The 72,089-nt window shown below is 39.3% G+C and overlaps 2 protein-coding genes across 4 annotated transcripts in view; both read right to left on the bottom strand.

The window, feature by feature from the left end:
- Positions 1-7,528, bottom strand: part of ppp2r5ca (protein phosphatase 2, regulatory subunit B', gamma a) — a 17,311-nt gene extending 9,783 nt beyond the window's left edge. Inside the window, exons 1-2 of one of the 2 annotated variants that reach the window (XM_077559009.1) lie at positions 7,321-7,528; positions 1,477-1,676 (exon numbers count right to left, since the gene is read on the bottom strand). In XM_077559009.1, the coding sequence (XP_077415135.1) occupies positions 1,477-1,676; positions 7,321-7,414 (294 nt within the window). In that variant the 5' untranslated portion in view covers positions 7,415-7,528. The remainder of the gene's footprint in view (positions 1-1,476; positions 1,677-7,320) is intronic. The other variant, XM_077559019.1, reaches the window with a different exon arrangement.
- Positions 7,529-35,213: 27,685 nt separating this feature from the next.
- On the bottom strand, positions 35,214-54,853 carry htr1d (5-hydroxytryptamine (serotonin) receptor 1D, G protein-coupled). Of its 2 annotated transcripts, none has more exons than XM_077558989.1 (2): positions 54,572-54,853; positions 35,214-39,515 (listed from the first exon to the last, which is right to left on the bottom strand). In XM_077558989.1, exon 2 carries the CDS (start codon positions 38,987-38,989, stop codon positions 37,838-37,840), a length of 1,152 nt encoding a protein of 383 aa, XP_077415115.1. In that variant the 5' UTR covers positions 38,990-39,515; positions 54,572-54,853; the 3' UTR covers positions 35,214-37,837. The 2 variants fall into 2 exon arrangements, with proteins under 2 accessions (XP_077415115.1, XP_077415123.1); XM_077558997.1 differs by having other exon boundaries at positions 35,214-39,512.
- Positions 54,854-72,089: the final 17,236 nt, after the last annotated feature.

The raw sequence follows: 72,089 nt of genomic DNA, 5'->3' as shown, positions 1-72,089 counted from the left end.
ATGTTTCCAACCTATATCTTCTCATCTATCAGTCCAAAGCCCATCCATCAATCATCTACCCCTTATCTGGGCTCGGGTCACGGGGGCAGCAGCTTTAGTAGGGAAGCCCAGACTTCCCTCTCCCCAGCCACTTCAACCAGCTCCTCCGACGGGATCCCAAGGGGTTCCCAGGCCAGCCGAGAGACATAGTCTCTCCAGTGTGTCCTGGGGCCTCCTGCCGGTGGGACATGCCCGGAAGACCTCTCCAGGGAGGCATCCGAACCAGATGCCCGAGCCACCTCAACTGACTCCTCTCAATGCGGAGGAGTAGCGGCTCGACACAGAGTCCCTCCCGGATGACCGAACTTCTCACCCTCTCTCTAAGGGAGAGCCCGGACACCCTGCGGAGAAAACTCATTTTGGCCGCTTGTTTACGGGATCTTGTTCTTTCGGTCACAACCCACAACTCGTGACCATAGGTGAGGTAGGAACGTAGACCGACCGGTAAATCGAGAGCTTTGCCTTTCGACTCAGCTCTTTCTTCACCACAACGGACCGATACAGAGTCCGCATCACTGCAGACGCTGCAGTCAAAAGTCAATTTTATTTTTAGGTTCCTGTAACTATGGGATGCAAGGAGTTTGGTTGACAATAGTGCATGTGTGTGTTGGTACTGTGGCCTCTCGCAGTGTCAACTGACTCCCCTGTGGGCTGCTGTACCCGACCGGGTGATCATGGGAGAGTTCAGGTGGCCCACACAGACACTGGGACCCTTGTTCAACAGGACTACAAGGTAGATAAGCTTGTTGTGGCAGTGCTGCACCACGTCATGCCGATAAAGATGCATGGAGTGAAAATGGAAACCGAAAGGTCATACACATGACTGCCAAACTTGTGCAGGCGATCATCCCGTGCCAGAAATTTCTAAAGACTGGCTTCAGAAAGAAAGAAAAAAACGTATACGAGCGACGAGCAACAGACTGCTGCTTATGCTCCGAAAGTCAACCTTTGCACTTGGGAAATCCCTGTCTGTGTTGGAAAGTCCAGCTAATATCCATCCATCCATCTTCCGAACTGTTTATTCCTCACAAGGGTCGGGGGTGCTGGAGCCTATCCCAGCCTAAGGCAGCGAATCCCAACCATTAATTAACAGCCTATGTTATAAACCAATCAGCAGCTCGTGTTTCCTTTCCTTGAATTTCCCGACACACTGGGCTCCAGCACTCTTTTTTGGGGCACCCTAAATAACAGCACATTTGAACAACGGCGACTTTCTGAATGGTCAGAGTGGAGCAGTGCACGCTCGGAGCGTACCAGCCATGTGATCTCGTGCACACTGCTGTTAGACGGTTAATTAAATTAATGTCACTAAAACCAAGACCAGCCCCGTCAGCCAGCCCTTATCCTCTGACCGAGTTTCACCCACATCATCATCATCATCTTTAGACACAAACAGACCCGTCCCACCCTGCCCAATCAGCCAGCGGCTCCACTGACCATGTGAACCACCTCTGGGTAGATGGGCTCTGTGATGACATTCCTATTGTGGGTGATGTACTCCACCATCTCGCTCAGCGCCGCCCGCTTCACCTCCTTCCATTTCAGGTCGCTCAGTGGGTCCGACAGGAAATCGAAGAGAACGCAGCACTGCCGCAGCTTCTGGATGAAGAGCTTCTCTTGCTCCGCGGGGGCCACATCTGCAGAAATAGACAGGAGAACGGGGTCAAACATGGCCGACCGACAGGGCATCTCGAGCTACACCTGATAAATGAAACAGTCGGGAATATCGGACAAGGCGAAGCCATGTTTTAACGAGAGGGAGGGCGAGCTCAAGGGGAGGATGGGGTAGGCGCAACTGTCAAGAATGAATACTGAACACAGTGACTGAACGCGAGAGAGATGTAAGCTAGCAAATGAGTCATGAAGACTCAAGTGTCGGGACTATTCCAAACCCAGGGGGCGGATAACGACAACGCAAAGAGGCGCCGAGTAGACATTAAGAAGAGCGATGTGAGCACGAAGGATTTGGGAAGTGGGTGAATGGTCATGGCCCAGATACTTGTAGCACACAAGAAAGGAAAAAAATAGTGGTCACTATTATTGGTACGTGGTTGTTATAGCACTTCCTGTTTCGCTTCGTTTCCCTGTGTAAACAGACGAGCACAAGAGAAGAAACAAGGGGCTCAGTAATTAAACAAGTCAACGAATGTGAAGCAGTGTATTCATCTAATTCCAGATTTTTTCTCTCAATTTTAATTAAAATTCAATAAACAAGGAAAATATTGTCTGTTATACTGCCAAGTGCAAATGCATCATAATAACACATGTTCAATAAAATACAAAATGTTTTCAATTAAATGTTTGATTTAAAAAAAAAAAAAGTAATGTAAAACACATACAGATAGTTTTTTAACAGCATAAGGTCTCTTTTTTGAAGAATCATTTATATGCCTAAGCGCTGTTTATTGTGACGCAAGTTCACTTCCACCATACAACACTTATATCTCGCGTTTGCAAGTCAAAGCAGAAAAATGGCGGCTCATATCTCCAAAAACATAGGGTCGCTCACATCTCAAGGCACCACTGTATGTCAAAAATTCGTCTCTCCTATTGAAAGGTGATAGGGCAGGCCAGATCACGCACCAGAGTCTGGTTCCGTCCTGTTACATAAGTCCTGTCTGACTGAGTAATAAACATTCTGTGCCGTCCCAAAAATACTTTTATCAGCTTGTTGTGTAACAGACAGAGACTCTGTATTGTGATCACAAAATTGATGGGAACCACAATGTGACTTCTATTAATGTAACCCACTGGGCGCTGTGGGGGAGGGCATGCGAACACACACACAGACTTAGTGTCATCATGGAGAACAGAGCAGGATTACACTAACTGCTGTCTGTTCAAAACAAAAGATGGTCATAAATCATCAGTCACTCTGGAGCTACTTTTGCTTGGACGTGGCTCAAATGAGAAATCTCAAGCAGCAGCTACCTATGTGTTATGGTCAATGTTAAGAACCTAGGGATACTATTTATGTACTTAATAATGTAAGGGGGTCGGGTCTGTTACAGGTTCGCCGGCATAAGAGAGAGCTGGGAACATGTGATTGTATCTAGGATTTGTGCCGCTTTGCAGTCAAAACTTTGCTACACAAGCGGCATTAACTCAACCACCAGCGACTATGGATGGACTGCTCCGAGGAAGCACAAATAGTCGTACAATTCAGAAAGGCATCAGTGTATTTGGAGAAAGTGGACAAAGTCACACATTCTTAAGCGTACACTGTTAGCGCACAGTTCAGGCGCTAAAAAAAGGACAAACGGCATGCATGCTGCTTTATCTGTCCAAGGGCAAGCCTCTAACGGGGTTGCACTGGTTATGTTATTTTTGCCCTTTTGTGACTGTTAATGTTCAAAATGTGTGAGTTGCACCTGTGATGCAACTTATCACACCTTCATTATTCTTCATTCAAGTGCAAAGAAGTAAAAAAGTATATACAACATACTAAATTGCACTTGTTTCTCTTCAGTAAGCCTGTCCCATTTAAGGTGTTTTTTTCTTTCAAAAAACATTAAAAAGCATCTTTCTTTTTTTTAAATGGTGGGTCCATGCGCCGCAGCAGTTTTGATGGGTTCATTAACTCATTTGCGAGCTTGTCGCAACACATTACGCACAGCGGGTTGTGCTTGTCAAGTCAACTAGCAATAACCCTAAACCTTAATAAGTAGGACTGCCAATGCTTTCTTTTTCTTGCGAGCTTCTAACTATTTGGCCCGTTTCCCATTTCGAAGACACACACCTGTGTTTTAAACACTCACTTTTACAGATTTTTTTCTTTCATCACGTAACCAGGATTGAGACAGTCACGCTTGATTTTCTAAAAATGTATTTCAGACTCTAATGATCAATAAAATATTTATCCCTAACCACCAGAGAGCAGTGGTTGGGGATACCCAGGTTTCAACTATTTTGTATTACTTGACTTACACCTTGTATGTTCAGGACTGTCAATGAATGTTAAAATATCACTTTAAACATTGCCTATACAGTGAAAAGGTGGAAATGATGCTGTATTTGTTTTCTATTTTGTATTGTAATCGTATACTTCATCACTGAATCGAAACAAATCACAATTCCAAAGCACCACTGAATGGATTTCCAGAATTTTCCCCTATACAGTGCATCGGATATTAGGGGTGGGAATTTAGCGGTACCTCACGATTCAATTTGATTCCGATTCAGACGTCCACGATTCGCCCTATCGCAAGCATAATTTAATATAGTCATTATAAGGAAAATAACTGGCTGGGGCAACCAGTGGAGTAATGTAGCCTCATTTAAATCAATTTGAGTTTTTCAGTTTGTTTTTAATGCACCTTTGTTTACCTTTGCTTTTTTTGTTGTCACTGGCCGGAGTCGCTGTCTCACTTAAAATGAACATCTTAACGGGGGGGAAAAAAATCATAGAGGCAATAGATCGAAATTGGGCACTTAGACTAGCACTATAAATCCAGCCTAATTTGCAAGCAATGAAAGAGGCCAAACAGAGAGGACATATTGGCTCTGGCTCTAACATTCACAGGTGGTAAGTTTTGGATGTCATGTGGCCGATGAAGTGTCAATGGAAATGCAAAAGGCAGAAACTGACTGACTTAGAAGAACACTACTAAAAGACAGCCGATTTACCTAGAACAAGACAAGGCTGACAAGCATACCTTTATGTAGTACAAATCGCAAAAGAGTATGTCAAAAAAATTGCTTGTGTGCAAAGGTCATAATAGGCAGACGGATAGAGACGGACGGACAGACAGACACAAAAGGCAGCGGCTTGTGCGACTCAATAGAATGTAATCAATGATTGCCCTGGGTTGCAGCTAAGGCCTCGCAGCAGAGTACAGTGGTGCCTTTCAAACTCGACCGAGGCCTTTGTACAAAGTGTGAGAGGGCAAGTCTGGCATAGCTGCGCCCAAAGAATGAGAGGTTTACACCTGGGAGTGGGATTGTCGGAAGGATTTCTGGAAGGCACGGACAGATTTGAAATTAATCATATTTAAGTATTTACATGCATCAAGAGCCATAGGTTTTTTCCCCATTTACAGATCATGTGAAAATAAGTGTTTGCTCGAGAAAAGAAAAAGAAAAAAAACTTATTATTAACATTATTAAGCGTCTCTGGATGGTGGTCCTACCAGACCACAATAAGCCAATTCAAGCAATCCCTGTGACGTAACTGCATAAAGTTGCAATTTCTTTCAATTACAGCAACTTCTCCCCAAGTTGAAACAATCATTGGAGCTTTCTGTGGATTCCATCAATCATGACAGTCATATACTGCAAACCTAACACTCTGCTGCCAAATTCACTTCCTAGTTTTTAGGATGAAGTAGCAGGCACGTGAATCTTCAACGTCTCATTTCTCAAGAAAAAAAAATAAAGATTCAGCTCAACTCCTCCTTTTGTGATAAATAAATTTGACTTGACTTGAAAATCATCTACTTTTACCCAAAAATGCAAGTGATCGATCGAACACGCGTTTCCGTGAATATAGGGGGTTTTCTGATGTGACTTTCAAAAACATCGACAGGCACTTCAAATGCACTATTCATTCTCCTAATAAACTATGATTTACTAAATGATTGCGTTTATTATGTACAGGGAGTCCTCGAGTTATGTGACGTATGCGGCCTACGTCGTTTCCACTTTACAGAGCCCGTGCCTCTTCCCTAGCACCTTTGTTTTCGTTAATTTCCCACAGTAATCACGGCATTCTAAAGTTATTTGAAGTTGTGCTGTTGTTACCTGCAGCAACGGACGTCCATTGAGCAGGTCCGCTCGCCATCAGGCGCGTCACATTTCTGTGTTTAAGTTTGGATTAGCTCTGCCCTGCCGTCCGTCAGCAATGAATGTCCGTGCGGAAAGACAAAATATTGTTTCCGGCTCTTCCAGGTGACCCGAATGTGTTTTTTTTTTTTTTTTAATTACTGCACAAAGTAATTTGATGTAAATATCGACTTTAACGGTGAAATATGACTTAAGTCCAAATTCGGGTTACATCGGTAGCGTAGGAACGTAACTCGAGGACTCCTTGTACTAGCAACTTTGAAATGAATGGTACAGAGATGTGGTAAATGAGTGTGAGAAATGTCACTGAGTGAGGCAGGGGAGAGAGGAAAATATAGTTAAATGCTCAAATTTAAATCACAAGTTACAACAACGTTATTGTAAAACAGGGGTGTCAAATTCATTTTCCCCCAGGCCACATTGTAGTTACGGTTTACCTCGGACGGCGGCAATTAGGACTGTGAAACCATAAGTGTTTACCTATATCATCACAATAACAGTACCCAACAAATTGACGGATCACTAGCTTGGTAATCAGAAGTTAAGAACAATAGTTAGGCCGTGTTTTTTGTTGTTGCCAAAACAGACAACTCTGCTGCTAGACTTTGCCGTCTCATCAAGACAGACATGCCTCACAAGCACTTAACAGCTTAATATAACCGATATGATACGATTTGAAATGCATGGATTTTACAAAGCATCATGAAAGTTGACATGCTTGCTTTGCTTTGGCGAGCCAAAGAAAATTATGCAGCGATCCAGATCTGGCCCCCGCGCCTTGAGTTTGACGCGTGGTGTAAAATATTAAGACACTCTGAGGCATAATAATCACAAAAAAGGCTGCAAAATCTTGAGCAATATATCCCAATTGAGCGATAAAAATCAATGAATCACCCAATCCGAGTGAGTCATTCATGTATAACTTTCTCCACAAGAAACTAAAAACAAACTGGTTTTCTATCATGCATTTACAGTAACTTGCAATCTAGCTAATGAACCACAAATTAATTCACTTTGCATTTGTTGAGAAATGGCTTTGAAGTTGAGTGCCCTTGAAGTCCTCTAAATGAGACAAAAAAAACACAACCAAATATATACACACTTCACACATTTATAAACTATAAACAGAGAACCACCCAAAATTCTTTTAAGTCACCAAATATCCAACGGGAGACCTTCTTGGATGCCTAACATCACTTCCGTTAGCGTCACTCACTGGTCGCAGCTGGGGGATGGGCAGAGAGTATGTAGCTAGTTAGCTAGCTAGTAAAATGAGCGTTTAACGTAGCCGCATCGCCGAAAAAACGCAAGCTGCAGACGTTTAACGGACCGGCGGTTGCCGTTGAATACACCGGAGCTGATATATGACCTTATTTTACACGCGGCAAAGCCAAGTTAGTGGTGGAGGAAAACCGGAGCACAGCAACCCGCACACACACACACACCTTTCTCTCTTAATTCCCCGCGACAATACAGGAAGAATAATTTGTCCCTACTTACCTCTGAAGTGCATAAGGGCCACCGGCTGAAAAGGCCCGTTGGAATTAGGCGCATCCACGACCATTCTGTCTGCAGACTTATTGCATGTCAACATATAAACCTCAACCAGGAAGGCGATCCACTCAGGGCGAGAGGCCAGCCTCCATTTTAGCACAAAGCAGATCAGAAAATGAAGCTCCCTGCCGCTGGAGGGAACAGGCTACTTTGTGACGTCACAGCAAAGCGAGGACGCCCATTGGCTGATTTCGGATGGCTTCCGCGCAATAGCAAAGACGGCTCTCGCAAGGGAGGAGGAAGCGATTGGCTGAGATGGGTCAAAGGGGCGGGATTGCGCTGGATTTTTTTCCTTTTCTTTCTTTCAGTTTTTTTTGTTTTGCCCTGGCACCGCCTCCCAGTTGCTTGTCTCTGGTGACGCTGCCTGGCCCAGGCAGTCAGTCAGTCAGACAGTCAGTCAAGCCCTTGCACACATCATAGAGCAGAATCGATTTGAGCGTTTTCCACACTTTGTCCTATTTTGATGGATGCCTGTATCATCTGGTGGAGGATTTGGAGCTGCAAATTACTGATTGTCAGCATGTTCAAAGAGAGTCTTTAAAGAAGCAAACACACTGTGTTTTCCCTTCTGTCATTTCTGCTCAGTGTAGCGCCATCCCTGAATGTATGTACAGCAATTGCAAAGTTAAAAATAATTTTGTTAAACAGTGCGCAACTTCATGGCTTGACCCATTGTGACTGGCCCTTTGATAATTCAGGAAGCTCCGAATTTATTTGTTTTATTATTTTTTTTGTAATTCTTTATTGAACTACGTGCACCGTCAACAACAAACATCACAAAAGTCACATTAAAGTAGTGGAAGTTCAAACTAACAAAAGTAGGAAGCTCCAAAATTGTATTGCTAAATAGGCAATGAGTCAAAAATATTTTTTGTTGGTATGTTTTTTTACACAAGCTGAAAAGTTCTCTCTTGCTTGCATCTCTTTGCCGTTGTTTTGCCTCTCAGATGGGCTAGCTAGTACTATAGAAGCCTGGCACAAAAGCACAAATCAATGCTCGAAAGCAGTGCTATTTGAATGCTGAAACTTGAGCCGTTCTTTTTCTTCCTTCATAGAGTTGACTTGCAGACAGTGTTTACCAAAATCTAACAACGCTGTAGGGATTGTGGTAACCGGAAATAGTTGGGCTGCCTGATACTTCAGTCGGAAGTTTACCTCGTAAATGCAGACCTGGCTGCAGAGTGATAAAAAAAGCAATATAAAAGCGAATACAGATACATACAACAAACTGTAAAATTACTGCGGGCCGGACGGACAGACAGACAGATTCACACGTCAACACGTTGAGGCTAGCTAGGAATCTGATTGGACAAAATAAATCTAACGTCCACATGTAGGCCTACTGCAGCCCAGAAAAATTCTGCAAAATCTACAGAATAGACTGTAGGGAATAAACTAACACAATTTCATGAAAGAAATATTAGAATTTATGTAGGTCAGTGATCGTGTTTAGACCAGCAGAGAAGGCATCACTGTTCAACATCAAGGATGCTGTGGGGATTAGAATAGGGGGCATATGCCCTCAAATGACTAATAAAAGGAACCAAGAAGAAAATACTTGAAAAGGGATGAGGACAGCACTTGAGGGTACTCACATACATGGCTTTCAATGTGACAATTCACAATGAATGCGGGTTGTAGATGATTGACTGTCATCCTAAAGTGCCATTTTGTGCTGAATAGGAAAAACAAATTGGCATTATTTGGCCCACTCACTGCAATACAGTGCAACATTACATCGCTGTGCTGCAAAAAAAAGAAAGAAAAAAAGTGTATGAGTCACTCTCTGTACATAAGGCTAAGGCACAAACTGCTGCATTTCGTGACGTAAACAAGCTTTGTGAAATTATGAAACAGGACGCGGAAGTGAGGACAGACATTTCAATGCAGAGCTACTCCAAAGCAGCATTCACTGTCTTAAATATTACACACTAATTGTAAATGCGCACAAACTAGAATATTACACATTCTGAGAATTAATGAGTGAATTGAAATGGACAAAGTATGAATTATGATTATTATATGTGCACCTACAAAATACCATTTACTAGAGCCAAACTTAAAAAACTACCCACCCATCCATATAGCACTCATTCTATAGGTCATGTTAGCTGATTATGGGCGAGAGGCAGGGTACACCCTGGTCACCATCGGTCAATTGCAGGAAACATCTAGACAAACAATCATTCACACCTATTGTATGTAAGTATGTAACATTTTGAAGTCTTCAAATCAACCTAAATTGCCAGATTTGGGAATGTGAGCGGAACCCTACCCCCATGCAAGCACAGGGAGAACATGCAAACTCCACACAGGAAGGCCAGAACCGCAATTCAAACCCAGAAACTCAGAATGGTGAATTGTAAATATTTATCAAGACATCTACTGTACAGTATGAAATGAAACAAAAATAAAAAACATTAACCATTTTGGGTGGCAAACCTGCCTATTTTGAAAAGACTGCTCGTGTATGATGAATAAATATGCTCCATTTATAGTAGGGGGAAGTCATTTCACATGATGCATCAAGAACACACCGCGCAGTCACATTCATAACACAAGACTGTCTCTCCACATCATCTCCCAATCATTGCATAGACATTCACCATCCATTTAAATATGTATCCGTAATAAAAAATAACTTTTAGTTATTCCCGATTTCCATTGTCAGAGGAGAATTCATTGTAAAATACTGACATGGTGGATTTTTTTTTGGGGGGGGGGGGGGGGGTAGCTTTGTATTATGTTTTAAAGTGTTAATAATAATCTGCAAAAATCTTAATAAAAGAGCTAATATCGGCCAATTAAATCAGCCAGCTGATAGCTGTGCCATGAAAGATTTAAACAATTATGCGTTCAATGAATTGATTTCTATAATGATTTAGAGGGCTTAAAGCACACTGTTGTAACTTTTATGAATGAAATACGATGACGTTCACCACACACGACTGCCTGCAATTCAACGAGATCCACGAAAATTACATTACACCACCTGCACTAAAATGTAGAGAAAAGATTAGTTTACATTCCGCCACTACATTGTCAGGTGCGCCAAGGGCATGTAAAAAAAAAAATGCACTTGGAATGTCCAGCATCAGCATGGCGATAGATTTTTGAGGCATATTTTCTAAAAAAAATGTTTAATTAAACGCAAAGTTGTACTACTTTTGACATGCCTGACTGTCATTTTCAATGTACTGGAAAGAAAAAGAGGGAATGAGAGTCCAAGTGCATCACTATTCAGTTCTGTCCTCTCACCGATGCTCCAAAGCTCCTCAAAGAGCTCCTACTACATTCCACAGCCATGACAACAGGCAACAGTGTTTTGAAAGCTGCCACTTACTGTCTGAGTGGACCAGCACAAAGTAGAATGCAACAAGACCATTTTAGACTTGACTTTTTGTGTACTGGATGGATGACTCCCCCACCCACACCCAGGTTTAAGAATACATTGTCTTTACAAATAAATCCAATGAAAACCCCCTAAAACCAACACAATGCTGTACTACTTGTACTATTGCATTTAAACAGAGTGTGGCAGTAGAGTCTACAATAGCTGCAGATGAGACTTGGTTGCTCATAAAACATGCAGTGTTAACCTACTGACTTGTTTGGCAATGACAGAACGTTACATGAAACCGCTCAATGCATCACAATGTGATGCGCAACCCTTAGAATAAAAAAAAAAAAATACTTTTATGGTCTCCTTTTATGGCTTGTGACTGGGATGTCCCCTTGAGGGGCGATATAATGCGCAATTGACTTTTTAATTGTTGCCTTCCCACACACCAAGTGTGAAATTAAACAAGGTTGTTAATATCGGGGTGGCTAGTGGATATATAATAGTTATATAGATAGATAGATAATAGTTTGTGTATTCTTAATTAAAAGGGGGGGGGGGGGGGGTAATTACCTCCTTTTAAAACAGGATGCATAATAACTTCTCTATTTTGGACACATGCACCCTCTGAGGCTTTGAAAAATTGACATGCATTACAATTAGTCCTACACTGGTGTACCATTAGTGACACCTGCCTTATTACAGTTTCTTATCCCTGAACAATAAACATCGAATCAGCCTAATTAGAAAATGAAAACCAATGGGCTAATCGTGAAGACGGGCTAACAAGTAACTGGTGAGTCTCATAACATTTAGACTGAAGACAAAAGGGGAAATTACTGCGATGTCGACGCTGTAAATAGAAACAGAGCCCGTCGCAAGTTACCACAATAATGATCACTTTTTCTTCATGAGAAAAATAAGTTGTAAAATATTTGATGTCTCACGCACAATGGCAGAAATAGAGAAGACTTGCAACTTGTAAAGTGGGAGATTCTCCATCGCTGACTGCAAATCCCAAGCAGTTCTTGTGTGGTCACAAGTGTTATTTGTAGACTTCATCAAAGGCTTTTCTTCTTCATGAATGTGTTGTTGTTATGTTTCCATACCATGGATTTAAAAGTCAAGGGAACCAACTGCTTGTGTCCCTCATTTTCAAAGATGCTGAGTGTGCTTTTTGAACTAAACATTGACTTATTTGCAAAGATTATTCCTTTACTTTCACTCAAATTAAATGAAAATAAGTATTTATAAATGAAAATATGTATAAATATGGTTGAGTTAAAAAATAACTTAAGAGTCTTTTAATTTGGATGACATAAATTAAGGGTGTCAAATTTGCGGCCTGAGGACCATTTTTATGCCTCAGAATGATTATTTGCGGCCCCCGACTTGACGTCAAAGTTTCGTTTATGGGCTACCATAGTTCAGGCTTATAACAGCTTTTGGCAAAATGTAATTCTGAAGTGGCACCAAGTGGAAGGAAAAAATAACCTGGCACCCGGTCCCAGTCAAGTCTTTTTTCAAAACTTGCCGCGAAGAGCAAGGTGGGTGACGAGAACAGTCATCGCTCAATGCTGAGGAGTTTGCAAAGTACAAGAGAGATGAGAAAGAGAACAATTCATGTTTTAAAAAATGTCAAAGTTCTGAACCGCTTTTAATTAAGATTGAGAAGATTGGATTAGTTGTACTTTTATTTTTTGGGGGTAATACTTAAACCTTTTTTTTTGTGTGTGGAATACTCTATGATGAGTTTGAAACCCCTGATAAAAACAGATTGACATAATACATCGTAGACGATTGTCTCAAGTTAGGACATCCCCAAAAAATCCTCTAGAACAGAGGTCCCCAACCCTGGTCCTCAGGGACCGCTATTTTGGACTGTAGGATACCTTTATCTCCAAACTTGTGTTTGCTAGGTGACCTAACAACAACTGACTTACCACATAAACAATTTCAATCTACACTTGTAGCCCTTACTATCGCTAAAAAAACAATTCTTGTTAACTGGAAAAATAAACAAACTCTGAATATCGACCAATGGTCTAACCTCCTTATAAATCACATTTTAATGGAAAAAATATCTGCCTCAAATAAAAACCAAATATCAAAATTTATAGAAACATGGTCTACGTATATAGAATTTTTTAACCTAATTCTGGTTACTTATATGTGTATATGTATATATATGTATATATATTTTTAAAAAAAAAAGAGAAAAAAAAACATTTTTATTAAATTTTTTTTAATTTATTTGTTTTTTTAAAAAAAGGAGAGCAATGATGATGTCAAATCGAATGAACACTACTGAGCTCTCCTGAAAAAAAAAAAAAAGGGACCGATATCCAGCCTGTTTTCCATGCCTCCCACAACCAACACAGGTGATTCATATCATCAGCTAATCAGCAATCTCTGGAGAAGGCTGATAACGATCTCCACCTGTGTTGGCTGTGGGAGGCATGGAAAACAGGCTGGATACCGGTCCCTGAGGACCAGGGTTGGGGACCTCTGCTCTAGAACACACAACGTATTCTTTCCAAGCCTCATCCGGGTATGAAAGCAAAAAAATAATAAATAAATAAAAATAAAAATAAGTGTATAAGTTTACAGGAAACCACTTAGGCCACATCCTGCGTGTAATGCTGTGTGTAAACAAAGAAGCCATGAAAAATAGATGTAAATTGTCAAACCTCAACCTGATTGTCTTGCCATGGAATAGGCACCAATACGCTAAGCACAAGTGGAGGGAATCAATATCATGAATTAAAACACTGCCGTGCTTGCTGACTAGTATCATTATTTAGCTTGCAAAGTGCTTCTGCAAAGTCATGGATGCTCCTTTTAGGGTTGACAGGCAACCACATGTAAGCGTTATCTTAAAATCTTGCGAGCCTTGTGATGGAAATATCTGTTCTGTTCTCCGGGTACGTCTTGAGAAGCAGCTGTTTGCATATCATTTGCATCACAAATAAAGCCAGTGGGCAGCAGCCTATCAATTATGTAGTGCGACCTCAAGGTTAAAAAGGTGGTTATGTGGATCCACCTGTGCCATAAATTGTTAATATGATTGCCTTTGTTGATGTATGCCAAACATGCAACACCCCCCCCCCCCCCCAAAAGGTCAATAAAAGCCTGCAGAGGAGTAGGATAAAGTATGTGAAACACGAGATAAGGGGAGAAAGTGCAGATGCACATCTAATGATAATCAACTCGGTATAAACCGCATACATCCCAACAGCACAAATAGATCCTTGTGGAATACAAATAAAGTTCACTTGAAATTGACACTATCAGTTCATTGTCAAGCAAAAAAAAACACCAATAACCTTGGTGAGGATCCAGCACTTTTTTTTGTTACTTTTTCCAAGAAGTCAACCTAATTTTTTTGACAATAATATATTCTATGCAGCCCCACTAGTCTAAATATCATATTCTGGTTGATATGTGTTAGTGGCATACGAGTAAAGCATCTTAAATCCAGCCGTCTTTATCCATCTCAAGAGGCGGCCATTTTGCCACTTGCTTTTGACTGAAGATGACATCGCAGTTGCTCTGGTCTCAGGTAACAACCAATCACAGTTCAGCTTCATAGAACATGACATTCAGATTAGTATTACATTTGTGTAAAATGAGTTATGAAGGAAAATACAGCCGTTTTTTTTATCCATCTCAGGGGGCGGCCATTTTGCCACTTGCTGTCGACTGAAGATGACATCATAGTTGCTCACAGCTCATCTGTTTTCTGAAGCAGAGCTGTGATTGGTTGTTACCTGAGACCTGAGCACCATTGATGTCATCTTCAGTCGACAGCAAGTGGCAAAATGGCCGCCCCCTGAATTTTGCTTCATAGCTCATATTCCACAAATGTAATATTAATCATAATGTCATGTTTAGACTTGTGAGGTCACATATAACATATTGTCAAGAAATGTTTAAGGTTGACTTTCCCTTTAAATTATATAAGAATTGATGTCATGCTAGTTAATTAACACATTGTTTTAGTTGTGTTTGTAAATACACTTGTTTTTTTTTAACACTTTTGGTTACTGCAAGCTTGCAGGAAAGTAGCTATATTTGTTTTCAAAGTTTGATATTAATGAGATTGGGGGTGGGATTTAATAAGTTTTTCTTCCTCCCACTCCTTTTCTGGCTAGGTTTAGTTGAGTATTGTTTGGAGAAATTCATAGATTGTTGATGTTGATTGCTGCCTGAAATAAATGAACAATGAATGAAGAATTTGGTCAATTATGTGGAATTATTTAATCTCGTCTTGAAAATGACATCACCGTTGCTTCACAGCCCAGTTTGCAAACGTCACATGACCATACTCAGGAAACAGGTGAGCCATGATTGGTCGCTACCTGACAACTGTGATGTTATTTTCAGTTGACAGCAAGTGGAAAAATGGCCGCCCCCTGAGATGGATAAAAGCAGGTGAATTTTGCTGCTTAATTCATATTCCCTAAGTGTAATATTAATCAGGATGCCGTGTTTATACTAGTGAGGGTGCATAGAACGTTTTATTGAAAAGAAAAGTTTATTCGGCAAGGCTATGAATATATGGCTGCTATATTCGTGCAAATATAGTGAAGCATGCACGAGGACCTGAGAAATGTAAGGAAGTAACGAGCATCGAGCAGTGACTGTATATCACCAGCATACCTGCGAGCGCATCCAGTTTGTGCAGCTCCCTGTTGGTGCTGAGGGCGAAGCACGAAGAGCTGAACCTTTTCTCCCTCCTCGCAGCTGAGTGCGACCCCGGCTGCTTTATCCTCATCAGCTGAGTGGCGGGAGGTACTTTTTTATTGGAGCCCTGCGGAAACAAGCAATCAGGGAGAAAAGGCACGAGGTAATTCAATGTTGAGAGGAAGACGGGAGGAGGCGAGGTGATGTGCTTAAGGGTCAAGTTCCGCTCCCAGTCAGATCGGGTGCTTCTCCGCAGGGGGGAATCCGATCGGCGGCGGCGGTGTACTGTACACTGTTTCATCTCTAGGCAGAGTTTGCAATGACCTGGAGCGGGCAGGCTCATGCAACCGGCTGGCGGAGATGTCACACACACGTCAAGCAGTTGCTCAAACAATCAGATCATAATCATGATCGAGATCTCAGATGCACTGATGCATACATTCATCCATTTTCTATAACTTGTCCTCAATGGGGTTGTGAGGCAGCTGGAGGTTTGTTTACTCCTGCTTTGTCGCAGTTGGTGCATATTTTTAAAAAGTTGTAATTTTTTCGGAATAAACTCATATTTTTACAGTTTTTTTTTTTGGGGGGGGGGGGGGGTAGATAAAAACAAAAAAACTTAACCTTAAAAGAATGAATGAAGTTCATTTTTGAAAGACAAAATTACAGTACAAAGTTAAAGTTTAAGATAGAAATAAAGCCCAAAAAATTGTCCTACATGCCCTCACTAGTCTAATATTGCACTTTTGGAATAAGAATTAAGACTAACTCACCTGTTTTCAGCCATCCAATAGAAACTATCGAGTGAAATTGTCGTCAAAGTGTCCGTCATATGAACAAACCCAGAAAAAAACAGTTGAGCTTTGAAGAGCGCAAGGTCAGTTTGCGGACACTTTAACGTCAATTTTAGTCGACAGCAGGTGGCAGTGTTGCATAAAATGTCAGCCTCCTTGGATGGTTGAAACGGGTGGCTTAATCTTTTTAATTCTTTTTCAATATATGCACAATATTAAGAAGAATATCGTGTTTAGACTAGTGGGGACACATAGATCATATCATTGCAAAGAACATTTTTGACTTGACTTCCAAAAAAAAAGAAAAATTTTTTTGACAAGCAAATGTAAAAAAAAGGCAAAACAAATTATTGTAGTGCCTTTTATTCAGCAAAATACAACTATATTTTCTCAAAAGTAGGATTAAACAGGTGTCAGTTTGATACACACTTACTAATCGTATTAAATTATGTAAAGAGCTCATGTTTTTGATTTCTCACAATAATTAGGACACACATAAATATCAATATGCAGCATCTACAAATCTCTGCCAGTGTTTACATTTTCAAAGGATCACTTCTTTATAACCTTCTTAGAAAAATCACACGATCACTTCTACGACATTCCTAGAAAAACACATTGTCCCGTTAGGTATTTTTAGAACAGGCCCACTCATGTTGTCAATGAGTGCTACGTGACCGTGCATGATGCTGCCCTGCACTCATTGGGCTGATGGGACTACGTTGGCATTAAAAATCATGCTGTGATGTCACATGCGTGACAAACTTTCTCAAGGACAAGATGTCATTGAACACGTAGACAGCAGTGAATTGTGACACAAAAACAATCATGTAATGAAACAATTGTTCAAGTCAAATTGAAAAATCGGTGGTATATTTTTCCACATGAGCGTCGGGATTATAGGAACAACTTCCAAAAAGGCCCAAAAGTAAACACCCAAAGAAACTATTGAGATCGATACTGTAGAAGAGCATTAGGCCTAATAATAACAACAACAACAACAACAATAATAATAATAATAATAATAATATCTGTACGGTGTAACTTGTGGTTGACCCGCCACGTCGGTCCTATTCTGTGTTATGTGCTTTAATGATTTAAGTGGTAATGTGATATTTTTCTAATGTTAATTCTGAGAAAACAAACGCCACACTTACATCATCACCTGCAGGCCCATTTTCACTTGCTGATTTTTTTGTCTTTCCAGACTTAGTGGAGTCCTAAATTAAACACACAGAAAAAGCAAATCGAGTTAAAAGCAAGTTGAAATACAGTGTACAAAACGAGGGCTACACTTTACCTTGTCTCTTTTGCTCTTCTGTGGCATAATGGAGGTTTATGGCGTGTCAGCAGGTCGCAAAGCAATTTCCCTATGGACACACGCACTTGACGCATCAGCAAGCACTGGCGTGTCTTGTCTGTGTGGCGGTTCCAAGAGTGTATATTCGCGCACCATGTGACTGATCTCGAGCTGGCTGCTTCCAACGGAGGTTGCTCCAAGCAAACAGTGGGGAGGAACTGCCGTTGATGTGAAGGAGATGTCATCACATGGGGGAAAATACACGAAATAAAAATAGCCGAAAGAAACGTGTGGCAAGCAGCTGATCGTGCATCTTGGAAGAGACTTTCGAGGCCGGTTGTTCCATCTATCAACTGCCTCAAGGGGGCAGTGTTGTATCAGGAGTAATAGAAGCTGTTGAGCAATGCCTGCAAACCAACAAACTATAACTTACAACGACTACAACACAATTAAGTATGTCCTACTAGACATCATCAAGATTTTTCATATTTATTCTAATACCCCAAAAAATGACAGAAAGCAGAAAAACAGTGTGTAGTACAGTTGCTCCTTCTAGTTTGAAAATGACTAAATTCATTAAGTCTGAAACAACTTTTGGGTCAAGGCCTATTTAATTGGGGACATTTTTTCAAAGACTGACAAAGAAGATCTGCTATCATTATTACCGGTAATTAGATTGGACGATATCTCACCCAAAATATTAATGACATGTTAAGAAAGGACCTTAATTGAATTAAACTTAATAAATTAAGTATTTATAAATCATCACTAGTTGATGTGCATTTCTTCCATTAACAGCATAGCACAATCAGTGTCAACTTAGCAATTTTGGCCGCTATATGTAATCCTCTAGCGAATATTTTTCCGAAAAAGAACTAGCGACTAGCGAGTTTATTTACGGCAAGAAACAGACAACACGAGTAGCACGATTTTAATATTGTTTTCCGTATGACTCCTTAGAAAGCAATCAGAGTGAATTGCACATTTACCCGATGTAAAACCAGAGCACTCACCACACATACCACCACCCACACTCTCCATTTCAGCAGTTTTATTGAAAGAGCATCCTTCTTCACTAGCTTAAAAAAAAAAATCATATTCGAATAAATGAGACAAATTTTATTATTTGTTGCAGACGTAAACATAAATAATTTTCCATCCAAATAATTGATATTGTATAATTTCCCACAGCACGCCTGATGATGTCTCAGGGCACAATAATGTGGTTGGGAATCACTGCTCTAATATATCTTCATCTTTAGTAGAAATATTACTTTTGTAAGGAGAAGGGAAAACATGACAAGTTTTCTCAGGGCACAGAAATGGTTTTCATCCAATGCTATACTATACTAAATGCATTGGGGAGCACCATGGCTACTTCTTAGAGACCCTTTTTTTCCCCCACAAGGCCCAATTACTGGTCTCCAACATGTCTGCTCGTATCTTTTCCACAACTGAAAATGTACACATTTTGCCAAGTTTTAAAAGTCAAGTTTCAAAATGTTATAGTTTCACCCAGTGTCTAAATCAGTTATTTCCAACCTTAGTCTACCATGAGATATCATCATATCATTGTGTCACAGGAATTTCACTTAATCGGACTGGAAAATAATGTAAACGTCAAATACGTGGTTTGGCTTATTAAATGTTAAACACTGATCTAAACGATTGCCAGGTTATGTGCACCTTTTTTCACTTCCCAGGGTTTTGTAGTTGTTTACCATTCCTCTAAAATGGTGCAATGTGAAATTTCCATCATTCCTATCGGATGGAGGCTGTCCACTTGCGTTATACTGCATGTCCATAGGGGGGCAGTGTTGTAATATTTCTCTCTTGACAATTTAGTGAGTTGATCAGCTATGTTGTCTTTGGCAAATGCTCTAATCTTAAATTGAAAGAGAAAATGAGTAAATCTTAAAAATACAGATTGCTTGTAAAAAAAAAAAAAAAAAAAAGGTCTAAACAAGCAAATATAGATGTGCTTGGAATTAACATTGATTTGAGCATCAAACCCCCATGTGGCTATTATGACTGTTCTCAGTCTGTTATGGTTGTTGCGCAGTTCTCGGAATCCATCTTTATCTCGCGTCGTCGCCAGTTCATCATCAACACAACGTTATTACTCTGCGATATGCTGCCTTTCATTTCCTGGCCCAGCAACGTCAGTGAAAGCAACCCCACCCCCCGCGCGTACAAGCATTTGTGTGTTTGTGAATGCGCGTGCGTGCACGTGGCTCTGGCTGGAGGGAGGCCTGGGCGTGAAGCAACAATACAATGTGCGCTGTCTTCCAATAAAAGTTGTTGTAATGGCGCGTATCAGTGATGTGAAGTCAGATTTGCTCACCTCCAATAAAATGAGGCCAAAATTACTTTGCGTCATCTGCTTGTGTTTATGCAAAACAGCATTTTGCAAGCATATATTTACATTCCATTTGTGTTTTTTTTATTTTTATCATTAATGTTAGTGTTTACAGCAACACGGGTGAATTCTTTAACCGCAGCTTTGATACCACACTGTTGCCCCCCCCACACACACACACACGCACACAGTCGGTAGAGTGCGAGTTGCCATAATGAGACGTCTCAACAAGCTTTTTTTTTTTATGAGCAGGCAGCTCAGCCAATGAAGCTAATGACTAGACTTGCATTACAAGAGCTTGTTTAGTTTTTCCCAGGAATGAGGGAAAAAAGCGGCGAAGTAAAGCGGGAGGTGATAAATGGACAGCTTGTTATGGCGGATGAAAGAAGAATGTTGCCAAGAATGAAAGAAAAGCCGAGGAGGACGAGGAAGGGGAGAGGTGATAGGTCTTGGTTGACTTTACCAAAAGGTGAACAACCTCGTGGTGAACATACAGTTGTGAATATGAGTGGCGGTCAGGGACATGTTTCACGATGACCTCTCACACTGGAAACTGAAACGCTCTCATACAAAATACTGAAATGCTCACAAGCACTACTGAAAGGCTGTCACATACACTACTGAAACATTCTCACACTCACAGCTAATTTTAGTATTGTTTTCCAGTATATTAAATGGGCGAGTTTTATTAAAACCCTGGAGAACCCACGGGGTCAAATTTGGCCCCTATAAATTCTGCTATTCAAATAACAAAGACCTTTTTTTTTTTTTTAAATTTAACTTCAAAAGTCCAGAGTGCCACTTCTGACCCCTGCATGGGGCCATCTAGTGGATCAATATTGCACTTACATGAGCCAGAGTGGTGGTGACAAGATGGCTGGCAACATGCTGTTTTGTTGAGCTGGAAATCAATCCAAACAAAACCATCTTCTCAGCAAACCATCAGATGGTAAAATTGTGTTTTTTTTGTTAATCTATTTCATATCATGTTGCAGAATGCTTAGGAGTATGTTTTATATCTATATTTTGATAAATTAGCAACTTTGAGCTAGTTCAAAAAAAAGGGTTAAAATTGAAAAAAACATATATTTTGGTGTTCAGTGAACTTATAGCAGTCATTTTAAGATATAATTCATAATTTTTAAAGAAGAAAGGGGTTCTTGGGTTCTCCAGGGTTAAGTTACTGTCTGCATTTATGAAGAGTGTATTTCAGTACTGTAGTGTGTATGAGAGCGTTTCAGTCGTGTGTTTGCGTGTGAGAGGTGAACCCGATTTATGTCCCTGACAGCCCCTCATAACGGTACACACGTTAAGAGTCAATTCATGTTTAATTCATGTTTCCCACTATGAGAGTGAGTTTGAATTAATGCGATGATCTCTGACAAACACTTCCTCCCACAAACAAGTCGAAACTCATCTGGATGGCTATCTTTAACACACGATAACTAATTCATGCGCAAGTGCACAGAAATTAGAGCGTATGAGCCCAGCACAAAGCACACATAAATTTCTTTGGAGTGATTATCGTGTAGAAATGCCAATTAAAAACATCCACATGATTGACAGCTGTCCAATAAAAGCTTATTTAATAGCTCCTTCATGGCAAACAATGACATTTTTAGGGGTAGCTTTTTAGTTAGCATAACCGTCAGTTATTAGCCTTCCTGTGTGGAGTTTGCACGTTCACTCCTACATTATCTGCATTGCGATTGGCTGTTGACCAGTGCAGGGCGAACCTTGCCTTTTGTCCATAGTTAACTGGGAGGGGCTCCAGCTCGCCTGTGACCCCGATGAGTGCTATAGAAAATGATACAATATGCCTCAAAAGTAGCGCAAGAACTCAAAAGACTTTCAAATGATTATGTAAGCTGATCACGAAGTTGTCTTCTTGAGTTGAGGGGCTGTAAAAAAAAAAAAAAAGGTTTATTCTGGCACCAGGGGGAGCTCAGACTATTCCAACCCCCCGAAGCCCATCGTTGAAAGGGACAATTTTGGGCCACTTGAACAGGGTTGGTGGTGGTGTCTGCATTGATGTCTCTCAATGCCTCTTATATTCTTGTAATATTCCAACTTTCAATACATGATTTCATTTTTTTTTATAATATTCCACTTTTTCTTGACAAAATATTTTTTTTCAAATGTTTCTGCAATGTTAACATTACAGTGGCACTTAATTCAATAATGTTCTTATTTTTCTTGAACTTATATTTTTGCAATTTGCTCAAAATGGAGTTGTAATATAAAAAAAGTTGTTTTTTAGGGAGAAAATTATTAAAATTTTCTTTCTTTCTTTCTTTCTTTTTTTTTTTAGAAAAAAAATCTTTTAATTTTCTATTGGCACCTGTGGGAATTTTAACAATCATTTGATAAAATTACGACTTAATTCTTCTAAATTAATAAAAAAAAAAAAATTGCAATTGTAGCTTTAAAAAAAAAAAAAACTACAAATTTGTGACTTTTTTTTTTTTAACTCAGTGTAGCCAAATTACACCTTTAAAATAGTTGATCTAAAAGAATAAATCCACAATACCACAAGGAGAAAAAGTTTGTCTGGAATACTTGGTGGAAAATATTTTTTGCTTTTTTTCTCTTTCAGTCTGGCCCGAGTACACCTTTGTAAAATGCAAAAATATATTCAATATTCTACAGGGGAAGGAAAATTTTCCGCTATCATTATGCCTCAAAGTAAACACATACAAAATAAATATTTCCCTTGCAGTTTTAGATCCAGCACAGCGGAGCCACAACACTGTGTAGAAGAGTAAGAAGTAGAAGAGGAAGAGGAAGAAATAGAAGAAGTAGAAGAAGAAGGAGAAGAAAGATATAGCTTGGCATGTCCTGGTGTCTGTGCCCCAGTCGATGACTTGTTTGATGGGCATGAAAGAACATTATATACCTCCCGCTTCAGGAAACCTTTCGTCCCGCGGGATTCAACTTTCCACTTTCTCTAACCTTCCAGTCGGCCTCTCTGTACAGCGACCTTCGCATTCCGTGCCACTTCCACTGAAGCTCACCTGCTCTGCAGCCAAGAGACGCCGTGATCTCCTTTCACCTTCCTAGGAATCTTTAAGGCCTCCCCAGAGAACTCTCAAATAATCCACCCTTTTCCTGCTGCCAAATAGTAAGCAACCCATCATTCTCTCCAAAAAGTAAAGAATAATATCTGTTAACTCACATTCAACGTGGCGACGTTTCAGCCAATCTTCCACATATCACTTCAGAAACAATTAGACAAATAATCAGGAAGGAAACAAACATGATGCCTGCTGACAGGACAATATAATAGGCTTTTATTCATAAGGCATGCCAACATAATCACTTCTGTCGGATTTTGAAATTGCATCGCATACCAAAGTAAACATTTGGACTTTTTTCCAAGGGCAAAAAGTAAATGTTATGCTTTGCATCGGTAGCAGAATGTTGATTTGCATTTGTCAATTTCAATCATCCTGTTACTTACGCTAGCCCAGCGATGAGGTGGACGCATTTTATCAATTCAAAATGGATGATGTGACCCGAATGAAAATATAACTGCGAGATTTCACGGGGATCATTTAGACTAACTTCCAAATTGGGTTAACAAAAATCAATAGTACATTTAAGCTCAATCACTTCCTTATTCGCTGATGTTCATTACAAAACAATATTTGTGGATTATGATAGTAACTTTACCAAACATCCATCCATCTTTTATCTGAGTCACTTCTCCTCATGAGGATAGTGTCATGTTTATTTTCAGTCTTGTTTAGTCCCTGTCATGTTTCCCTTGTGCGTTCCCATTGTCTTGTCATTTCCTGTTTTATTGTGAAAAGTCTGACTCCTCTCGTTTCAGGTCACTTGCCCTTCCTTGTGTGGTGTCTGTGTCAACCCTGATCCATGATTGTGTCCACCTTTCCCCATTACCCTCATGTGTGTCTCAGGTGTGTCTTGTTATGTCATTAGTGTTGGTGTATTTAGTCGGTTGTCTCCCCCCTGTCTGTGTCGGTTCATTGTTGTTGTTGCCACTGTCGTAAGTCTTTCGCCACGTCACGCTGACCTTTTTTGCCTCATCAGGATCCATGTCATGCCGTTAGTTTTGCCTAAGTTGTTTTGCCATGTTTAGCTTCATGTTTTGTTAGTTCCATTTGTTTTGTACTTTGAAGTTAGCCTTTTTGATTAGAAATTAAAACCTCTTTTTTGGACTGCACCTCTGCCTTCCCGCATCTGGGTCCTAAAGCCCCACCTTACTGACAGATAGGTTCAAATCTTTTAACGGGCATTTAACTTCAATACACCGCTGGCCTATAATACCAAAATAGACACTTACAAACAGTGAAATTGTGTATATATTTAATTGTGTCTATATTAATTAAACAACCACCTTTTTTGTGCATTTCTGAAAAATACAGTTAAGTACAGTAACTAAGTATGACTTTCCAACACTGCAAACAACAAATGAGAACACACCTGGACAGGTGCTTTTTTTAGGGCCAAAACAGTTGATGCTCACCTCGAGCTATCATCTATACAGTTATGCAGTTTGTAGCTACGGCTCATTTCCCTTTAGACTTTGGGCTAATGCTAAAATGCTTCCTCCGCTAATGTCTTCACTGTATACAATTCCTCGAGCAAGACAAACTTTTTATCGCTCCTCCTGCTACTTTAGTTAGCGAAGTGCGAATAAAGGTTGAATGTTTTGTTCAACAATATCGTTTGGTATGTTTAACTTTCTCAACAGAACTGAATGCTGACTCTACATTCTTCTATTTTATTTATTTATTTATTTATTTATTTATACCTCTATCAATGCTTTATTCATTGTCCACAAATGCAGTATTAATGAACATATTATTGTACAGAATTTTTTGGGTTGGCTTCCCCTTTGATATTTTTATTTATTCAATAGAAAAAGATGATTTGACGGACTTGTATTTTGATTAAAAAGTGTACCTCAACACCACCGTATATCTTTATTATTTTAAAAGCATGGCACGATATACTGTAAATAAATTGTACTCACATATAATCGACAAATTAAATTCTAAAATCAAACTAAAACTGAACAATTCATTAAAAAAAAATCTAATTTAATTAATTTTGTCAGTTTTTTTATTTCCAATTGCCAACTGGAATGAATGATACACAGATTTGTAGCTACCACTATTTGGCATTGTTGTTTTAAATTGAGAGAGGTCATCTTGCCCTTCTAAATAATTAATTATGCTTTTTTTTTTTTTTTTTTTTCTCAGGAAACTTACTAAAACGTTTCAAATGAAGTTGCCGTCAGTCTCACCACTTCTTTTATCTCCAAATGCCTTTCCTCCATCTTAATTGCATTTCATCATCTTCGCTTCATCCTCTCTCTTCATCATCTGTTTTTTCTTCTTCTTGTTCTTTCCGGCGTCTCAGCTGAGCTCTCTTTCAACTGCTGAATTACTAAGGTCATAAAAGGAACCAACTGCCTGGGATAATCATGGGAGTAGAGGCCACTGGAGACAGAAAGGCCAACATTTTTTGGGTGTTGATAAAAGGCTACGCTGGCATCTCCAATCAGATAGCATCCAACTTGACCTATAAATGTGCGGCCGCTGAAATAGAAATGCCACTTTATTGTGACACGGGGACATCAGAGATGACGAGGAGATGTCAGGTTTTCTGTAAAGTTCTCGGGCAGCCTCAACAAAATGGACGACCAAAACTGCCGAAATTCAAAATAAATAAATGACAAAATTAAATGACTAAAATTGAAAATAAAAAATGGATATAAAAAAAATATAATTCTAAAATTAAATTTAAAAAATCAATATAAATGGAAAAAGATAAAAATAAAATATACATATATATATATATATATATATATATATATATATATATATATATATATAATATACATATATATATATATATATACATACATACATACATACATACATACATAAATATATATATATATATATATATATATATATATATACATACATAAATAAATAAATACATTTGTATTTATTTTTTTAATTAAAAAAAATTTAAATCCATTTTTATTTTCACCTTTAGTCATTTATTTATTTAGTCATGTATTTATTTATTTAGTCATTTATTTATTTTGAATTTCGGCAGTTGCGGTCCATACTGCCAGGACGAAATGTTATTCAAATGAGGGGGCGGTCCTAAGCGTGTCTTGGGTTGAACTCCGTCTTTGCAAATTGCCTTGTCATTTGTCGAGTGAGCGGGTCGGCGAACAAGGATGTCTCGACCGATTTGCACGGAGAACTCCAGCAATGGACGACTATCTGGTCCACTGTAACCTCGACTTGTTGTCGAGCAACTCGATTCGCAAGTTGTGGTGACAGTGGACAAGATAGTCGTCCGTTGTTGGAGTTCTCCAATGCAAGCCGGCGAGACTTCCTTGTTCGCCGACCGGCTTACTCGACCATTTATTTAGTCATTTATTTATTTTGAATTTTGGCAGTTTTCGTCCTTCATACAACAAGGGCTGTTAAAGGGGATGTCAACCCCATTTATTTATTTATTTATTTTTAATTAAAAAAAAAAGTATTTATTACAATAATATGTTCTATGTAGCCCTATTAGTCTAAATATGGTATTCTGGTTAATATTGTGTAAGTATATACTGTACATCCGGCATATTTGAACACCAGTCTTAGTATTTCTGATATATCCTGTATCATTGTCTAAGTTGAATCACAAATTACGGTACTGTAATGATGATCTGCAATACCTTTAAGCGCACTCACATCAGTTGAAGAGATTCAATTCCCATGTATGAATTGTATGTATTGTGATCACCTCTGAAAATGTAAGCGGGAGATGAGAATGCTGCAAAATAAAATAAATGGAAGATCAGATTTTGTGTTATGAAAGCAATGAGTTGTGGTCATGTATTCCCGAAAAAAGCTGAAATAACTTGAATTTAAGATTTTTAAGGACAAGTCATGTCTTTTTAGATGCAATTCCTCATTTCCAGGTAGACATATGAATACATTTTAATTATTTAGCATCACTTTCAACCTCTAAATCAATATTCTGCCTGCCCAGGAGAGAGTTATCACTGCCAAATGTCGCAAATCCAGACGAGCAGTGCACAGCGTCAGGTTTTTACTCACAAAGAGGAAATCCACACAAATATTTTTCAGCACTGAGTTGGCTCGGATTCAACTGGCATTTAATGACAAAATAAGCCTTTTGATCGTGTTCTTTGGAGTGGTTGGGAATGCGAACTGAAAAAAGGTCAGATTGAATGTTCCTTTCACAATTTTAGCGTGGATTCGCCGTAGACTGGCCGGCGGTGGTAAGGTGCGAATATCCCCGGGATTCACACAACATTGTGGGTTGATCCCATGTCTACTGGAACACTAATTGTCATTAAAGTTATCTTCTAATCATTTACTTTGTAAATGACAGTGTAGGGAAAAGGGTGCTGCTGTTTTGGTTAGCAACAACTGTAAATGGTGTGTGTGAACTGAGGTCTTCAGTCAACGACTCACCAAGCGACTAATCAGGGCTTTTACATCCATTCATTGATTTGATAAAAGCAAACATGGTTGTCATGACAACTTAACAGCAACCATGTGAGACACGGATGCAATGTTAATCACGTAGAAAAGATCCTAGCATTGACAAGAGACGGCGCAATGCTGCACTTACACAACAATAGCCCATCAAAAATGGAATTCTATGCATTTTTTCTATGCAGCTCACCCACAACCCTGATGAGTACCTATAGAAAATAGATTTCACTGGAGAATGTAATTTCTACACAAGAGATCTTTAATTTTGACAGAGTGAGCTCTCGAACAATATTGCTAGGACTTATTATTGCTTATTATCTAGTACGATATACTTAATATCGTTGTGTGATTCGTGTTCTGACAGGGTTACGCTCTCATCACCAAGACAAGAAATCTTCCCGTGAGGGGGGGGGAGCATTTTGTTCAAACATGCATTATTCAACGTCCATAAATTAGATACTGTAGATTCTTCTACTACACAGAAATATTTTTTTTATGTTATTATTATGTATGTATGTGCGTGTGAGAGAGAGTGGGGGGTTGGGTGGGGTGGTGGTGGTTCGGGGGCCCTTTCATCAGTGGTAGTACAGTACTGGGCTCATAATATTGTCAATTTAATATGTATCACCAGTACTTGTATAATACCTCTTTGACTGCCAAAAACGTTAAATAACGTTTAGTAAAATCCTATGGAGGAGTGCCAAAGACGTTAAAATACGTTTTTTTTTTTTTTTTTCAAAACAGAGGTGAAACTAACCATTTTCTATTGTTGATTACTGAAAAACGGAATAAGGTAGAAACAAACTTTTTTTTTTTTTTTTCTGATGAAAGATGAGAGTCCAATCTTTCATTTGGTAGTATGTGTGTTTCCATGGTCCAAACACATAATTTTCTGTGGACCTTGAAAGATCAGTCAAAAATGCTTAAATCGGCTGGCACCCACGGTATCCCTTTTCTGAAAACGTCTGGCAGTCAAAGAGTTAAATTACAGTTTACGTTTTTGTTGTCATTTTCAAATAGTATATATGTGTATAAAAAAAAACACTGGCCACTTGATTAAGGTACATCAGCACCAAGAATACGTACATTATCATTTTTGTTAATCTCTTGGATCTGATTTGGGAAGATCGGTGTACATTATGAAGTGTCCAATCAAGGTGTGTTTTGCTGCTGTTTTCAGTGTTTTTGTGTCTAACCAAGAGGAACTTGAAACTGGTAACATTGCCTGAAGATGATATATAAAAGCCGAATGGGCCATTTTCTTGCTTGGTTAGACCAAATCCCACTGCCTGTTTGTTGTGGAATCAGCAAACAAGCACTGCTAAGTTGTCTGTTTGAATTTATTTTTTTTTACTGTGATTGAAGATGTTGGCAAATGCACGACTAAATCCCTTCAAGAGCTCGAAGCTCGCAGAAATTATGAGGAGAGTTTGAATGGGAAACATTTCATTAGACTATTATATGTACAGTATAAATATAACCTACACAAAAAAAAAAATAGTTGGTAAAAAATAACCCAAATTGGGCTAAAGATGGATCGACCCAACTTTTTGAGTTATTAAATAAATTAAATTAATAATCCACAAAGCAATCTTTTTTTGTGCTTGTTTTGTGTGTTATCAGTGTTATCCAACTTTTTTGGTTAATTGAATAACCCAACCAATATTGGTAAAAAAAAAATTAAAAAAAAGGAACCGATCCATCTTTTTGAGTTATTTCATTCAAAACGTTGGGCCAAATTAAATAAAATCCCACATAGCAACCCAATTTGTTGGGCTAATTTGTGGGTTATTCATTTGACCAAACTTTTGGGGTAAATTGAATAACCCAATTGAATTGGGTGAAAAATTAACCGACCCAACTTTTTGAATTATTTAACACAAAATGTTGCGTAAAATTAAATAATAACCCACAAAGCAACTCGATTGTTGGGTTGTTTAGTGGGTTATTCATTTGAACCAACTTTTTGGGTTAATTGAATAACCCAAAATTTTGAGTGGATCCTTTTTGACCTAATTTGGCTTATTTCTAACCCAACTGTTTTAGAGTGTAGCAATTTCTTATGTTAGCTTTTTTCTTTAGTGTTCTGGACATCAAGCTGTTGAGATAAGCAAACTCAAATGTGAATGTTAAGACTAAAAAGTAAAAAAAAAAAAGTCTTGTCCTTGCTCTGCTAGGAAGTAAAGAAGAAAATGGAAATAGATACTTTTTCTTTCGACAGTGAAAACATGGATGATTAAAATATCATCGATCAGAATATGCACATACACAAAATAGCGTTGACATGATATTTGGTTTTAAATGATTAACTTGAGGGAAAATCAATTAAGATAGCCTATTGGGCAAAAATATGACGTGCAAAGAAGTGTAAAATATTCACTGAGCCTTTTAAATCCTCCATGGGTTTAGTTTGATGAAGGATTCTACCCACAATATGCAGTTAAGCTCTTCTGGGGCCTCATGTACGATACACGTCTAAATATGCATGTCTTTCTACATGCATAGACAGCGTGCGGTCCAAGTGCTGCTTTGGAGGTGGACGGAAGCATGTCAGATTGCATATGTGCTTGTTAATCACAGCGTCAGCCTGCTGCGCACGGCTTTTCCTTTCCCTCTGGATTATTTTCATAATTTAGAGTCTCCTTCACATTTTTCTCATGCTGCTCAAAGTAAGAAATTCACACACACATGTAGCAATCATGAGTTAAGTCTTACGAAATGAAGTCCGGTATCTGTTCTATGATACAACTGAAAGCGCAATTGCGTCAGAAATTACATGTTGACATATTGAAGAAATTATTAAAGGATCATTTCGTATCACGTGGGTGTTTTTGTATGTGAAGCACATTGAGTTTCCTTGTAAATAAAATACACTATATAAAAAAAAAAGATATCGTGCCTTACCTTGCAACCATCTGGTCTGCTTCCCCAAACGGATAACTGTTGTAGTACCAATAATGACATGAAAGAGTCAGCATGGTGCCAAAGGACATCCAGAATGTGGACAAAGAAGAAAGAGTAGTAGTAATAGTAGTAGTAGTATTAGTAGAAGCCACAGATATAAACTCTAGATGTCTCATGACGTAATCGGCAACATGACCATTGGTCGGCCATCTTAGGACAAGGGACTGCTCTGGTTCACTGTGCTGTAGTTGGTGGCAAATTGGATAATTCACTCATTTAAATACTCACTGAATTCTTGACGGATCCAAAAATAGATTAACATGGCTATGATTCAGGCTGTATTTTTATTTATTTGTTTATTTATTGTAAAAATGTGGAATAGTTATTCGTGTCATCTCTTGTATCATATCTAACAACAAAAATGAAAAGGAGTTGAGTTATTTTAAAGTCCGCGCTCCATTGACTGTTATGTTATGAGTGATTGAGCAGCCCTGTCTCAAGATGGCCGTCCTGTGCTCACGTTTCTTCCCATTGGCTCACATCGCAGACGAGACATTTCGTGTTTTGTATCTGTGGTAGAAGCAACAGGCTAATGCTGCATTCGAGGAAGGTGGGAAATCGGACACACTGTATCCCACTTGGAATCTCCCGGTCCCGACCTGAAAGCGTTTGATATGAATGTAAACAACAAAGATGGCTGATTCCGATCATTTTTGTTGCCGTTCTGGTGAACACAGTCAGTTGAAATCATGTTGGTTACGTAAAGTTACTTTTTTCGAATAACTAACTAACTAACTAGCTAACTAACTAACTAAATAAATAAATGAATAAATAAATGTGTTTACAATTGTGTAAATCATGTTTTGCCATTCACGATATAAAGTCGGAAAAGTCAGAATTCCCACCTTCCTCGAACGCCACAAAATTGTTAGCTTACCTGGTAATTAGCCTATATTGCGTTTGAAGACTTGTGAGATGTAGGAGTGAATTCCGTTCCGGCGACGGCAGTGCAATAAGAATCTGTAAGCAATCAGAAGCTTTCCTGCGTCTTCGTATTCTTCCATCCTCTCAAAGCAGTTCATTTGAACAGGTTTTTGCAGGCATCCGTAAAAAAACGGACAGAGCAAAAAACCATACATTTAATTGCAATAACAAAGCTGTAAGAATCCGATCTTCCACACCGACTGTTGCAAAGTTCTGACTGAAAGGTTGAATCTCAGGGGGCTAATTGGTCATGTTTGCAATCCCGACGTTGCCTTTCCATTCCCATCATCCGGCTGTTTTGGTGTGCGCCGCGGCTCGCTTTCAGCCCTTCACTGCCGTCTACGACTGACAGTCCTCATCCCAGGAGGTGAAGTGCATGCCGACCTTTCCGGCTTCGCAGCTCAAAACGGCCCAACGTTATCCGGGCCACTTCTTCGCACACTAATACAGATGGACAGAACTGCTATCTGCTCTCTCACTCGGCTTCAAGCGCATCATTCATCTGCTCTTTTAGAGAACTGTTTGATGTCATACCCTGCGTTGGTCTGAACCGGTAATTCACAGCCACCAGATCATCGGGTGAGCTGTGGGAAACGATCCAACTTCACAGAATTGGTCCACAAATTATAATTTACTTTCTACAAATAATATATCTTTCTCATCTATCTATGTCAGTGGCATATAGGGACAGGCGGCATAATCAAAAAGCACATGAGAAATTTGAAAGAAGATCATTATCTTTCCTTTTGGTTTGGTGCAGTGCCGTGAAAAATTTCCAACGTAAAATATATACTTTGTCTCAATTAAGAAAGAGAAAACACTGGCCTGAACAACATCACTAACAGGCTTTCCTTTCTGCTGGCATTATGTAGATATTCATTAGCATTAATGAATTAGGTGACATTGGGACTCCCAGCAGGATAAATCATTCGGACCATTTTAGATTTCCTCTCCGATTTAATTGGCTTTTTATTTGCCCATCACTGTTTAACCGTACCTCGTTTAATCCCGTACATTACAAGGTGAGAACGTGACCTCTCACATCTGTGACGACATATGCAAAGTTATTTAGTAAGCAGATGCTGTGGAGGTTGCTCATTATTAGCCTCAATTACAGTTGATGATTTATTTACACATGTAGGGGCTGCCTAAGAGGATAATGTGAATTAATTGCATGCATGAAAGGAGGGAGAATTGGATTTTGCTCCCTTGCGCCCCCTAACGATATCTTTTGGTAGTATATGGATCAGTGTTCATACTAATGAATGAATAATCATAAAAATAAAATAAAAAATCTCACTATATGCTTGGGAATATTATTTGTTAAAAAATACAACACAAATGTAGTTTAAATATTCATTGAATCTCTGCATATTTGCCATTCACAATTCATGAATTCAGAATCTATGCTCGGCGTGTCCCTGAAAAATTCATCGATTTGTGTTTCTTTGCTAATTTTTCCGCTTTTTCTGTAAAGCCGTAAGATGCCACAACATACATGTAGTGGGCCTAATTGGTGTCAAGGAAGTACTTTACATCTCGACTGAAAAAAATTGTCTATGCTTTAACTGTGAACATTAATGCTAACATAATTACTAGAGTATTTATTTTAACTCATTCACTGCCATTGACGGCTATAGACGTAAAAAAATCATTTAAACTATTTCTATTAGTTTAACATTTTTTCCCACTTTTGTTAACAAGAGTATGAAAACCTAGGTAATTATTGTAAATTTAGAGCAGATATAAATGTGTGATTAATCATTAGTTAACTAGCGAAGTCATGTGATAATTACAATAAAAAAATGTAATTGCCTGACGGGCCTAATTAAAAAAAATATTAAAAATAAGGGACGTTTAATCGTAATTAATCGCATGAAAATTTTATATCTGTTATAAATGTACAATGAAAAAAATTCTAGGTTAAAAATGAAATTAAAAAAAAGTTAAACTAATAGAAATAGCTCACATAAATTTTTAACGTCTATAGTTGTCAATGGCAGTAAATGAGTTAATAACTAGATTAAACATTGATTAAAATATACTATTAGGTTAATTTTTGTACCGTATAATAAAATTTTCTCATTGGCAGCCAGGTTTGCACAATAACAAATAATGAATGATAATCGCTACTGTAATTGTTAACACAATGCTCTGGTAAACAACACATAATCATACAAACCCAATTCCACATACATGTTCTATTCTGAACAAAATATCGAAATTTGGCACTTCCACATAATTGCATTCAGTTTTTATTTACAATTTGTAAAGTGTCCCAACTTTATGGGAATTGGGTTTGTAGAAAATATACAAAAATAAACATATAGTGACATAACGATGTCATTCATTTTGATCTTCTTTTTTTTGCACACAACCGCGACCAGCAATAATTGCCACCGTTGCCGCAAACACAACAGGCAACGTCCTGGCTGGTCCAATTATTATTTCTGACCGCTAAAGTCTGCGATTCCGTGTTGCCAAGGCGACAATGGTTCCTTCTTTTAATGCAAGCTTGTGTGCCAGCAACAGCATTTTGAAGTCAAATGATTACTTATTGTTGCTTTAAGCTGAGACATAATGACATAAGCACCCAATAAGTAAAACTAAGACGAATGAGAATGGGAGACTATCGTGGTCATGAATAATACATGAGCAGTCGTTTGCGGGCGATTAGAGAGTTAAGCGTCCGGGAAAAGACTAAAGCAGCACTTTTGGGCACTTTACAAAGTGCCTGAGAAGAAATGATGGCAGGAAGGGTCATCATCAGGTTCTTGTTACTTAAAAGCTGCTTTATCTTGGACGGGCTGCTGAAGAAGAACCCTAAAATAGTTTCTCCTTGCATCATACGTTTTTGTCATTTGAACTCACATTGTTTGGGGTCATATGCTGAGATCAACTTTTTTTTTTTTTTTTAGAGGGCGCGTTCTTATAAATACGCTCAACGCATGACTGATTTTTTTTGTCTGAGCCTCACACAGAAAAGAACGGTGTCAAGAAATGTTTTGCTTCTTGCTATGGATCGTGTTACTCTCAAATACCACGGTCATAGTGATGCTAGATTTGTCATTGTAGTTTGTATTTATTTCATTTTGACTTTTGTTTTTTAGATTCAGTTAGTTTTAATCCGCTTTTAGTGCAGGTTTGTAAATTATATTCGTTTTTTTTTTTTTTTTTTAAATGCCCTCATTTAAGTTTAGTTTTCGTATTAGATTTAGTTTTTATTGGTTAAATACATTTGTATTTTACATTTTTGAATGTCTCATTTTAGTTTAGATTTGATTAGTTTTAGTATTAGAATTATTTTTTTGTTAATATATGGAGTACTACAAACCTCATCAATAACACACACACACTCACAAAAATCCCAAATCAAAGAGGGTATTGCACAGGGGGCTTAATAACAAACAAACAAAAATTACCTATTTACCTAATACAACCTTGATTTAAAATCATTTATACGTCTTGAATAATGATGAAACAAATGATGAAAGTGACATGTTACTACAAAATATCATTCCAAAAATGCACTTGTACTAATCCAAAAATAAAATTGAGAGCAATGTAATTTCATTATTCAATTATTTGATGCAGATTCTCAACAGTAATGCAAAACGATCTTAATATTCCCCATATGTAATTGTATTGTTCTGTCCATATCCAGCAATCTGTTCTCCTAAAAAAAAAAAAAAAAAAAAAAAAAAAAAAGCAATCTGTTCATGTGCTCTGAATGGTGAGCATGCCTTTTTTTTTTTTTTTTTTTTACCGGTATTCTTTCTTTTTTTTTGAACTGTAATCTCTTTTATTGAGTAACACCTTTTCCCCTTTAAGTTGACGTTATAACAAGGCAAGCCTGCGCTTAAACAAATGTCAAACACTCCACGGTGCTCCCTGCATACATTTCAATCAAGCCGCCGCCTCTTATACACACACACACAAACACTTTCAAGTGCACACAAGAGCATATATGAAGAGCAGTTTACTGAACCTTTTAAGGTAAGTACTTTACTGTACCACAGAAAACATACAAGAGCAGCAGCAGAATACAGTACTGTACAACACGGAGACGGATACATTTGATGGCTTTAAGCACTTCCCAAAGCTGGATTGCGTCCAGTCACTCTGCTCACCGGCCACTCCATTAGGTACACCTACTTGAGAAATCGTATATCTACAAGAGCTGCATCCATTGGAAATATATATTTTTTTAAATCCCCAAAACAATAATGGCAGATCATTTTTAAAATACCTATATTGCAATATAGCATTTTTCCTTAAAATTGCATGAAGTTAATGGCAATTTTCTATTCTTCTATATCTCTTTTTTTTTTCCTGATAGTTAAAGGGCCACAAGAGGGGGACGATACAGGTATCAGCTCATACCTTGAAATAAGGCCGGGTATCGGCCCAATACTCGCCCGTCCCTAGAAACAAGTCTCGATGCTGTTCCATAAATTGTGGCATCCTGGGAAGAAACGGGCCATGTAATTAAGTAACTAGCGCCAGATAACCGCTGAGGAGCCTCAATCTCCATAGGGGCAGGTTAGACTGGGTTTTGGTATTTTCGCTGATACTTTCACCTTAGCACAGATAGAAATGGACATTTTACACGGATTAATTGACCATCAGTCAAAGAAGCACCTTTCATTTCCTGTAAAATTGGCCCACAAGAGGTACGGTCCTTGGCAAGACGGAAGAAGGAAGTGATTCGGTAGAAGCGCGCAAAGTACAACTTTTGCAAGCAGACCTCCACGGCCAGATGATGTATTTATCATTGAAGTAGATGACATCATTACACGTCTGCAGGGGACAGAATCAGTCTGCCTGTTCCTTTAAATCCATCAAAATCGCGTTACGCTACCTGCGCCAATAGTTAGATGTGGTCCAACAGGCCAAAAGTTTAGTTGACCAGTTTTACGATCCAGTACTGCATACTGTAGTTCAACCATGCATAATGTACAGGGAGTCCTCAAGTTACGGCAGAGTTCCGTTCCTACGCTGGCGATGTAACCCAAATTTCAACTCAAGTCGTATTTCAACGGTAAAGCCTGATATTTACATCAAAATACGTTGTACGGTAATTTTAAAAAAAACATATTTGCGCGACCCAGAAGAGCCGGAATCAATATTTCATGTTTCCGCACGGAGCTAGGAAATGTGACGCGATGGACGTCCGTTGGAGGTAACAACAACACAATTCTAAATAACTTCAAAATGGCGTGATTATTGTGGGAAATTAACGAAAAAGAAGGTGCTACGAACGAAGGACGAGGCACGGGGGGCCGTGAAGTCGAAACGATGTATGTCACGTACAACTCGAGGACTGCCTGCATTTGGAAACAAATCTCTGAATTCATTTTACAGAATCTTTAAATTGAAATTTTTATATAGAATCTCATATAGAAACATTTGACCTCAATCTTTTTGTGGAATTGCTTCTGTATTTATTTTTTCAAGCTGCTTGTGAAAAGTGCTGCATTAGATCAGGTGTACCTTTCCTTTCTTTGGTCCTTCCTCGGATCTCCTGACGGCCTCACGACTCTGGCTGGAAGTGTTCGGTTTAGGTGAACTGTATGGGATTTTTTTAATAGGTTTTAGGTGAACTAATGAATACACACACACTCACACGCACGCACAAACGCACATACACATATTAAAAAAATATATATAATAATAATAATAATAATAAAAAGAGCGCAATGATGATGACATGTCAAATCGGTAAAATTACCGAATGAACAATACTGAGCTCTCCAGAAAAAAAAAAAAGATCAGGTGTACCTTTCCTTTCTTTGGTCCTTCCTCGGATCTCCTGACGGCCTCACGACTCTGGCTGGAAGTGTTCAGTTTAGGTGAACTGTATGGGATTTTTTTAATAGGTTTTAGGTGAACTAATGAATACAAACACACTCACATGCACGCACAAACGCACATGCACATTTAAAAAAAAATAATAATAAAATAATAAAAAGAGCGCAATGATGATGACATGTCAAATCGGTAAAATTACCGAATGAACAATACTGAGCTCTCCAGGAAAAAAAAAAAAAGATCAGGTGTACCTTTCCTTTCTTTGGTCCTTCCTCGGATCTCCTGATGGCCTCACGACTCTGGCTGGAAGTGTTCGGTTTAGGTGAACGGTATGGGATTTTTTAATAAGTTTTAGGTGAACTAATGAATACACACACACGCACATACACATACAAAAAAAATAAAATAATAATAATAATAATAAAAAAAAGAGAGCAATGATGGTGACATGTCAAATCGGTAAAATTACCGAATGAACAATACTGAGCTCTCCATAAAAAAAATAAATTAAAAAAAATAAAAAGATCAGGTGTACCTAATGTTGTGGCCAGTGAGTGCACATCCCTGCTGAATGAATCATCGTTCTTCATGTTTTCTAGAATATCATAGTTGTGACTTTTTCCGCATGCAAGTCTTTCCGTTGATATCTGGCGTGGTATGGCACTGAGCAGTTGGGTGTAAAAAATAAAAACATCAATCATATTGTTCACCAGATGGAACATTTACATGAGCTTAATGATACTTAATGAAACAATTTTCCACGAGCTTGTTTGCTCTTCAGGAGAATCGTCTGAACTTGATGAGTTTCTGGAAGGCCTGCTTGAACTCGTCATTGAACACGGTGTAGATCACCGGGTTGATGAGCGAGTTGAGGTATCCCAGCCAGGTGAAGACGTCAAAGAGCACCGGGTGAAACCAGCACTCTTTGCAAATGGCCGTGACCAGCGTTCCCACGAAGAAGGGCAGCCAGCACACGATGAACGCGCCCAGGATGATGCCCAGCGTCTTGGTGGCTTTCCTCTCGCGGGCCGCGCACAGCCGCTTCCTCTCCAGCACGCTGTCGGCCAGTTTCACCTTCACGCTGTTCATGAAGAGCGGCGAGCTCCCCGTCCCCGAGTGGGCGTGTCCTTCCTGGAGGTGCCCCTCCTGGTTGGACGAGGAATTGAGAGAGCACAGCGAGGAGCCCGCCGAGGTCCGGATGAGCTGCGCCGTGGTGAAGCGCTTCCCGGACGACGTGGGCATCTTAAAGATGCGGGAGCGCGCCGCCACGTAAATCCGTCCGTAGAGGATGACGAGAAGCACCGTGGGAACGTAGAACGCCCCGAAGGTAGAGTAGAGGGTGTACGAGATCTGATCGGCGTTCACCAAGCACTCCGTCAGCTCCTCGTGGGCTTTGGCCTGCCGCCAGAAGAGCGGAGGCATGGAAATCGATATGGAGATCACCCACACTACTCCGACCATGATCCCGGCGCGGCGCATGGTGCGGCGTTTGGAGTACTCCAGCGCGTCCGTGATGGCCCAGTAGCGGTCCAGGGCGATGACGCACAGGTGGAGGATGGACGCCGTGCAGAAGGTGATGTCGGACGACAGCCAGATGTCGCACACGATCTGCCCCAGCGACCAGGTCTTGCTCACCGTGTACACGATGCTGATGGGCATCACCAGGATGGACACCAGCAGGTCGGTGACCGCCAGGGAGCCTATCAGGAAGTTGGCGGGCGTGTGCAGCTTCCTGGTCAGGAAGATGGTGGCGATGACGAAGGCGTTGGACAGCACCGTGGCGAAGGTCACCGCACCCAGGAGAACGGACAGGGAGATCTGGAAGCCTAAAATTGAGGCGTCGCTCCAGTAGGGGGCGGCGGCAGTCGGGTCGGGAATCTCCGTGATGTTGCTGGCGAAGTAGTCCAGCGAGCTGTTGTCGACCTCCATCTTGTTTGTGATCCTCGCCGGCTTTAGAAGAGCCTCATGAGCGCATGGTTAAGTCCCCCCCCCCATGCCTTGTTTTTCATACCAACCAGACCCTAACGTCTAATCCCATCATTCCGTTTTCCCAGTTAATGGTCGTGTAATTGAAGCCGACTTATTCGTCCATTTCAGTTTTTTAATATCGATTGTGCCCGGCTTACATCGCAGCGGGAGCGATGGATCCTCATTTGTATTCCGCTTCTGTCAGATGGCCACTTTTGTTCCTCTTCTTCTTCCCACTCCTCTTATCTCATCTCCAAGCTCGCGGCCGGCCGGCAACAACACCTCAACGCCGAACCTTCGTATCTATCGACCACTTTAATGGGCTCCTCCGTTTCAATAAGGCGAGGCGCCGCGCTGCGTGCGGTAAGATGATGACGGCGGATACGCGGCTCGGCTTGTCGTCGGGCCGTTATCTCTCGCCGGGGTCCGCGTGAAGGCGATCAACAGTTACGTGATCCGAGTCGAGGCTTGCCCCGTACGTCTTCTTCTGCATGGGAGACAAAAGTAGTTTGCATTAAATTACATCTCACCATCATCACTTCCTGCTTCCATATACAAACAAACAAAAACATCCGCATGAATCATGACCAACCTCGACCTGTAAATGGATCGTTGGGATTCAACACACACACACACACACACACACACACACACTCATCCACAGCCAGCTTCATTTATTTACTCTGCTCGCTCCTTGCAAGGTTAATGTATGTTCACTTCAGCTCGACTGATTTTAGTCTTAATGGAACTAATCGCAGCGTAATTGACCACAAACGCAAAAACCTCCAAACCCAATTTGATGACTTTACTGGCTTTTTTTAACCCTTTAGTTCAACCAATCAGTAGAATAACAACGCATAAAAAGCACAATAATCCTTAGAATATTGCGGGTAGGACCGTAGATAGTCAGTTTAGCTATTTGGATACGTTTCAAAAGGAATGATTTAACATTTTTAACACGTTTTGGTCATGTAGAAGTCAATCAAAGGCATTCTGCTGGACGCCAACACAGATGAAATGAAGATAGAAATAGTCGCTATGGTACGGAAGCATATCGCATTCACATGGGGGGGAAAAAAACTCCAGTTTTTTTGGAGTCATTTTTTTGTAGGGGTGAGGAACCTTTGAAATTAATTAATGTTTGTTTTTTCCGGGGGGATTCTGTTTTTGTTTTTTGTTTTCTCTGGAATGCTCAGTATTGTTCATTCGGTAATTTTACCGATTTGACATGTCATCATCATTGCTCTCTTTTTTATTTTTATTTTTTTTGTATTTGGGTGAGAATGTGTAAGTGCGTGTGTGCGTGCTTGTGTGTGTGTGTGTGTATTCATTAGTTCACCTAAAACCTATTAAAAAATCCCATACCGTTCACCTAAACCGAACACTTCCAGGCAAAGTCGTGAGGCCGTCAGGAGACCCGAGGAAGGACCAAAGAAAAGGATTCTGTTTTTTTCATTAATATTTTTTCTGTCCTAAAAAAAAATATTTCAATAAATATGAAAAAAATAACTAAAAATACAACAACAACAAAAAAAGAATAAAAATTCAGAAAAATACACATAATTGAAGAATTATTGATTTGTGTTGAGGAAAGGGTTAAAGCAGACATTTTATGGAGAAGTAAATTATAATTGCTAGTATACAAACAGTTGGCGCTTTTTTTCCTACCCAGCAAGTGTGACTTTTTGACTGTTTTGTTATCAACTTGTTTCCCCAATTGTGGCTTTGAGGAAGCCGTTCTTAATTTTGCTGGATTGTGATGCGGTCCAAAACATTTTGCCGAACATTTGCATATGTTACAAACAAAAGCAAAAATATGCGTCCATGTCATTTATGGAAAGTCGGAATCACAGTATTCACGTAGCAACCAATCAGATTGCTCTGTTCTTTAATCGGTTGCTCAAATATCACATGCTATGCTATGATGTATTATTGAACGCATTGTACTTGATTTGAACAGGATCAGGATTCAAAAACCTGACCCTCTGGTGGCATTTCCTTGTGGATCGAGCCTCTACAAACAGCCTTTTAAATATTAACCTGCGTTATGATCGTGCATTGATTTCTTTCAGTGGCATTTCATCTCGACAACAGCATCTTTTAGCCGACACTCTTCATTCCCGAGGGAATACAATTGCACGCGATTCTTGTCCAACTCTATTGTTGCCCATTACAGGCACTCTGGATCCACAATAAAGGTGGCAGGTGGCGAGATGTAGGAATAGAATTGTGCGCCAGCGGCTTTTCAAAACTAGCTCTTATTCTCCCCATTTGTTGTCCACAGCCATCTTAAGGCTATTCACAAAAGATTTGGAAACAAAAGGACGGAATAGAGAGATAAAAGCAGAAGACTGGCCTGTCAGAACACGGTTTTAATTTCTTATTGAATTGGAATTAAGGCCCAGTGATCGTTGGCCTTGTTTTTTTTCCTGATCAACACCAATTCAGTTTCAAGTCATGTTACATACTTTATCACGACGTGTGCTCATGCTTAACTCATTCACTGCCATCGACGGCTATAGACGTCAAAAATTCATTTGAACTATTTCTATTAGTTTAACATTTTTCCCACTTTTGTTAAGAAGAGTATGAATACCTAGATCGTTTTTTATTGTATTAGAACAGATATAAAATTTGTGATTAATCGTGAGTTAACTAGTGCAGTCATGCGATTAATTACGATTAAAAATTGTAATTGCCTGATGCCCCTAATTTTTAATAATCTTTTCTTAATTATTATTTTTTTAGTTAAGATAATTAAAAATCTAAACAATAAATTAAAATAAACTATTATTAAAAATTAGGGGCACAGGCGATTAAAATTTGTAATCGTAATTAATTGCATGACTTCACTAGTTAACTCACGATTAATCACAAATTTTTATATGTGTTCTAAATGTACAAAAAAAATCTAGGCTTTCATACTCTTGTTAACAAGAATGGACAAAAAATGTTAAACTAATAGAAATAGTTCTAATTAATTTTTGACGTCTATTGCTGTCAATGGCAGTGAATGAGTTAATTGTGTGGAAGCAATTGGAAAGAGAAATTCTCATTACATCCATTTTCTTTCATGCTGGTCTTTATTGGGGTCATGGAGAGCTAGAGCTGACATTGGGTGAGAGGTCACCGATCACCAGAATCAGAATCGATTTTACCGCCATTGTTAGTGAAAGGTGGATTCACAATTAGGATTTTTTTTTTCCCCGACATGCAACATGACAAATAACTGGTAACAACAACAACAAAAAAAGGTATAAGCAAGAAAATAAACAAGGCGCAAAAGACATCAGGTGTAGGTGTGAAGTTAAGGTAATACATTTTTTTTTTTGTGTGAGTGTGTGTGTGTGCGTTTATGAGTTGCGCTGATAGCCGAAGGGAAGAAGCTGTTCATTGTGCGTGAGGCTATAGTCCAAATAGACCGTTGCTTCCCGCCTGAAGGGACAGGTTCGAACAGGCTGTGTCCAGGGCACATCTAAGACAAACTACTCATGCTCATGTTCACATCTACGGATGATTTAGAGCAGTGGTCTCCAACCTTTTCTCCGCCAGGGATCCTACATGGTAGTAAATATTTTCAAGCAATCATCAATGATGGGAGTGGGGGGGGGGGGGGGGTGGGGGGTGCTGATGTATGTTCTCTCTCAGGAACTAATCTCCAAGGCGGGTGGGATGGCGTATGGGGGACAGGTAAAAAAAAAAAAGAAGAAAAAGAAAAGATATATGTGTGTGTGAATACGCCGTATGTCGGCAAAAGTGGTCCACACTGGAAATCAGATATTTATACTGATACAGAGACTCAAATGCAAATCCTGGATTACGAGACTCTCGCTGATCTTTGTTTCATCTTTTCGCTATCTGCTCTCTGTGTGAAAAGTATTTTGTCTGACTCCCGTAGTCTTGTAAAAACATGAAAAGTCGAGGGGAGCTTGTATGCTCAACAATTTGAGAGTTGTGACCAAACTTTTAGGGAAAATATTCAATAAAAGACATTTGAAACGGCCAGCAAACCAAATGAAACCTCTGCTCAGAGAGCACCAAAGGATTGACTTCTTGGCTGCATTTTGCTTTTTCTTTGGCTTTTTGTGGCTGCTGTGACAACTGTTTGTATGGAGACTTCTTTGTCCAATCAATCCAATGGATGGATGGATGGCTTAGCTACCTAGCATAGCAAGCTAGGCTAGATAGATTAGCTTAGCTACCTAGGCTAGATAGCATACATAGATAGCTTAGCTACCTAGGCTAGATAGCATACATAGATAGCTTAGCTACCTAGGCTAGATAGCATACATAGATAGCTTAGCTACCTAGGCTAGATAGCATACATAGTTAGCTTAGCTACCTAGGCTAGATAGCATAGATAGCTTAGCTACCTAGGCTAGATAGCATACATAGATAGCTTAGCTACCTAGGCTAGATAGCATACATAGATAGCTTAGCTACCTAGGCTAGATAGCATACATAGTTAGCTTAGCTACCTAGGCTAGATAGCATAGATAGCTTAGCTACCTAGGCTAGATAGCATAGATAGATAGATAGATAGATAGATAGATAGATAGATAGATAGATAGATAGATAGATAGATAGATAGATAGATACTGAAACTTTGATTGTATTGAGTTTTTCATTTCCTATAGGAAAATACTTGCTTTCTACCAGTGGTTACCTATTTTTTTTTTTACTTTGGTGAGACAACAGCACCCTGAGCGCGAATTCCCAAATTGTTGGGCATACAGTCATGGGGATGAGCAATCTGTACCAGGCTGACAATCTTAAAAGCAGTGTTTACTTTAAGATCATTAGAGTGACGCAGTGTGTTTCACAAAATGCACCTTGACACTGAACAGAAGGTGAAGCAAACAATGTTTGATTGTGAAACTGAATTATATTCAGGGTGTTATGAATAGAGATGTTGTTGCTATTTTAAATTTGCGTTGTTTAGTTGTTTAGTAATATTAGTAGTTTTCTGCCATGGAGGAAAACGATCACTGAAATGGAAGAAATAACGGGTGATGTGCCTGATTCCCATACTAGATTGCGCTGGACCTTTGAGGTACGTTTGTATTCCAGTCTCACCTTCATCACATGTGATAGATGGCGGAATGGCCTATCTGTTTACATATCAGTCAAGTCAAACACAAGGCTTATCTCCTTGTGCTCTGGTTTTACGGGACAATGAGATAATGAGGCTGGTAATGAATGGATGAGAGGAAAAGATTTCCAATCAAGAACAGGCCCTGCTGAAATTGGGCTGGATACTGCTTGCGTGAAAACACATTAGTTCCTCCATCTGGCTTTCAAATTAAATGACACAGGGGCAGATCCCAAACCAGGAAGCCCTTACTACTTCCAAGCCCAATGTATCCACTGTACTATGCAATACATCACAGCCCCCATTCATGAGAAATCCAATTCACTTCTCCTTTCAGACTTGGCGCAAGTCCCAGCAGATGCTGGCCAGTAATGTGTTCGAAGCACACAGTGAACCAGCGACTCACCCCGTGAACCAGGCGGACTTGGAAACGCCGCATGGCCCCCGCTGGAGGCCGGCTAATTGATTTAACTCAGCGGAGGTAGAGCCATCGCCGCTCGTCTGTCAGCGCCTGTCTGCTGTTGACTGGAGCGCGCACTAAACGCTAGCTGGATACGGCTCTAATGAGTGTGTGTGTGTGTGTGTGTGTGTGTGTGTGTGTGTGTGTGTGCGTGTGTGTGTGTGTGTGTGTGTGTGTGTGTGTGTGTGTTGACGAAGGATATGTCAAAGGAGAAACACAGCTGATGCTGGGGAAAATGGATGAAAACTTAATGGGAGTCAGGAGACTGTTTAACAATTAAGCAATATTGGGCCACTACATTAGGTACGTCACCAAAGCTAGGAAACAGATGAGCTGTGACGTTCACAATGCGAGCCCGAGGGCACACTCACAGAAATATTCAAGCCTAACTTTGAAGATTTATGTAATTTTTTTACATTACAAATTCCCATTTACTTATTTTTTGATAATTTTAACACAAATCTACCAAATAACACTTTTATTATGCATATTCATTAGTCTAATAAAGCCTATTTATTTGAAATGCATAATCCTCAGGTTTATGTATTTAGTATTAATAAAGTATAATTACTTTATTTTTTTACATGGCAGTATATTTATCGTATACAATTAGGTAACCTAATTATTATGCAATTCAAACATGTATTTTTAAATAAATACTTTAATTATTATTAATTTAGAGTACTGTAATTATACAAGAAGGCAGCCGTTATTGGCATCCGCCTCGCGAGAACTGTTACCTTGAAATAAAGCCAGGGTATCGGCCCGATACCGATACCTGCCATCAGTACTCGGCTATCCCTACTTAAAACAGTGCTAGACAGAATTTCCTCAAATAGTGTTTGTCACTCTAATATAGTGTTTCCTTTTCTGTATTGAGAAAAGGAACATATTTACCAACAGAAAAATCTCATGGCACATCACCTAAAAAAAATGTTACAAAAAGTGTACAGTATACCGAATAAATGATGATCTTGTAATTTCCTCACAAATTTAATTGGCATAGTTAGCCAAAACAGCAGCACCTACCAAATAATCAGTTTATCAGATTAATTAAAATGTGGAGTCTAAAAAAAATGATCTTACATTATGCGCAGATAATTCGCAATCTAGTATATTTTGACGTGGTTATTTTTTACATTTGAAACAATAGCCTATAAAGCTAATAAAAGTTTAATGATTGTGACAATTTGACCCTGACAGATTCATTTCATCTAAATGATTTCCTATAAGAATAAAAGTCACCAATGATCCAAAAATGGATTTTGTTAAAGGTTTCACTGTATTGACGACCCTCGATAATTAGGTGGCCAAATGTCACGCAGAAAAGAAAAAAGGAGTTTCATTGAAAACAAGCATCAAAACTGCTGTTAGATATCGAGTATGACAGCATTAGACAGCAAAGTCATTAGTAGCTGCCGGGATAAACTGTTCCGCATTGGAAGGGTGTAAATATGAAACAGAGTCACGTCGCTGCTGGAGCAAAGGTTACACAAAGTCAGACTTTTACATGCCAGCTGAGCATTGGAGCGTCTCTTTATGAGCCAGATGTCCACTTTTATTTAACATTCTATCTGTGCCAAGTGTCCCGTTAACAAACATGCTTACTTTCCACACCCGTGCTGCTTGACGCCGTGATATACAGTAGTAGTGTTTGTTTGTTTTTGTTTTTTTCAAGCAAGCTTGCGGAGAAGAATGGACGCATAAAATATAGATTAGTAGAAGTGTTGGAACCCTCCAAGACTATTTGTATGGCAAAGTGTAGCCTCAAGGTTAAAGAAAATATAACTCCAACTTAAAATTCTGTTTACCTGTCAAGGTCTGAAAAAAATGAAAGAAAAACTAACAAAAAAACTGGCTCAGAATATCTCGCATTCCAAAAACACATGCTAGGTTAAGAAGACACCAAATTGTCCTTAGGAATGAATTTGATTGGCTGGTGCTGGTGACCAGTGTACACTGGTATAGAAAATTGATTTTTCTTTGGTCCTTCCTCGGGTCTCCTGACGGCCTCACGACTCTGCCTGGAAGTGTTCGGTTTAGGTGAACGGTATGGGATTTTTTAATAGGTTTTAGGTGAACTAATGAATACACACACACACTCGCACGCACAAAAAAAAAAAAGAGAGCAATGATAATGTCATGTCAAATCGGTAAAATTACAGAATGAACAATACTGAGCTCTCCAAAGAAAAAAAGAAAAAAAGAAAAAAAGAAAAAAGAAAAAAGAAAAAGAAAAAGAAAAAGAAAAAATTGAAAATGGATTTTAGGTACTTCACCATATGGCGCTATTTTATTTTTTTTTTTACCTTAAAAAGCCCTCAACGCACTTTACATTTTGACTGCTCATTCACCAACTGACGACGTAGCATCACAAACTCAAGGTTGTGAAACAACTACTCTACACTAAATCTCCATTTCTAATTTGGCAGACCACACTGCGCCATGGTGGGCTCTTACATGCCCATTGTGCACCTGAAAATTTGGTGACTGAAAGTCCACTGGACTTCAGACCAGCTCAGAGCAGGTCTAAGTTGTGGTGCAGGTGGTGTTGCTTACTATGATTTAAGGCAGATTCCGTGCTTTGCTATAGTGAGGTGGATGTTATTGTATTTCATTCATAAATATGACTAGAGTGCACATTGGACCCTGTTATTCAATGTAGAAATTAATTATTACCATCATCATCTTTATTATATTTAACACCATGCTAAAACGGTGCCTAGTAATGCGCTTAGGCTCGCGTGTACAATTTCTGCAATTTCTGTAATTTTCAAAAGTAGTCAAAAAGATAATTTGGTGGTCAAATTTCCACATGTCCCCTTGAAAATAATTCAATAATAACCTTTTTGGAATGACATAAAACATTTCTTATTCTTATTTTTTTTTAAACGAGCTGTGGGGGGCTTTTGGTAGATCCATGTTGGTTTGCAGGTGCCCTGGAGCACGGCGAGTAGGTGTTCTTCCCGAGCTGCGTAGGCCTACACGCACATGCACTATCTGCGCCACCCCCCCCAACCATCCGCCCACGTACACATGCAAATGCTAGTAGAAGAAAATATTTTGTTTGGCTATATTTTTGTGGATATGCTAATTTAAGCCTTTGAGGTAAAAGTCAAAGTGTGCCTGCGGTGTAAAGCACAGGTGGATGAAACGCACCTGGCAAGCCACATGCGGCTCTTTGGCTACGCCAGACGTTACTGTCACATTTTAACGGTTCCAAACCGAACCATCATTCCAACTAATAAACGGGGCAACTTTTTAATTGCTAGTATAAAAATAGTGAGTCTCTGGATTGCCTTCCCACCAAGGGTGAAATTACACAACCAAGTAATTTATTTTGCGGGTGCCTTTGTTAGAAAATGTATTTTAGCAAGTTGTTCACATTTTGGCCCGACTGTTATGTTTTAAATTTTCAGACCTTCACCCTCACTGAGTTCCTCGACTGCAAAGAGCCAATACTGAATTGAAGAACAGAAATTATAAACAAGTGCAGCAAAAATCCATCCATCCATTTTCTTAACAGTTTATTCCTCACAAGGGTCGCGGGGGGTGCTGGAGCCCATCCCAGGTGCCTTCATGCGGTAGGCGGGGGTACACACTGAACTGGTTGTGCAGCAAAAATCCACTTGAGAATCCAAGACTGTCGCCATTGACTTCTTTTGATGATCTAATAACAATAGCATCTATGCTAATCTGCGTTAGCCTGCCTATGCTGTTTTGCATGATATGTTAGCGGCTATTTGCGAGACCAAATTTTATTGTTTTGTTAAACATTTCTGGATCCAGTTGATTTTGTTTTCCAAAATCCCGTTACACCACCTGCACCACAATTTAGACCTGCTTATAGTTGGTCAAAAGATTAGGCTATTTTCAGTTTGTGACTTTATGTGTGTCAAAATCATTATGTATAAATATACATTGGTTAATTTTATTTTTTCAGGAGTTCATGTTATAGTAATCTTCAACTGGGAATGACAAATTAACATCTTGAAGCTAGCAAGCACCCTTTGACTCTTATATAGAGTAATGTTGGTGTAAGTAAATGTGTGTCAGGTAAGTTTTCCCACAAAAGAGTCACAAAGTACAAACACAGGAATCACAACGTTATACAGCACATATAGACAAGCATCCATTCACATTCACAGTCACACTTAAGCACAACTCGGAGTCTTCAATGAACCTTATAAGCTTGTTTTCTGAATATGTGAGGAAGCCGAGAGTCTCCGGAGAAAACCCACGCAAGTACAAGGAGAACATGCAAACCTCACACGGAAAGGCCGAAACCCGCGTTCGATCCCCCCCGACCTCAGAACTGGGACGCACATGTGCTTACCGCTAGTCTTCACACTGCCCAAAAGCAATCAATTCAAGTCATAAATAAATAAAAATCAAAACAAATCATAAATCTTGTATTACTAGAAGCGATGACGTGGGCTGCTTTTGGCCAAAGTTTGCCAATTTTTCTGACCTATTAATGCTGGCATAGATAATATCTTAGCCAAATTTGATCTCAACAACTTTTACTGACATGTATTTGCATAAAGCTAATTAAAAATCAGCGCTGTCACAATGTATTCCTTGCCTTCTTAAAATGAAAGCCCAGTTCTTCAGAAATAATATTTTCCACCACCCTACACGTCATAAATTCCTCACTCTACTGCAGGGTCGTGACCCTTAGAAAGTAGAGCAGGTACCAGTACAGATCTAGGACACCTTCATTAGAAGTGAAACTATAGAATGAAGCTGAAATGGGGATCGGGATACACGCGCATAAACTCATTGAGGAAACTTCACGTCCTTGTAGCTACTAAATTTGACAGTTCAGGCATCTTAAACCGGATTTGTTCCACATTCTCAACCAGGTGCTTGGTCAGATACAGAAAAAATGCTAATCATTTCATTGATCTTTGAGGATCCAGTTGCTTTTGTTTACCAAAATCCCGTTACACCACCTGCACCACAATTTAGACCTGCTTATAGTTGGTCAAAATATTAGGCTATTTTCAGTTTGTGACTTTATGTGTGTCAAAATCATTAGTTGTGGTCGCAAAAATGAGCATAAGTAGCACATAACGCCTAGTACACAAAATGCTTTGTTTATTTTTTATAGAAATTATTAGGAACTAGTATTATTTTTTTTTAAAAAAAGGGAGAAAAACAATATGTATGACGTGTATAATCCTGCGAGTATCTCCAATTCAATTGGGATGACTTTACACTGAGAAGAGGGAAACTCCCGTGAAGATCTGAAGACCGCAGTGAAGCATCACTTCAAACGACGGATGAGTCACCGCGTTGGGTTCTTCTCATTATGGGAACACAGGAGAGAAATGTTTGGGGAGGTTTAAGAAGTTTCATGCTTTTCAATTTCAAAGTGATCGAGTGGCTAGCAAACACAACATGATCCCCGCTTGATACATTTCATTTTACGGCTGACTTGAATTGTTTTGTCTATGAATTAACCAAAGATTAGGCTTCTTGAGAACACTCAACCTGTCACAAATATATTAACCTCTATAAACCTACAGATTTTTGACAATTTATTCTACAAGGGGAAGTCAATTTTTATTTTATTTTTTGACAATAATATGTTCCATGCAGCCCCACTAGTCTAAATATGGTATTCTGGTTAATATTGTGTTAGTGGAGCAAATTCCAGTCGTTTTTATCCATCTCAGGGGGCGGCCATTTTGCCACTTGCTGTCGACTGAAGATGACATCACAGTTGCTCAGGTCTCGGGTAATAACCAATCACTGCTCAGCTTCAGAAAGCAGGTGAGCTGTGATTGGTCGTTGCCTGAGCCCTGAGCAACATTGATGTCATCTTCAGTCGACAGCAAGTGGCAAAATGGCCGCCCCCTGAGATGGATAAAAAAAAATAGCTGGATTTTGCTTCATAATTTATATTCCACAAATGTAATGTGAATCAGAATGTCATGTTTAGACTAATGAGGTCACATGTAACATATATCCACCTCAACGTTGTTTAGTGCCAGTAAAAATGATACAGACCCGCTCAGGCCATGACAAAGGTTTCATTAATCTAGCTGTAAGTCAATGTTTCATCAGCAGAATTATGAAAATATAAATTGAAGGTTCAAATCCTATTTAGTGTTACTTTCTGTCAGATCAGCATACCTGTATAGCAAACTCTATCTATAGCCTCAACCAAACACCCAACCACCATTTTACAACCCTGTTGATTTAAACCAGTGCTTTTTTTGTTACAAAAAAAGGAGGAAGAAAAAATTTCAATCCTACCCTCCTCCTCACCTGTCCGCTGAGACTACAAATATTATCATTTGTCAATAAAATTCTCTGCAGGAGCTAATACGCCTTGCACACTCTGACAATGTGTGCACCACTGCCACCTACTGTAATGGAGGTCCAATTACACGTTATACGGGAAAAAATAATCGCATGTTCCCTGTGGTCACATGCGATTATAGGAACAGGAGTTTATAAACCGCATCACGAACCTGCAACAGACCTTTCCGTACTGTTTACTTTCAATTTGTGGACGCTCCGCCGTCGGTGTTTACCTAGACTCTACATTGTTTCATCGACTTGCCTCTGGTGTTATGATTACTGCGGTGACAAATGACAACAGCCTGCTTTCAATAGCACAGCACTGACAATTGTTGTCTCCATTGTACAGCTGTGAACAGCTTTTGTCTGGGCCACGCTTATCCATGAGTTTATCTTCATCTGTATTATTGATCACATGGCCACATCTTCACAACATCTCATCTATGCTCTGGCGGCTTGTGTGTTTCCTAGCCCAAAGGCAGACTTTTTTAGGCACCATCTGCTCAGCTGCTTCCAAGCCAACTCATGTGCGGACTACAGTACTGTAAACACTTAGGAAGGCCTACGGGGCCAGCGATGCGCCGCCGCCACTGTTGAAAGGCACCTCAAAGCGTTACAGTGTTGTTTGTAGTCATGTTTTGACGCTCGCTCAAGACACAAAGTGACACTAAAATTATCTCGCGTTTGTTTCATTGCTATCCTGCGCTGACAGACCATAAGCAAACAACATAAAAAAAAGAAAACACTGAGGATGATGTCTACCCCTGGTGTTATAACGATGCCAAGAAGCATGGAATGTCATCATTCCTTAGTTACAGTTGCTATGAATATGTAGTGCAGAAATGTGATATTAGCATTTTAATTGCTAATTTGGTAACAACAGTGGCCACTAATAGTTGTAAGCACTCTGAATTATTTAGCACGTCTGTGACATCCAAAAGGATGAAGCAGCATTTTGTCACCAATTATTTATTGCAAATGTAACACGTGTCAAACCTGCGCTGCCACCACATCACTGGCTTGGGAGCAGAGCGCGCTTGATGCTCTTTGTAAGCGCCAAGGCGTGAGGTTATACTGACGTACAGCACAACACAAACTGGCAGAGGTGGGCATTCCATCGATATTGATGGAAGGTCCCTCAATCCGTCAATGACGGATGTCCATTTTGTTGACGATTGACGGAAACTTAAAAAAATGTGACAAATTTAGCATTAACGTCAATGTATATAATTGTCAATCCGTCAATAAATTCAGCAATCCATCAATGATGGACGGCCCATTTTACGAATGACGAAAATATTAATGGACGCCAATTTAGCTGGGCAATCGACGAATGACAATCTGTTCGGTTTGCCTTGAAATATTTACCATTAAAACGCCCACCTCTGCAAACTGGCATCCGTTACACAAACCTCCACTAGTTACACCGTCAACAAATTCCAATAGCAATCAAGTCTGAAGCTGCTTATCAGGAGCTAGCATGCTAACACTCGGCATAAAAACGAGCACTTCTTCATTTTTGTGCTGGGGAAAGTCAAGTTTAACCCTAATGTTATGTTTGTTTGACAAGAACAGCAGAAATGTCCCTGGGTCACTTTGACCCGGGGTGCGTATAGTCATTTGTGTAATCCAAATCCCTTACTTGTTTTAATCTGTGTGTTATGTTTATTTATTAAGAACTACAAAAATGTCCCTGGGTCACTTTGACCCGACGGTGTTTTTAATTATTCAAAAGTGTCACTGTTTTTATTAGTGTGCAACCCTGCTCACCAACAACAACAATTCTTTATTTCAACCCATGTGTCACATTTGTATCCATGGATACCATCCATGGGTCACTTTGACCCGGGAACATGAATAATTATCAGAAGCAATCTTTATTTTTTTTGTAATCCTGCTAATGAACAAAGCCAAGATTCCATTGGCACTCTTGATGAATTTTTTCGGAATACATTTTTCAGGGAAATGGATTTATGGGGGGAGGAGCCGCTTCGATTGGTCGGGAGTCGACTGCATTCCCTCCCTCTAAGGCGCACAAATGCCCTCTTCTGTCTGCACTAGTCTAGCAAAATACCAAAAGAAATTAAACCTAAAGCAACATTCATAGTACGTCCCCTTTAACATAGCTTTGTTTTGTTTTTTCATTTTTCTCATGCCGCTGAACTTGGCCAGAAGTCTTAGCTGGTTTGAAGCAAATCCTGCAATAGTTTCACTTGCCTCGGAGCTTTCATTTTGAAAGATGATCCCGTGGGTGATTGAACGTGATGAATTTGCGTGTAATTCTTCATGGGGTTTCTTGGCACCCTTGACTCTGAGCCTCACCTGGCCCTGAGTGATCACAGCCATCTCGGTGATTTGCAGCCTCCGACGCCACACGTCCTTGCAATCACGAGCTGCTTTAAGTTCTATAGCATCTAAATCCCTTGTGGAGCAAAAAAACCTTTCGCTTTGTTTTTCCCATCCTCCATATCAGCATTAATTTCCTCCAGTATTAATTATTAAGCCAGATTGGTATAATTAGCATAGCAAGCTACAAATGAGAAAAGCCCCTCATTTATTCAACTATTTCCTAATCCATTTCATTTCCATGACTCTGCGTCATTAACAATTTATCAGCGGGTGCATGACACGGCACTGCGAGGATTTTCCCGTCGTTCTCATGCCTTTTGATGTATTTGTGTTCACCACTGAGCCAGAAGCGAGAGAGCAGAACATCAGCACAGTGCACTGAGTGCACTTTTCATCATACCGATTCTCTTTCATTTCCACAAGTCACTTGCGCATCGCAGAGATCGCAAAGTTACTTTTTTGTTCATTGAGTTCTTCAACTTCGGTCGTCTGATAAATGATAAAACAGCAGATAAACTCATATGCAGAAATCCTCATTGGATCATATCAAAGTCCCTTAACCTCAACCAAATGAATCTCCAAATGTGTCCCTCAGTCATGAAACGTATAAGTTGCTCTCTAATATGTTTCCTGCATTATTGAAATGAGCAGCAAACAATTGTCTCACGATTATGTCACTTTGGCGACGACATAATTCTTCCATCCAAAACAATCAGGCAAAAATCTGAGCGGATTTCTATTGGGCTACTTTTTGAAAGGTAAAAAGACAAAATCATTAGGTACACCATTATGACCAAACAAATCACACACCCTCCCTTTATAGATAAATCCTAACAAATTAGATAACATACTCTTTTTAAAAATATATATTATTAGCCTTTCTTTTACATTATTATTAATAGCTTATATGTGGGGGTTATTTTTTAAGTGGCGTAGAGGTGCACTGCACAATACAGGTCAGGTTCTAATACTGTAGAATGTCCCTCTCGTGAAAAAGCCAAAGCCATAATATTAGGAACACCTCAGTGCACAAAAAGCAAATACCGGTACGTTAATTACGCACAGTTTTTTATTCGTTCTCAATGTTCTTATTGCGTTATTACTTTTTTAAAAGTGGCATAGGGATCCGTTTCCAGCATGCATGGATAACCTAAATGAAGACGCCAAAATATTAGGAACACGTCCCAGTAGGTTATGAGGTGTCCTTCCTCACCACAGTAACACACAAATGAATAACTGCCATTTATTTTTTTTGCACTGTGCGTAATGCCAATCGAAACGTGCAAACGTCCAAAAAACAAACAATACAATGAAAACAATGAACACTCACCATGTTATGAGGGGTAGTTTCTGCCTTCCTGGATGCTCCAGCCACCAAACCAACCAATCAGGGAATCCCGGGAAGCGGAGAAATCCAGATTACGCACGCCGGTCCCGAGCAAACGCACGAACAAACCGCCGTCCGTCCGGCCGGCGCGCAGAATCTTGTGTGCGTCCTGCTCGCCTCGCCATCATCACGCATGGAGATCCACATGGCATCTCACGGCGTGGAGATGTTGACGTCGCTGCGCGGCTCCTCGCTCCTGCATGCGTCAACTTGACCCAAACAAGATAACGTCACGTCGTGTGAACCCCCCCCCTCCCCCTCCTCCTCACGCAGAAGAGAAGACGTCCCCCCTCCCTCTAAGGTGGAGGCAAAGTGCACAAGTGTTCGAACTTCGTAGAGGCGTGAAGGTTGTTTCCGGCGTCGTTTTTTTTTTTCATTATTAAGAGATGAGCGCGCATCTACCAGCTGGTTGCATCAGCTGGTCTGATGATGGAGGGGGCCATCAACTAGTTGCATTCATTCTATGACTGCATGTAAGTGGAACACCGCTCGGAATCGTTACCATCCTGAAAGAGACAGTAGTGAGTGAGTGAGTGAGTGAGTGAGTGAGTGAGTCTGACCAGCGTCCAAAATCTTCAGAGAACACTATAGTTTCCAAGGAAAATGACAGTAGCTGAGAACATAAATATTTTTTTGCAAAATCTTAGAGATTTTGATCATTTGTTCCAGAATTGTTTCATTACTTTTTTTTGGGAAGGGGGGACATCCCTGCCTTCCCCCAAGTGTGTTTGTATTTTCTAGTGTAGTCTTTATACTTTTGTTTGCATTTGTGACTTCACTATCGCCCTCTGGAGGTTATTGCTGATATCACCCCCCCTCCCCCCCCAAAAAAAATGTTTATATCTGATCCATATGTAGTTATTTTGAGAATAATGATTTTGGCGAACATGCCAGTATGGTATACATTGAACACTGTGGAAAGTGTGGTTTAATTAGTGTATTGTTTTTTTTTGTTTGTTTGTTTGTTTTTTTTGCTATTCGCATTGTTGTTGTTATTTTTATCACTATTATTCCTCCCCTTCTTTCTTCGCTTTTATTCTGTTATTGTTCTTTTGTTTTGTGATATGGACCTGCCTGGTTCTGGAATACATTTTTATTCATTCATTCAATAATAATAATAAAAAAACTAACACAAAACATTGATCTCTCGTCTCATATTTGTCATTTAACGGAAAATTCAAATCAATACATTTTTAAAATAAAAAGCCTAGTGAACATTTATGTCACCATCACCCATTCGTCATTTAGAAAATATGCTTGTTTGTGCAAAGATAGAATCTTTCCTACAGTACATACGTGAAAGATTTCCAGTACACTCATGTGGAAGCGTCTTTGCTGTTGTTCTGTTTTGACACGGTAGGTGTGGGGAAAAGTTGTTTCTCGACATTTTACCGTTTACTCGGCTTATTTGCAGAAGTGAAGTTATACGCCAGCAGGGAGCAGCCGTAAGAAAACGTCACGGCTGATAAATCCTCACTGTGACTTGCTTTAACCACATTACAGCGCGGAGAAATTTACTGTGTGTGGCAATATTGAGTAGAGGTGAAGAAAAAGCAGCTGCCATGAAAAAAAAACTACCGTGACCCTCGGCCATGCTTTGCTGTGGATAGATGCTGACACTTTGGACATAAAGTTTAGCTCGCTTGACATTGTTTAAATAGGTTTGCTAATACAAATGTTGGAAGCAAATGTATGCTGATTGCAACGTGAGAAATCTTCTGTGGCCATTCGCTAACATATGCTTATCATGCTACGGGTCCCTTGGAGGGCGCTAAATAAAGCTACGCTATCATAATTAATATTGGAACATACTTGTAGCATTTTTAAGATGCTCACAGACCTTATGTGTTTCATGCTAGTCATTAGCCATAATGCTTTAGTTTATATAATATTCCCGTTGGGTTAACCAGATGAGGACAGTCCTGATTTGAGCCTTGTGTTCAGAGTCCCTGTGGAGTTTCCGTCCAGGCGTCCATTTTGTTAGTCCAGTCAGCCAACCCTAATTTATGTTAGCATCTGCTTGGTAAAAGCCATTTGTAATTAAATTAAATTAAAATAAATTATCACCAAGAACTATTCATAACAAATTTAAATCGCAAGTCAATCTGGTGAGCAGTGGTTATGTTATTGCTTTAGCTAATGCTAAAGGCTATCTTGGTTGACAGTTCAACCATGCTAATCAAGTCAATAATGCACTCTCCATTATATAACCTTTATTGCTCTGTCCCGGCAGCAATTGGAAGATGGCTGTCCTGCATTGTAACATTGGAAATATGCCGCCAGAAAATCTCAGCTTGCGTTGGGTTTGACCGGCAAACCATAGCATTAAGCTAGCATGCTCATGCTCACCCTATGAAAGTATCATGAACTTTGTGTCATGTTTATTTTCAGTCTTGTTTACTCCCTGTCATGTTTTCCTTGTGTTTTCCCCTTGTCTTGTCATTTCCTGTTTTATTGTGAAAAGTCTGACTCCTCTCGTTTCTGGTCACTTGCCCTTCCTCGTGTGGTGTGTGTGTCAACCCTGACTCCTGATTGTTTCCACCTGTGTCCCCATTACCCTCATGTGTCACCCAATGCCCTCAGCCAGGTGTGTCTTGTTATGTCATTAGTGTTGGTGTATTTAGTCGGTTGTCTCCCCCCTGTCTGTGTCGGTTCATTTTTGCTGTTGCCACGGTCGTAAGTCTTTCGCCACGTCACGCTGACCTCTTTGCCTGATCAGGATCCATGTCATGTTGTTAGTCTCGCCTTAGTTGTTTTGTCATGTTTAGCTTCATGTTTTGTTAGTTCAGTTTATTTTGTATTTTGAAGTTAGTTTTTTTGATTAGATATTAAAACCTCTTTTTGGACTGCACCTCTGCCTTCCCGCATCTGGGTCCTAAAGACCCCACCTTACTGACACTTTGTAGCTCTTCCGCACAACAAAACCAAAATCCTGACTTCTAAATAAGACTTAAACCTCTATGTACATGATGTACAGCAATTCACTGAGCGACCAATCATGTCCATTCATTAAAAAAGTGTTGATTGAGCTTGCAGGTTTTCAGCCTTCTCTGCTATATGCAATCTTTAATTGAATCAATACGGTGCTCCTTGAAAGCTAATTAGAAAGCTCTTCAAGTATAGAAAATGTTAATGAAGAAATGCAGCTCATCACTCAATGCGCCTGAAAGCCGACCGAGCAACGCAGCCAAATGTGACTGAACTGGCGCGAGGTGCTGAAACCAGTTTTCATGAGTGGCAGACCGTCCACAACTAGTTTTTATGCTATTTGCAAATGAGCAGTCTAAAAGCCAAGTTTTTGACTGATGTTGCTTTTTGTAACAGCTGGTTAGCGTATGTTTCCTCGGTTTGCGTGTTCAAGATTTGCAGAAGTGCACACAGCACACACTGAAATATTATTGTAAAAAAAAATTTAAAAAAGAGGGGAGATTTGGGGGATGTATAAATGACTGCTTTTGGAACGTACAACAGGCACCATGTTTTCGTCAATCTTCGGCACGATCGACTCGATGTGAAATACGTATGCTCATGTTGTCCGTTTTTTTGACAGGTGTTTTCCCAATCCGTGATACTCATTTTGGTTTCAATGCTTTTCATCAAACTTTTTTCTTACTCATTGTCTGACGCCGCAAACCCGACGCAAGTGACTGAGGAAATTAAACTGATAAATCGTGCGGCCCTAGTTGATAAGAAACAACAATCAGCAACAGGAATGCATGGAGAAGATGGTAGAAAAGCTCCAAATATGAACTTTGACCTGAAACACCTCAAGCATCTTTTGTCAAAACATTGTTAAAAAAATAAATGGAGCTACACAATTGTAAATGCTGAATAGTGAACCTTCCAATCTGAGCTTTGATTTTAATTAACTAGCAAGGTGGTATAGCATCACCCCAAATAGATTTGAATAATAATAGAATAAGCTTCAATACCTGAAGACTTTTGGAAAAGATAAAAAAATAACAATCATATATACCTGCAGGACACCGTTTCATAATCAAATTCTAATCTACCTCGACTATCTTTTATCAAAAGGTCATTCAAATAGATAAGAATCTTGCTGACATAGAACGATAATAATCCCTCAATGTTGGGGGAAAAAATATTGGATTTGCTCAAAAGGAATTTAAAACTACCAATCCGAGCTCGTCATCCCCTGATCTCTTTTGTTCTATCATTCGATCATCATTATATCAACATTCTTGTTGAGGTCGAGCTATAAGCTTGAGTAACTGGAAAACATTGCAGGAAATGACATACAATCATAAAATGTCACTCTAAACCACTGATGGTCCACACCCATAATCTGAGTGGCTCCTCAATTAATTTAAATAATAAATGTTGGATTTTATTTAAAAAAAAAGAAAAAAAGAAAAGTTTTTCCTGAAACATTTTGGTGTGGGGGGGGGGGGGGCAGAATTATTTAATTAAATGTTAAAAACATGGACAACTGCTGAAAAGTGAGTAGGTCTAATAATTTGGAGAGTTTAATGACATACAGGACAAAACAGCATACAGTACTATCAAAAATTCGAGTGAGTTGATTTTTGTGGGGAAAAAATGTACACAGTGAGTTCTGGCACTTAATATTGCTTTGCTGTACATCAATTTTGTGCAATCTTTGAATGATAATTTCTATGCATGCAAGCCCTTTGCACTGGGGGGGGGGAACTCAAACTCTTTGTTTTGAAGCATCGATCATTTACACATGCATTAGAGATAGAAATTGAATTTAATTTGTATTCATGTTTCAGGCAATAACAGAGCACACAGTCAGTGTCAAGTTCCGTAAGTAGAAAAAACAACAAAAGGATAAAGTATAATTCTGCCTGAAAAGGAATGCGAAGAAGAAAACTTTTTTTTAATCCCACCTCCATCTCCCATTCAAAATTCCAAGATACTCTGCTACTTAATCTTAAGATTTAATAACAAACAAGGACCCAGAGAGCAATAAATATTAAATAACCAAGGAAAAAAATGATTGAGAATACAAATGATTTAGCATGGTGGTATTACCATAAGAAACAATAAGTGTAAGATTTTAACAACACAATACACACATGTAGGAAGTAAACAATACTAGCACTGGTAGGACAGAATATACCAGAAATAGTAATAAACGATATACCAAGAATGGTAATAAACAATATAGCGATAATGGTAAAGAAGTAGCAAACACTGATGTCATCTTAACATAAATAATTCTCAATGTATTGTGACCAGACCATTTGTTTAAATGACAGTTTAAATCTTAAAATGCTTTTGCATTGTTTATGTTGTAAACAAAGATTATTCCATCATTTAACACCACATACACACACAAAAACTTTTTGGAGTAGTTCTGATTTTTGGTAGCATGAAATCTCCATATCCTCTCGGTTTATGAACACACACTTTAATTTAAAAAAAAAAAAATAACGTTTGTACATTAGCCGGAAATGTTTTGTCAAAAAAATTATAGATGTATAGTATTTTACAAGATCGTGACATTTTAAGAACTCAGATTGGATGAACAAATTATGCGTGTGCCCCAGAAAACTAACCTTATGAATGATTGAAATGATGAAATCATTAGATTCAGATACTGTGATGTACCTCGGTTCATAAGAGAAATATGCTAATATTTTCGCCATATTAATGCCGTTAGGAAGTGCACGGTCCTATGTGGGGCCCCTTGGTAACGCTGATGAAAAAATGTAGCCCGCCTCCATCATTTAAGTTGCCATTCTTGATCGGATTCTTACTGATAGCGAGCAATGAAGTCTGATTAAAACGACTCTTGGAACTTTTGATCGGACGATTTACTTCATCACTACCGTTTTTCCAAATATCAGTCAAATAAGTTTCTTGCTGACAGACTATCAGAGCTTGAATAGTTGGAGAAATGCTGAAAAGGAAGATGAAGTGATCAATCTGACTTTTTTTTCTCAACAACCGTAGCCGTATTTTGTCAAATTGTTCGTAATAGTTCTTGCTGACCCTGCCATCTTGGAGAAAATGAGCTGGAAATAAACAACAATAATAATGTTGTGGCAGAGCACTGACAAGGACGATGTCTCTACAAATCTAATATTGGAGCTCCAATCAATAAGGTTCTTCCTTCAACAACAAAAAGTTCCTGACAATGTGAGGGAAGCTAGTAGGCTAAACCAGTGTTTTGAGCCAGGACAAATTTTACAGCTGGAAAAAAAATCTCACCGAACAAAAATGTCACAAAAAGTGGATCAGCAGACTAATTACCGGTAATTACCTTCTAATCATTTTATTGTTTTGCCGGTTACATTCCAGATTACCCCCACAGTAAGTGAAATCTGTGATTTAGAAACAAGGTAGTTAAATTCTACCCAAGCGTGTTTTTATAACATTTATGGCACTTCATTCAGAGTCTGTAAACACACGAAAACATTTTGAGCAAGAGCAATGGATAGCAATCCCTCTGTTTACAGTAATATCTGTAAACAATCTCATTTTTTCCCAAACTAACAAACTTATCATCTCACAACATACATCAATAATTATGCCTGAAGATGCTTCATGTAGCATTTAAGCAGAAAATTACTTCTTCCTGCGTTTACACTGTCTCAGAGTAAGGTGTGTGCTACCATCTAGTGGTCGGGAGTAGAATTACACCCAGAAAAGACAATATTTCGAACAACCTAAATTACTGTTAAATGTATTAATCGTACCAAAAAAAAGAGGTAAATAGCGGACTGTGAATTTGGAATCCGCGTTGGAGAGGGATTTACTGTACATGTCGCTGACATAGATGAGTAAGGTACATTATTTGTAGTAAATAAATAAATTTAAGAATTTTTTTACAATCAATTAAAAACGGAAGCTTGCAATAAATAAATAAAAAATCCTTAAAAAAAGAAAACTAAATCATCTTTAATAGATTAATTTGCATCTCTTTCAAACCAGCGGTCCTCCCTATCCAGAAGTTGGACGTTGTTGTCCTCAAAAGAATGTCCCTTGGCTTTAAAAATGAAAAGGCATCCATTGAATAGAACGTAATGCGTAACGTGCAGGGCACAAATGGAAAACACAGGTAGCTCATAAAAACGTCCATTTGAATGAGAGATGTCCATTCTAGCAACACGCTGATGGAACAGCAAATGAATGAGGAGGAACCGTCGCCCTTATAAGGAACGCATCGCTCCTACACTTGTCCTGAATGACTCATTTAAATAAGTGAAGTCCCAAAGCCAATAACATACACACGCATTTATATACACGGCGACAGCTGCACAATAACCTTGCCGTCATCTGTCAGAATAATGCGCACATCATTAGAGGCTATTGTGGTGATTAATGAGCAATAAACTTGAAAGCGCACGAAAGTCAGCCCACTTTTCGTTTATTTTCCTGATTAGGACTCCTTGCGGCGTAGGGCATGATGAACAGATTTATTCGTCCGTGGGTGCAGCTGGAAGCTTTTATTATTTGTATTGATGACTGAGATCTGTTACTGTCAGCAAATCTTGATATCAGTTGCATAATATGAACGCAATGTGACGTGCCCGCCCGTGCGCGTCACAACCTTACAACCCGTCCGTCCTCACACACTTTGTATTCAGACTTTTCTCAATAGAGTGATTCAAATGAACTACTAAGCTAATCAATAGAACGAGCACGTAAAGTCAATTTAAACTTAGTTTTAGTGAACACGGGCATGCATTCTGGGGTTCCTTTTCATTTTCCCCGACCAAAGCGATATTGAGTAACTAAAATCCATTATTAGCTAAAACTTGCTAATAAACCGTTTAAAAAATATATATATATTTTTTTAGAAATGTGTGGAGAAAATGTCTTTACCCATCTCGAAATGGGAGACAGACTTGTCTATAGCACCGGAACCTGACTTTTGGATTCAAGTTTGTGAAAACGCATTTAAAATGACAAAACACACAAATTTACAACTTATCCAATATAAAACTATTCACAGAACATACATTACTCAATATATGATGAAGAAAATGGGACTCTCAGACTCTGACATTTGTCTCCAATGCTTACAAAACACTACAGACACTTATGTTCATGCTTTATGGTTATGTACTCCGGTTATGTATTTCTGGACTAAAGTCTTAGAAAAACTTTCCGCTATTTTGGACTGTAGGATACCTTTATCTCCAAACTTGTGTTTGCTAGGTGACCTAACAACAACTGACTTACCACATAAACAATTTCAATCTACACTTGTAGCCCTTACTATCGCTAAAAAAACAATTCTTGTTAACTGGAAAAATAAACAAACTCTGAATATCACCCAATGGTCTAACCTCCTCATAAATCACATTTTAATGGAAAAAATATCTGCCTCAAATAAAAACCAAATATCAAAATTTATAGAAACATGGTCTACGTATATAGAAATTTTTAACCTAATTCTGGTTACTTAATTCTGTCTGTTAGCGAGAGCCACTACATCGTGATAACTTACATTGATGTTTCTGCATTTGGCAATTTATTATTATATTATATTATTAGTATGGGATTTTTTTTTAATGGGCTTTAGGTGAACTGATGAATACACACACGCTTGCACGCACGCATGCACGCACACAAACACACACACACATACAAAAAAAAAAAAATATATATATATATATGTATATATATATATATATGTATATATATTTAAAAAAAAAACATTTATTAATTTTTTTTAATTTATTTGTTTTAAAAAAAAAAAAAAAAAAAAAAGGAGAGCAATGATGATGTCAAATCGAATGAACAATACTGAGCTCTCCTGAGAAAAAAAAAAAAAGAAATCTGTGGAGAGCCGTCTTTAGACGATTTGCTTTCATTTGTGGTTCGGCCACAGCGCTCGGGTTGAATGACCGGTCTACAGGGTGGTTTGCTCAGTCTCACTATCACATAGCCGTGAAGTGGGCCTTTATAGACATTCGTGAAATTCCAAAGAATTCTCTGAAATGGAGTTACTGTATCATGATGAACCACTGAAGTGACAAATTAAATTTTCAACCTGACAGTCTGATGGATGAGTCTGGGAGGTCTTGGACATGATAAAAAAAAAATATTGAACCTGTATGAGGTGTGTCAGTAAAGTTCCAGGACTGGTTTCACCAAAAGGTATATTTCGACTCCTTTATGAAATAATCCCGCCGGAGTGTAACGCACTTTCCCAGCCTTATCTTCCACACCTTCATGAACTCTTGGAATGATTCCTTTGGGATCCTCAGGTCATCACGGACATCTTTATGTGAGTTGTGGACATTTTTGCTTCACAACTTGACCAAGGCAAATGGCCACCCCAAACTGATCACACCGTTTCTTGGGTCTGTTTGAGGCCTCTGCAAAGTTCAGATAGGAACTTTCACCTCTTCTTTTATCTTTAATAATCGCTATACTAACAATAACAACCAGGTGACTGCATATTCTCAGTTGAACTAGATCGAGCACACAGCTTTGGAGCCTTATCTGCTGAATGTGGAAGAAGGTCTAATCTATTCAAAATAGTCTCTACTCTTATAGTGTCTTGGCCATACAGTGTGAAAATGTGTGACCTGATGGTCTTAACTGGTTTCTGCTGGATAAGTGTGCCTGATAGATAGGAAAGGCGCCAAGCCAGGACAGGTCACATCCTGAGTGGTTGATTTTGAAAGTCTGGTCACGGTCCTGAGTTCAACTTACCTCTCTCTATACAGTATTGTACTGCTGACTGCCTGCTCGTGTGTGCTGTAAGTGTGCACTCGATCACTCACATGCACGTCTTCCCTAGCATATTCTATTGACATCATGTCACATATGGGCCCTGTTACGTACAAGCGTGTTCTCTTGTGGAAATGATAGAATTACAATCCGGCCAGCAGGCCCACCTCCAGACACGTTGTGTCAGTTTGGATCAGGCCAAGCACAACGACTTTTACGTGTAGGATGAGACGTAAGCGCAATGGTGAGGTCTTGATCAGATACTGATGGGGAGCAGTTTGTTTTCTTGGCTTCTGTTTTTTTTTTTTTTTTTCCTCAACCCTGTGAGTCATGAAATAACCCTTCAGTCTCATCTCAGGAAAAATGGTTTTGTTCTACCAAGTGATTTTGAATGTGTACTTCGCCAAAGTCTCAAAACTTTTTTTACTTGAAAACCAATTCCAGTGAAGTTGGGACGTCCATTCATTTTATATACAGCTTGTAAACAGTGGATTGTTAAAATAAATTCCAATGGAATACAAGAAGTTTCTGTGTATGTATTTTAATGATTGCCCTCAACATTAGTATAATTCTGAAATAAAATGTAACAAAAATATCCAACCGCAGGTCAGAACAGCTTCCACTGTGGTCCAAGGAAAAATGTATTCCAATGATCACAGATTAGCCAGTCAAGTTCTACACTGATATCCAACGACTACACTCTTTTCAATCTTTTTGCAAATTAGCATTTTCCTTCTCAGTTTCTCTCATTTTCATCCTAAATCCTAATGTGTCACTTTTTATGTCGTCCCCACTTCCTGTTCCTTGGAAGGACTTTCAGGATGTAGTTTTCCTAGCATTCTAACCTTCCTGCCATGATCATAAACTACTACAAAGCATTGTTAACGTGTTCTTGGGTCCTTCCAAAGGTAGCTGGAGAAATACATAAATTTCTGAGCAGCTATTAGTAGTACTATAAATACTTATTTTGTTTCACTTACACTTTAAAAAAAAAAATCTAATATAGCGTGACCAGACTTTCAAAATCAACCACATTACACACTACAATTTCGCTGAAACTCAAAAGTGCAACTTTTTTAATCCTTTATCAGAATATAATGAGAATAATTAACACACTGTTAATACCAAGATTGAGTTGTATCCTTATGACACAAGTCAGTGAGTGCAGTATTGTGAAATTCTGAGTCAGTGCAGTCTCAGTAGGATGCCTTTTTTTCAAATACATAGGCCTATATATGGTCAGCAGAGACTATAGTATGTACAACATACTGTTGACTATATTAGGAGCCTTAGTCTCAGATTTATAATTGTTTATTCAGAAGACACACATTCAGCAAATTCCCAATGCAGTCTTGAAAGGGACCACGCGTCTCTTTTATATGTATTGTATTGTTACAGTCAATTTTAATTGCAGTCATTTTAAAAAGTCCTTTTTAATTAAGTTTAATTAAAACTTGCCTCCAGGGTGCTTCCCAGAAGTTACTCTATAGCGTCTGAATTGTTTGAAACTCTCAAAGTTACTTCATGAATAATGTTACAACAGTGATAGGGACAGCCATCTTCTCAAACCTGCTTTTGTCGTCCCCCCCACCCCCCCCCACCCTTGTGCATTCGGTGTGCTGCAGAGGAATGTGGAAGTTGTTAGGGGAAGCTGTGGAAAGTTTGTGCAGAGAACAACCTGTTACCAAAAAAGTTGGGTATGGATTCAGTGTGGTCTGACGAGTCTTGCTAAAAACATGCCACCTTTTTCATTATCTGTTTTGTTGCAAACCTTAACACGAGGAAAAAAAACAGAGAATCTCATTACTGAGTATTAAAAAGTCTAAATCGTCATGAAGTGGACATATATAGACCACGGCAATATTGTATCTAGTGCATTGCTGGACATGCCGTGGACGTTATGAATATACAAGAGAAAGCACTTCATTTGTGTAAATTATAGTCCTGCTGCTATATTACAAAAGCTTCCCAGCCTGCACAGACTGCAAATGGTTGACCAAGGTATAAACCTGCTGCGCAACCAGCAATCAGCAAGATGTGTGAGTGTTGCAAAAATTACCATTATGTGCGCTTGTGGAAACAAATTCATGGTGAGATGGAAATGTATCAAAGCCAGTATTTCCCCAACCAGAGCGCTGTGACACATTAGTGTGCCTTGAGAGACCATCAGGAGGGAAATTGGCCAATTACACTTCAGCATTTTTGTTCATGCATCAATGCCAATGATGTACAGTGATAGGCATAACATTTAAATGTGTATATGCTAGCGGTGTCAGGCAATGACATTTTTTAATTGTAATGAACTCATTCACTGCCATTGACGGCTATAGACGTCAAAAATTCAGTTGAACTATTTCTATTAGTTTAACATTTTTCCCACTTTTGTTAACAAGAGTATGAAAACCTAGAAAAAAATGTATTGTACATTTAGAACAGATATAAAATGTGATTAGTCATGAGTTAACTATTGAAGTCATGCGATTAATTATAATTCAAAAAATATTTTCTTTTTTGTTTAATTACTTAATTATTTAAACTGAAGATTGATCACAAATTGTATATCTAATATGCAACGCAATATTGCGATATTAAAACTGCCACAGCATCCTCGTCATCATGATAGTAGCAGCAGCACATGATATTTTTCTGAATGTAAAATATGTAACGCAATATTGCGATAATAAACTGCCACGATATCCTCGTCTTCATGATAGTAAAAGCAGCACATCTGTTAAAAAGGCCAGGCTGATTTCCATTTGTGCAGTTCCAGCAACCTCTTGTGGTCAATTAGTGCAGTTGAATTTTAATTACAGTAATTTCTGGACTACAAGGCACACCTGACTATAAGCCGCGCTAGCTAAATTTGGAGAATACTACATATATAAGCCACGCCAGACTGTAAGCCACAGGTGTTTTTAATGTTACCGCACCGGGTTCCCGCTACTTTATTTTCCATAATGAGGGTGAAAATTGTCTCTCCTACTGTATTTGAGCACTCTTGGTTTGTTTTGCTCTGCCTGACGCTCTTGCGCTTCCTTTATAGTGCGCCCCCTTGTGACCTGATGGATAAGCCGCACCTTTGTATTAGCCGCAGGGTTGAATGCAAGTGATAAAAGTAGCGGCTTGTAGTCCAGAATTTACTGTAGGCATGTTTTGGCCACCTACGTTTAAGAGCTCATGCTAATGGCCAGATAAAGGGGAACGTTTGAGTTCCTCCACAAATTGACTCGATAATTATGGTATTGTGACGTTCATATCGTAAGCATTACAGAAGGTACCGTCTAGCCACTCACTCCATCTCCATGTGAGGATACTGAGGCCTTTCTCAGGCCAGCTGAGTGACGATGTTGATGTCACCCCCGAACAAATGGCCAAGATCCGCAATTGGCTATTCTATTTCATTTCCGACAGTTGTGACGGATTGCGCTTTGCAGTTCTCGTAAGCATTTCATTCCCTTACCCATTGATCGCCAAGTGACATTAGAGCAGCATTGCAAAATAGCAGACTGAAGTTCAGCACAAAGCCAGGGAACGTCTACCCCGGACACTGACCCAGCATCTACAAAAGCTCGATTCAGCGGATGCTTACGAGAGTTATTAAACCCATACAGACTTCAGGTTGTTTAAAGGCTTCAAGTAGAAAAATGATCATTCAGATTCAGATTATTTTATGGCGCCCTAAAAGGCAATTCCCCAGATCAGTGGCCCAAATTTCTTAGATGGGAAAAAAAAAAAAAAAACATAGGGAAGGAGAAAAAAAACAAGGCTTAATCGCTGCCATTTTAAAGTTGGGTACAGTATTGGCAATTTAGCAATTTGATATCAGAACTTTAACTGACCCAAAGCTAAGGCAGGGATAAGTAATTGCTTTAATTTGCCCAACAGTCAACACATGGAGGTATGCACTTTAACAAATGACATGACAGAATAGATTATTACACTTTTTTTTTTTTGTGCACCCTCAGTTTAACAACTCAATGACTCAGACACCAATTTTAGACAACCATAAAGACGGCATTGTCAGCGAGGAGCCAATCAAGCTAAAGCAATGGAGGCTCACTGAGACTTTATATCCAAAACCTCCCTCACAATGTAGGCTTCTTGGTACATGAAAAGACAATTTTTTTTTTTTTTTTGAGTGGCTATTTGGCTCCGCAGACACCACATTTGTGTTTCAGCACTAATTGGAGTAAATAACCCACAATAATTAACACATGTTTTTTTTTAGTGTGGTTCATTTAAATGAAAATATAAATGGAAATTTATGCAAATGAAAGGCCTCCTTTTCGAACACTGCAGTCACTAAGAGATGATGCTGGGTGTTGAGATATTCTTTTTTTTTTTCTCACATTCAGGGCATGCTCAGCAGAAGAAGAAAAGAAAAAAAACAGAAGTCTAACAGCAGGTGCTGCAATGCATCCAAGCGTGCGCCTGAAATAGTTTTATAAATAAACAATAGTTCAGCTGAAGGACTTCACTTGGCTCAGGACGGTCACATTTGTTGTGTCGGGGATATGAAATGTGGGGGGGGGGAATAGAAAGAATTGGGATTTTCTCATCAGTATGCAATACAGCATACTTTCGATGAACAGTCCACTCACCACAGTAGCACCATTTAACCTCCTTCAATAGGCTTTTAATCATTGACATGAGTATTGGACTTCTCTCGATTCCCTTCTTGCATTTAATGAGAATTTCGATTACACATGAAGCTTTGTAAAAAAAAAATATAATAATACTTGAGGGAGTGTGGGGGGCAGCGCTGATATAAATGTTGCTAGCCTTTATAAATAAATGAAAATAGTCGTAAATAAATCAGCTATTATTGTCCACTTTGGAATCCTTTTTTGCTGCTTTTGTTCCACTCTAGATGGATTTTATTCTCACTGAATTTCGCGCCTTTACAGCTTGCTATCAGTGTGACTGTAAACTCAGATAAAACGGATTCAGCGCAGAGCATGTGCTGATTTAATCACCCTCCCCTGCCCACTTTTATGGCTGCATACCAGCATATAGCCACGACTAAATTCACATTCAGAAAATTAGAAAACAATATTTTCCCTGCTTGATTTGACATCTTTGGGCTAAGGAGTGCATCATTCTTATTGGATTTACAAAATATTTCATATGAAGTTCAATGCCAAATGTTTAAAAAAAAATTAAAATAAAAACGCTCCCACCAGGACAATATATGACCAGGGACGTTAAAGAATGAAAATTCCATTAGTCCATGATAGGAGGAGGACAAAACATTGCATGGCTCCTTCTGATAGCATCTGCAGAATACGGACTGATGCAACTCCCCGGCAAGAGTCAATCTCAACCCGCCAAATAATCTCAGTCTTCACTCCAACTCTGATTTACTTCACATTTGAATACATTATACAGCTGCTGTCATTCAGCCATTGTCATCATAAAAACATAAAGTAGCGTTCTCTTATATTTTTAACTTAATCTGCTAATAATAAACTGTGAGCATATACTTGTTTTTACAGATTTTTTTTTTTGGCGGGGGGGGGAGGGGGGAGGGGGGGGGGGGGCTAAAAACATGAGGGCCATCTTTTCCATCAGCGGACGGTTAGCCACTGCCATCCAAATAGTTATAAATACTTGACCCATTTCTACCGCTACAGCATATAGTTACTGTAGCTAGCTAACGTGCTATTCTTCTCAGCATGATGTCAATTACGCCATTGGAGAAAAAGCTCATATAAATTGCATCCGTAAAAGACTAACTTTGATAAGTGGCTAAGATTTGCTGAGCCGCCTTTGAAGACAAACTAGCATTTAGCTGATGCTAAAGGGAGCATCATTAGATTTGTAGCTATTTGCTAATTGACTGTATTGCTGCCAAATCGGGGAATTACTCAAACAATGAGTCGAATAAACAGTAATTGGTTGTCGGGGGGGGGGGGGGGGCTCCTCCTCTCCAAAGTTCGATCCCTTCGCTCCGTTTTGCTCGCTCCGAAAACCCCAATGTAAATTAAAACCTAAAAGGTTTGGCTGTGAGGTTACTTTATAGGAATGCTGTGTGGTATTGGTCTCCCAAAATGAAGCACATACTTAACTAGATTTGACTTCATAGAGAATCCATATAAAACTCAGAAGTCCAGATTTTAATCATGGTCTTAAAGCACAGATCGGGCTTGTGTGCCGTGTTGCACTTTCTTTCATCCTCTGTGAACTTCTCATTGTCATTAATTTTCCCAACACATTCATCACCTTCTGTTCTCAACCCCCCCGGTTTCCTTGATGTGTGCAGTCATCAGCACGAGTTCTGATGGGCGTCAGAGTCCTCGGGCACAGGCAGGCGAGCGCTCACATCGCCGAGCCTGTTCACTAACTCGGGGAGATTAAAGGTTATCCACTCAGGACCCATTTATAGCGATGATACCTGCGCTTGTCAGCGGCAGGATGTCGGGCTAGCGGAGCTGGAGAGGCTTGAACAGTCGTCATGCTCATGCCGCTTCATCTTCATCTAGCTCAGTTCCGTTTGGAGGCGCGCATGATGTAACAGCAATTTATGGAAATTGTGCCTGTTTAACAGAATACCTGACTTTCTGATTGTCATATTTACAAACATCATGGGGGCGTCAATTACTTTTTTTCCTCTTTTTTGTGCGCTTACAGTACAGCCTAGTGCAAGTGGTAATTTTCACACATCTGCCTCCCAGTTCTAAAAAACATAAAAAATAAAATGTATCCCCCCCCCCTCCTTTTTATTTATTTTCTGTTAATCCACTAAAGTTAGAGGCAAATTGAATAGAGTGGATATAAGTACTCAGAATTTAGAATCTTCTATACCTATGCATTATTACACACCAAGAAAATTAGCCTATGCTGTGGTTAGCAATCGTATTAGCTAATGGTAGGGGTGTGAATTGCCTAGTACCTGGCGATTCGATTCGTATCACGATTCATAGGTCACGGTTCGTTTCGATACCGATTCATCCCGATACGAATCTATAAATTGAATATATATATATAATTTATGAATTTTTGTCTCGGAATATTACTCCCGCCCTCTAAAAAATATATATAGTTATACGTGGCCCTAATACGCCGTCGTATCTATCCCTTCCAACAAAAAAAGTAACAAATAAAAAAGCAAAAACTCGTTCATGGCACTGAATGTTTTGAGTCTAATGAACAACTTAAATCGTTCTTGGTGCACCCATTTTTTCTCTCTCGTTAAAATATGTTCATTGGCTCAATAAAGGCTGTGAAACGCCAGCTTCAATAAACTCGTTGGCTTTAAGGCAGCTGTTCATTTTGACATCTTTTCTTGGCTCCAAAAATATTGACCTGAAATCCCAAGGAGAATAATGTTGAACAAGAGTCCAGAATCCAATCGAAAAAAGGGTGAGAAGGATAAGACAGTTGATCTCCCTCATTCCCTCGCCTCTCAGGCCGTACATTTTAAGTGTTTGGGTCTTCTTTCTTTTTCAGTTCACAGGCTATTGACTGTGCACTACACTTGGAGAGACAATGTACTACAAACATTTTTACTAGTTATGACCAAATGCAGTGATATGGGGAGCGGTATGGATTGGATATTTTGGAACACTTGACATTGTAAACCGGCAGAAAATGTGTATCGTACCAAATGGGACAGACCCTTAACTCTTTCACTGCCAGACGTTTTCAGAAACGGGTTGTCCCCACTGCCAGCCGATTTAAGCATTTTGAGTGATCTTTCAAGGTCCACAGAAAATGTTGTGTTTGGACTATGGAAACACACATACTACCAAATGAAAGATTGGACTCTCAGCTTTCATCGGGAAAA

The sequence above is a fragment of the Vanacampus margaritifer genome, chromosome 1, assembly GCF_051991255.1.
Source record: "Vanacampus margaritifer isolate UIUO_Vmar chromosome 1, RoL_Vmar_1.0, whole genome shotgun sequence".
Taxonomy (NCBI): Eukaryota; Metazoa; Chordata; class Actinopteri; order Syngnathiformes; family Syngnathidae; genus Vanacampus; species Vanacampus margaritifer.
This window is presented reverse-complemented; position numbering and strand designations above follow the sequence as displayed.

Bases quoted from the DNA above. Each gene is read 5' to 3' on its own strand.
- htr1d (XM_077558989.1), bottom strand. From the start codon at position 38,989: ATGGAGGTCGACAACAGCTCGCTGGACTACTTCGCCAGCAACATCACG.